General features: G+C 44.8%; 1 long non-coding RNA gene across 1 annotated transcript; it reads left to right on the plus strand.

Annotated features, from left to right (window-relative positions):
• The first annotated feature begins 5,570 nt into the window (after window positions 1-5,570).
• Window positions 5,571-27,744, plus strand: LOC138504786 (uncharacterized). The gene is made up of 3 exons (XR_011279968.1): window positions 5,571-6,905; window positions 27,033-27,106; window positions 27,417-27,744. It is a non-coding gene; the product is annotated as an uncharacterized lncRNA (long non-coding RNA).
• Window positions 27,745-72,089: the final 44,345 nt, after the last annotated feature.

Genomic DNA, 72,089 nt, shown 5'->3' on the forward strand with positions numbered 1-72,089 from the left:
CATGCATATGGTAATAGATGGGATTACACCAAAATAATACTGAGTCCAAATGACCGGACAAACTCAAGAAGATGGCAAGTCACTGTTTTATTAACAATTATCTAAAACAGGGAGTTTATAACGAACATCAACGGACGTACGCTTAGTCTCTCAGTGCTATTCACAAAAAACATTATTATATACGCATCAGAGTGAGGTCATACTACGTGGCAATAGTGAAAAACCTATCAAGGGGCGGGATTGGTTAAGGGAAACATCTAGATATACAATCATAGAGGAGCTAGGATTGTTATTGGCTGTCCTTTATCAGGTGGACAATTTATGCCTACCTCTATAAACATGTCATTTCAGAAACACTGCTTACATCATGTTTGATTGGTCTCCTAAGCTATAAGGTCCCTCATTATGCAGACTAACACAATTAGTTGGCCCGCTTGTGTCATGTCTGGAACATTCAGTACATTTAGCAGCACGTAAGCCAAGACCCAGGTGCAGGGAGATAGGACATGAAGTTATCTCACCACCAAATTAGCCCAACAGCTCTCATCACCCATGCCTTCTGCCATGAAATTGTCTTTGTACTTTGCCTTGCAGAGTATTCCTATCTTTAGAATGCACAGGAGTGAGGGCACTCTCTATCATGTCTGTAAATCCAAGTTCAAACCCTATTTCCATCCTTGGCTCACGTGACAAGAGACCACGATTTGGTCCATTCTGCTACTTTTAAATGCTTTAAATGAATTAAAACTTGACACCCTTTGTGTAATTTCTTGCACCTTAATGTGAGAGAATTAATCTTCTGCACACTCGTTCTCTTCAGAGTAGATAGCTGACCTCGATTTCTAGGATCTTTACTTCAGGCAAGACAGCCTCGTCATGCAACTTCAGCAGCCTATTATTCCACTGCAACACAGCTTTTCATTCCCCTTTCATGGTTTTTGCCTTACTATCTCATGATACCAATGTCCAGTTTCTATACAACGGTGACTTTGCCTGCATTCTATTCACTACTCATAGCTAGCATACATGGTGACTTGATCTACCATGAGTTTCAGCGACTGTACATTCATTGAACTTCTATTTTCTGCAGCACTGTGTTAACGTGTAATCTTCTTTTACACTTTAAGGTTTATGGGCCTCATTACGAGTTTGGAGGTAGCCATGCCCTTAATAAGCGCTTGGCTACCCCCCAAACCCGGGTCCGTGGTCCCTGAATGGGGAAATACCGGGCCATTCCGACCTTGGGGGGCTCGGTATTTCCCCATTCAAGGAACCCGGACCCGGTCCATCCCCATTCCCATTTGAGTCCCCATAGGGCTCAATGGGAATGGGGAGCATGCTAACAATGGGCCCGTTAATGACAGGCCCTTTGTTAGCATGCTGGACAGCTCGCGGGACCCGCTAAGGATGTCTGGTAAAGCCAGGCATCCTTAGCATGTCCCGCGAGCAGACCTCATAATTAGGCGGTCGGGGGTTAACAGCGCCGTTAACCCCCTACCGCCAGGGTTGTAATGAGGCCCTATGTGATCCTTTTACTTCGTCTCTTCTACTCTAGGATCTATACATCATCTTTATTTAGTATCTCGGGACATCGTGCACACTTTCCTATGATATCATCAGTTCATTTTCTCAGCTCTTTCTCATATTCCTTCATGGAGTTCCTCCTGTAGGTTGTCATCAGTTTGGGGGTACATTCGATGGGGTTGTCTCAATGGATATCTCCTTCCAAAAACTTGCTGCGGTATTGCTACGATAGCTGGTGTCAGGCAAGGCATGGTCCCATGTGTCCAATACAAAGGAGGTAGGGGGGCGGGATCTCTTGCGGATATATACATCTGCTCCTCTACAACCGGCACCACTGTTACCGGGGCCTGTGATTGTGGCATCCCCATGGAGTCCTGTAGGACCCCATGGGAGTGAGGATTTACCGGCATCGCCACCACCTTTCATATCCCAGTAAAACCGGGATATTGGGCGGTAGAGACGGTACTGTAGCCCCAGTTATCCCGCCAGCAGAATTACCGGCGGGATACCGGGTGACTTGTACTGAGCCCAAACAGGTGGCCTAGTCCACAGTCACCAAGATGTACCTGTTCCCTGCTTTTGAGAGGCTTAGAGGTTCTATGGTGTCCATATCTGGCATTCAAAGTAGCACATCAATGATTGGTAAAGGGTGCAGGGGAGCGCTTTCCACATCACATCAGGAGGTCTACTGGCACATCCTACAAGCGCGACAATATTTATGTGCTAGTAAATGCCATGCCAAATAAATCTACTTAGGTACTAGGTTCAATGATGCCCCGGTGACCTGTGGACAAGTGTAAATGTGGCAAGTGGTTTGCCAGTTCTCTGAATGGAAAGCACTAGTAATGATACCAGGGTAGCCTATTCCCTTTCAGATTATTTTTATCCTGTATAGCAGCCCTCAATTCTCCACAATTAAATATGATACATTCTTATGTCTGCCTTCCCTGATTGAGATTTTCTCTTCAAAGGCAAAGTTAAAAGATAGATCCTTGTGTTGGGCAGCAACACATTCTGGGCTCAAGGAAAAGGAGTCCAGTGGCTGTTGAGCAGGGGTTGCCATATTTGTCGAGGTCCCCCGAGTCTGACCTCCTGTTTGCCAAGTTGTACTTGGAGCATGCTCTGGTCTTTAGGGGAAAGTCACCTGTACCACCCCATGGTGTATGGGAAGACCCAAAGCCCTTCTCACCCCTCACACTATGCAGCAGGCCAGTAGCCTCTTCTGGTGTTGTGGGTAGACACATATCACAGATAATCTTCCCTTTCCGTGTGACAAAGGTGTTGGTCCCATGTTTGAATAACAAGACCTTTGCTACACCTCTGTAGTCTCTGTATTGGAGATCTAGGAGGAATCCCGCTTAACACTAAACTAACACAGTTTAGAAGTGTCAACTCTATCTAGGCCCTGGGTGGGTAGAAAATATTTATAGAGAAGATAGAGTGCAGGGTAACCAGGAGTACTGAACAGAGTGATCAATCATGGTACACTAACATAAAAAATCAACAATATTTTAATGAAGTATGAGCAATGATTAAAACAGAATTTAATTGTTAGACATATATTAGCAATAAGGCTTAATGACACAAAAACAACATTTCTTAAAACTATTTTCATAGGAAAACGTCAAAATCAATGAATGATTTTTGTTACAAAAACAATTTTCGTTGTATCAATGCATTTCATTCATTGTATGCATATATCAACTCATTGACACTCATAAGATCTTTGTTAACTGTGTTACAATTCAGAGGAAAGGGGTCTCAATGTGTTTCTGTTCTGAAAAAATCAATATAGAACATTCATCAGGAGGATATTTTGAGAGTGGAATATTATTCAGAAACTCCAAGTGGAGATGAGGGGTCAATGCAACCTGCAAGATTAAAAGAGAAATCAGGATAAGCTATCTAATAGCTAGAGTTCCTTCACAGTTCACTTAGTAGAACTTAGAACCTAAACTACAAGTGTAAGAAAGACCTTGGGAGGTTCTTGTGGGTGCAAACAACTTCAGAAATAAGGTGGGACTTTTTAGTAGGTCCTTTGTTGCCAAAACTGCAAAGAAAAGCAACAACTTAGCTTTTCTGTAATGCTAAAGCAATGCCATTAAAATCTGCCGTAAGGGTGACTAGCTGGTCACTCACCTGAATGGTGAGGGAGGTAAGAGAAGTTGGGCCAGCCGGATGGTGGGTTGGACGCTGTGTCAACGGTGCAGACCGCACTGGAGAAAGTGTTCTTGCTAAAAACTATTGAAGAATCTCGAGCTATGCTGGAGAATCCATTCTCACAGAGTATAGAAACCTGCAAGTTATAAAAGTGAAATGCCCTGTATCAAATCTAGGGCTGGTGTCTGGACAGAGCATGCTGTTCACTTGAATCAAGGTAAATAGATTCATAAATTGGAGGTTAGATAAGAAATGGAAAATACCTTAAACGGTGGGCTCCGATCCTCAGTAATTTTGAGATGTTAGCAGTCATTGCACTCTGAAAGCTGATGTATTTGATGGCCAAACTTGTATACATGCTTGATATTTGCAAAAGCTTTATTGTTAGGGTGACTTTTGTTTCAAAAAAGAAAAGAAAATGCTTACGCCCATGCATTGCACCCTTTGGGCAGTCTACACACACATACCACCAGAGTCTACACCTCCCCTGCATCCATCCCAGCTGTTTGCATCATTGAAAGTTTTTTTAAAAATTATTTGCTTTAGTTTATTATAAACCTTTACAAAATACAGACAATTTCAAAACGACAAACAATTACAAAGCATCGGAGAAACAATAACACAGCAATCTTTCACTTAAAAATCACAAACATCTAAAACAAATTATCCATTCAATACTGTGCAGAATGCTAAATACTTTAAGAACAAGATGTTAGTAAGTTCCTCCCAGTTGATCTTACACAACAACTAAGTATGGTTAGATCATCATATCACAACATTAAAAAGTAAATCAATGTTTAGCATAAGTCATAAACATTTCTCAGAAAAGACGTTGCATGTATAGCTAATATACTGGAGTTATCATGCAGCATTCTATTCCAAATAAATTCCCTGTTGACTGATTCAGTTGAACGTACAAATTGTGCAAAGTAAACAATTCTTTGACTCAGAAGGGCTGGACAAATAAGTAGAAGGTGTTGAAGCGATTCCACCATCCCCTCAAATTTACACCATTGCCATCCTTCGAAGCATTACTTCTAATACTCTTAATTTGATTGGTTTGTATCACATTGAACCTAAAACGCATAAAGTCATTACCTAGCCTCTTACACCGATACTTCTTCAGATAACCTTCAATTGCTGGTTCAAATTTCCATATTGAACAGGCCTGTTCATAAAATTTTGTCTCTGAAATTCTATTCACAGTATTCTGCCAGTCAAAACCCACTAGGCTTGCTTTTATTTTAACTGGTTTGTTAAGCATTGTTGCGATGGACATGCCCAAATTACTCAGACCTTTGACCGTCTCGTTATGCAAGATGTTTATGGAGGGGTTAGTTAGTTAATTATAAGCACAAGCATATAAATCCCCCTCTTTCGATATTTAGCATTTTCTCCACAGACACATTATTTTCCAAAGTATCAAGGTCTTAAGAGATTGCAGCCCAAATTCGTACCGTATGAGTTCAAGCGGTATGCAAACAACACATTCCTCCAAATTTTCCCCTCCAGGATCTTCAAATAATCCATGAACTCATACGCAAACAGTTCTAAACCATAAATAAGTCTCGGCACAACCTTCGTAATGTAAAATTCCCTCAGGAGTGCCATGGAAAATCTACCAAATTTCATTTCTATAAAACACATTTGTCTTATGGCGACTTCCGCTTTTAACTTTAATAGATTTTTTATTAAAGTAGTTGAACCCACCCCTGAAAAGTAATAGCCCAAGTATTTGAAAGCAGGTTGGGATTTAATCGATTTACCTTCACAAAACCAGGTAAAAGCATTTTGCCGCTTATTGAATTTTCCAAATCGAACAATAAATGTCTTTGCCGGGTTAATTTTTAGTAAAAGATTAGATATAAACATTTCAAACTCCTTGATTAGACGCTGGAGACCCACCTTCGTGTTGTCCATCAATAAAAAGTCATCTGCGTAAGCTATCCATGAGAATCTAGTATTGCTGAGTTTGGGCGAAACTAGACCTTTGTTAGCCAACGCAGCCTCTGCCCCGCTAACATACAAGTTAAATATCATTGGGGCTAATATACATCCTTGGCGAAGACCATTGGTAATTATAAATTCCGATGAAAGTCGTCCTTCGGAGTTTAGTCTAACCTTTAACCTTGTATCGGAGTAAAGAGCAATCACGATGTCTAGAAGATTCCTTGGCATATCGAGGTCTCTCAGCCGTTGCCATAAAGTATGTCTATCGACAAGGTCAAAGGCCATACTTAAATCCATTGAGGGTATGAAAGTCGGCCTTGCTCCCATTATCATTGATTTGTCCGATAGACATCTTAGAATTAATCCCCCCCAATCTGTACCAATGTTCTTCCTAAAGCCAATTTGTTTTGGATTCAGTATTTGGTTGGTCAGAGTCCACTTCTGAATGTCTAACAACACCAAAGAAGCAAACAGTTTGGATTCTGGGTCAGCTATCTCAATTGGCCTATAACTCGAGGACTTGCCTAAAAAATAAAGTGGCCAAGAAACCATTAGTTGCCTATTTCGAACTTAAAAAACATAAATACACCAATCTGTTCTGGTTCGTTATTGAAAAAATCTCAAGTACCCCAACAGGAGGTAATAGAGAGGCAAGACTGGCTTTGTGTGAACAACGATGGATATATACCCTTAAAACAGTACAACACGGTTTAAATCCATCAGTGGAGTGGAATACCCTTCTTTAATATAACCCTCCACTGGGGATACGGGGTTCCTTCTCTTTTGCACCTGCGTCACTAACTTGCATGTGTCAGCATGTGGCCCGTACTTTACTTTTTGCATGTGCTGCGCAACCTGTCATTGTTTGGTGTTTGAGCCCCGGCTGTTTGGTACACCTATAATGCTTGGCAGTGGCTTTATTTTCTATCCAATGAATTCCATTGTGTTACAAGAGTTAGTGTTGCCTCCCCAATAAAGCAAAGCCTTAGCCTTACTTGGCCCACATGTCGCTCTTTCACAAGCGGCCTTAGTGTCCATATGACACAGTTTCTATGCAGAGATATACGGTAATCTCCAAGTTCCAATTGAATAGACTTGTGGTCCGTTCCGTCTCCGCACGTTTGAATGGAGCTCACGTGACCATGTACTAGCTGCGTAAGCAGCCGGCAGCGGAAATCATGTGATTCTGATACACGTGCATAAATAGAGACAGAGTGCGCTTTGGTTTGCACCACATGGCGGCTCGTTACGAGGATTTCCATGCACTTCTGGTAAGCACCCGCTTCCCCCTTTTAAAACCCGTAGCTGCGCTTGACAGCTGTATGCTACGTTTTGAGCTAAGGGCCTCAAATTGAAGAATGCTTTTCTCTCTTTATTGATCCCGGTGGGAACTACAGCCTCCCCCCCGATACTTTTGATAGGCGGTTGCACGACACGAGCAGTGTGTGACTTCTTAATCCACTGCTTCTTGGCGATAAACATCATATCTCCTAAACCGCGAGTGCCTCAGATTCAATAGGGTAAGCCCAATTGTGTATATGTGCGCCCACAGATTGGTTGTGATTCCAGCTCGTGGGGTTGGGGTTCTTTGAGCACCCTGAATGAAACTATGACTGCCAATAGCCTCGTAGGCATTGACCTATACACATTTCCCTCCTTCTCATAGGGAACTGCAGACGTTCATCTGTCAGCTTTCCTCGTTTGAAAACAAATGGTACAAGACGTGCAGCAGTACCATTCTGCCTTAACGATAGGCATGCACCTAGCAGTGTTGGAATAACGGGCAAACCTCTTACAAGTGAAAAAAAAAAGTTGGTGGACACTATTAATACGTGTTCTCTGTATAGGGCTTCCCTATCCGATAATTTTGAATTTGGAGTCAGTGCGCTTTTACTCCGCAAGCATGCATTGTTGAGGAAACACTTGTGTTGATTTCACTGTTGACATTATAGTCTTGGATTAACTCCAAAAACTGTCTGCCCTTAGACTCAACACGTTACACTTTAGAACGTGGTGTGCCCTGAAATGCAGTCCCCTCTGCCTTTTTTCTCTCCCCCTTCCTTCCCCCTCCCTTGTTCTGTTTCCTTCCCCTCCCTTTTCCTCCCCTTCCTTTCTTCACCCCTCCTTCCTTTTCACTCCCCATCATTCCTTTTGTAAGGATTAGGTTATTGAATGGCCTAAACTGTTCCACAAGTGAAATGTGATATATGTGACTCTAGCAAGGTTTACACACAAGACATGGGAACAAAAATGAATTTGTGCATTTGTGAATTTTTTCTATTTTAGAAATATTCCCAGAGTCTTGCTACCTATGAGCCTTAGATTAACTTTATCAGCTGGAATTATGAACAGCGTGCTAACTTTGACCATGTGTTATATTGATTTTTTGAAGTGATCTTTGTACATGTATGTGTTTTGATAATGTTTTTACAGTTGTATTTGTAATGGTTTGAATGTGTATGTTGTAGAAAAATTATGTTTAAATATGCTTGCTTCGGAACGACCTTGAACCCATGAAATGCACTAGACCTGGTCTCTCATGTTATATTTGTTTTTATATATTTTTTGTAGAATTGGTCATGTCGATCAACCTGTGGGGTATAGAGTCTTTGTTGACTTCTTTTGAAGAAATATTGTCCTGAAGATGGCCTATAAAAAGAATTAAATACACTAGAGATAGTGTCTGAAAAATCGACAGTTATCTGAAATACCCAGATGAATTAACTGTGGGATTTTGATGCAAACAAAGTGTTTCAAATAATATACAAACTTTGTGTTGCCACACCCCTCCTTTCATTGTTTTTTTCCTTTTTCATCCAAAAAAAAGTTTTTTAACAAATGGTGAATTGTTTAAATGTGCAATATCATATATATGTGGCAATTGGTGCCGTTTTATTTATATGCAACATGTGATAATTAAAATTGAATTGATTTTTGTAACTATTTTTAATGTGGCGGGTTCATGATGTTTCACAACAATAACATCAAATGGTATTTGTTTAATTTGTAATTGTTGGTCATTTCGAAACATTGGGGCAAAGGAAAGAGGGGTAATTAGACTCACCTTTATGTTTTCTCTTTTGAGTTAGTTCCCTTTGAGTTCTGATCCCCCGAGAAAAAACGTTGGGAACTGTACCTGGTTTTGGTAACACTATAACTCGAGGGACACAAGCGAGACCCCATTTTAAAAATGTGTAGAACAATGGAAACCCTCCAAGATTGTGGTATGTACTTGGTACACAGGATATTGTCAAAAAGAAGGTACAATATTCTAGCCCAAAACAACGGATTTAGCTTTAGTATTTTATTAGATAGATTGTTGGGCCCTGGGGCTCCCGAGTTTTTAGATTTTTTAATTAGACTCGCAATACTTTCCACGGAATGTTCAACGACCACTTTAATCTGTCATCTACCTCTGTCCCCTCCTTCTGTTTCCCGCTTTTGTATAAGTTATAGAAGTGGCCAAACCAGGCATCTTCAGTAATAGGATTAAGGCTTGAATCTTTCTGTGACAGTTCCAAGCCATTAATCAGATTCCAAAAGTTGTAGGAGTTGTTCCCTCTCAAAGCCTGCAACATGGCTTCACCATCTAGTTGAGCTCTATGCCCTCTATGGTTGATCATCCAGTTTTTGTAGCTTTGTTTATTTTTTTCCTAATTAACATATTGGTTTCAGATAGCCCTGATATATATAGATGCTGCAATTCCTTCCCTAAACGGCTTTTACGGTCATGCACCTCGGTATCTGTTTAGTGTTTATGGACTCTATTTTCCCTTGACCTTTTGAATGGGGTGGCCTCCAGCTTTTGTATGTGTGTTGATATGTATTGTGTAAAATTTGTCACTGAGTAGCTGCCAATACATTGGTATAGCGTTAACATATCGTAATCTTTAACCATGGTTGCAGAGAATTTTACCGTTTTTTTTATAAATCCATTTGATTCTGTTCCCCTTGGTATTTGCAAATCCCCATTCCTTGTAAACATTGACCACCTTGTGCTAGATATTCATTGCTATTTCAAGAGTAAGCATACAGTGATTGCTACAATCTGACTCCTTAACTTCGAATTTCATCAGGCGATTGCCCAGTTCACCAGAGGAAGACATAATCAATTATTGATTCACAGCCCCTCGCTTTCCACGTAAAGTGGTCATTGTGCAATAAATCGAGTCCCCATAACTCTCCAGTGGATCCATATCCTCCCTCTCAATTTGGCGTTACCACCTACTCTGGTATGGGTACTTGTATTGGAGTATATCACATCCCCTGTCACGCAGTCAGCATTCATATCACCAGCAATAACAAGTTGCCCTCCTGAATTTTCACAGATCCAAGCTTCAATTGAGACCCCTAAGTTGATTAACTCCGTCTCCAGTTGTTGATCAGTCTGTTCACTGGGGTTCCAGTACACATTTACTATAAGTAGAGGGAGGTCCACTTTGCAGCCCCCCACCCGGAAAGACACCACCAAAAAGAAATGTGAAAAACCCCATTCTCCCGTTTTGACCATAAAGCTGGAGTCTTTGGCTGCGATAATGAGCCCTTGGGGCGACCCTTGTTACCACCATATGCACAAATTACAGACACATTGTGCCTCATTACGACCCTGGTGCTAATGGGTCTACGGCGCCGTAAAAGGCTGCGGCGCCGTTAACCCATTAGCGCCTGATTACGAGGTCCCTTTGCGGGACCCGACCTTAACGGCTGGTCTACACCAGCCGTTAAAGTAGAGACATGCAAAGGGACCTTGGTGCTACTTAGCGCCTTCCCCATTCCCATTGAGCCCTATGGGGCAAAAATGGGGAAGGGCCATGGAGGAAGGGGGAATTACCGCCCCATCAACCTTGTAATGGGGTGGTAATTTCCCCTTTCTCACTGGCAGAGTTGGTAAGTTACCGGCATGGACCATGGTGCTATTTGCACCATGGTTTCCCGCCTGGGTCGTAATAAGGCCCATTATAACCTTCCCAACACAATTTCTTGCGGGCCCAGGATTCCTGAATTGGAACAAGGTCAAACAGAGCCAATTCCCTCATCAACTTCCCATTGTTCAGTAGATTATAGCACCCTTGCGAGTTCCAGTTTAGCAACTTCAAACAATTCTGTGAGCGAAAGAGGATTGCCCAACTGCTTCAGCGTATTAATAGATTCACGCAATGACAGAGCTAACCACCTCCAGTCATGTTTTTCTCAGTTGGATTCCTGGGTATGGTTCACCCTCTCATTGTTCGCTTCATAACTACCCCATTCACCCTGCCTTGCCTCTTGTACAGTTGACTGATCAGTAGGGATCTTGAGATTATGTACAAAAATATCAAAGCCTCTACATTGAAGCGCCTCAGCTTCTTTCAAAAGCAGTGCTCTCACTAGTGGGGAGGGTATAACCAAATGTACATAATCGTATCAGTATTTTTAAATAAAATATATCAGATGTATATCCCCTGAAGTTATTAGACTCAGCATAGGAATGGTGGCAAATAAGGACAGTATATACGGTCTATTCAGAGAGATATTGCCCTTATCATTGAATAAAGATCTAAAAATAAGGCCGGGCAATTCCGGATTTGAGGGCTTTCTCAGGTCTGTCTTGTAGTACGTTGAAGCCGCCTGCATACGGCATCTACCAACTACATTCTCAGCCTCGAATAAAACTGTAAGCTTATGCAGTGTCCTGTAGGCCAATGTATTTGTTTTCCTTGCTGTCTGTAGGTAGGTTAGCAGGGCCCTTGTCCACAAAGTCAGACGTTGCCTCTAGTGGATTCAGACTTTCTGCCAGAACCTTGAGAACTATACGCCTCAGAGCGCCTTCATTAATCCGTGGCCCAACACTGTCATGGCCTTTAGATACTTCCAATAGTTTGGTTGGAGATGATATGGTTGGAGATGATATAGCTACACTTGATTCTTGACTGATTACTTGTTCATCCTCCGTGGTCAAATTAATATAGGCCGTGGTCTTCGGGTCTTTCCATTTTTTTATGACCAAGACCAGTATGATCTGTAATTCTCTTTATTCTTGTGTGGGCTATATGAATCACTCATATTAGGAATAGATTGAATCGCCCTAACTTTCGGGTCAGGGGCCATCAATGGAGCATTGCCCTGTGTTGGCCCCCAATCATTGATGGGTGTAGTTAAATCGGGACCATTAGCGGTTAAGGTCGGATTTTTAAAGATCTCAAACATGTCCCCTCTTCTTTTTCATAACATCGAAGAGCGCATAATCCCCCCTCCGAGTATACGCTCTGCGAGGCTTGATCCATAGTTTTCTTATTGAGAGGAGGTAAACCTGGAGCACTGTTAGCCTTGGGGGACCTTTCACATGGTCTTTCCAGCGCAGCCCTCTGATCGGCTGCTTCTTGTATAGTATGTTTAAACTCTGGGTCCCTCATAAATTTCCTTGATGTTTTTTTTATTTAATTCAGTTTTTCTTTTCTGTTTGGCTGTGTTTTTTACATCTTCATTAGAAGGTTGTCATCCGTATCAACCTTCAGATTACCTTTCTCTCCCATCATCTGGTTTCCTACCTCCCCCAACTCATTGTTCGCTACCCCTGGGCTCATTCCAAATAGAGGGGCATTCAAGCTCCCTTCACCTCTCGGTGTTTCAGGAATTGTAATAATTTCCGCTTTTTCTGCCGTCCCCACTTGCCCATTGAGCTTCTTTGCATTAACCCCGTCCCCCTTCTTTACGGGGATCTTTGCTGGTCCAATCTTTGTTGCAAAAAACTGCAGTGCCTCTCCCATTCTAGTTGGCAGTGCCACCACATCAATAGTTAGTTTGGTAAGCACTGCCGTCTGCTTACATAATTCCATCAGGATCAATCTATTAACGATTCCTAACATAGCTGTAGTGTCCTGCCCTAATGTCGGCTGGTTTAACTCTGGTGGTGTTACATGAGTATTCAATTCAGAGGACTACTCCTCCGACAAGAAGATACTAGGAGTATCAAAGAGATAATCATAATTGGTTTTGTTCCAAGATTTACCTTGGTCATCCAAAGTAGGGTCCCTGACATTTTTATCTTTAGTCAAAGCTGTGGAAACCTCCTCCGCAAACAGTGATTGGGAAGGGTCAACAGTGTCCTCCCTCATTTTTTCTGCAAGTGAGCAGTCTTGCTCACACTGCAACAGTGCATCCTCCTCTTTATTTGAGTCTGGCAGAGCTGCTGCCCTATCGAGACTCGCTCTTCTCGTGTTAACTGTGGCAAAATAATCAGCTCCAGGTTCTTTCCTAAGCGGAGGGATTTTGTTCCTCCTCATGATGGACACAGCACGAATCCAGCCGTGCAGATAACCTCGTTCAGCTACTGCCACACAGTGTAACACTAGCACCAAATCCTCAGGAAAAAAATATACAAAATGTCATCTACTCACATCAGCAGTGTTGTATAACAAATAGGGCCCGCCGATCACCGCCAGCCGAACAGCCACTTAGGTGCGTGAAAGGTTTACCCCTGTAGGGCCTTCTTAAGGGATTTTCAGGTCTGCGGAATAGAGAAATATGCCCTCCAAAGAAATGTAGGGAGCTAATAATCTATTGCCAAACCCTCACTCCAAGAACAAGAAAGATATACATATCATAGCAGAGATAGAGGATACGGATTAGAAGTTAACCAGGAACCTGTAAATGTGCAGTCAAAGACTGAGATTTGAAGAGGGCCATGGTTTTCAAATGCTTTTCCTGCCAGTGAGCCATGAAACAAATGTCCTTGCAGTGTGCAATATACCAAGGATCTCTGTTATTATACATGAAGATACACTACCAACCACAAGGACAATGAGTGATGCTTTTTTGAAGAGCGTATCTGTGAAGTAAATTATTTTTAGGGGCTGACAATATTGAAATATTTAGATACTGGAAACTTTACCAGGTTTGGCACCATGGGCCTCATTACGAGTATGCTGATCCAGAAACAAGGGTGCTCGTAGCAACGTACTGCACCCTTTCCGGCCCGGCAGACTACAACACTGCCTGCCGGAGCAGATGCGCCTGGCAGGTCTGACCTGCCGGTGCATCTGCCCCAGTAGGCACAGTTGTCACAGGAGCACTGACAACTTTACTAACTGTGCCAGTGTTTCCGAGTCCCCATTCCCACGGGAATGGGGATTAACATTTTCCACCACCTGATATCCCGGCCCGCTGGAACTTGTAATGTCCCAGCGGCGGATTCAACAATTGGGCTCCTGGTTTGGAGTCTATTCTACCCAGGAGGGTTACTTAGGAAACACAAATACAGATGAATAGGTCCAAGGACAATATGCTCCAAAAATACACCTTCTTGTCACACTCTGCATGTATAAAGAAAGAACCAATTTTCCATACTCTGTTTGTGAAACAAATCTCGTTTTTTTATATCTAAAGTTGTGTAAATCTACATAAAGTAGACATTTAAGAGATATGACATCAAACGGTGTTAAACCGGAAATACAGACAATATTTACAACACACAGAACCAAAACATTTTTTGGCCAAACAGCCAATTTGTGTGTGTAGGACAACCTCAACCTCTTTTGTGGTTTGCCACGGAATTCTCATAATATAGTATACACATAAAAATCAACATTATAACATCACATAGAAATGTTAAAGACAAAAAATATGTTTCTTTGTGTTTAGCAGTGTCACTGTACTGCAGTTGGGGGTAGTGCGTCTACACCAAGGTGTTTCAGCCATTTCTAGGTGGGCTTGATGTACCTCATCTTGTACACGGCCTTCATCAGGATGGGATTCTGTACAGTAATACGTCTGTGCTGCAGGCAAAGGGAGACTATTGTCACAGAGGTATTCGAGCATATGTTATTTTAAACTGACTAAATCACGTGCTGTGTTGTTTTAAGTCAAGATCAAGAAAACACACAGTAAATTAATTCCACAGGCACTGTTTTTTAGGAGATCCAGTTGCCTCGAGGGCTGATCTCTGTGTAATCCTGTTATGAAAAAACAGAAAGGTATATGGGGTTGCTGATTAATTTTGGTGTCCCCCTAAAGTGGTTACAGTAAACCAGAAACACGTGGGTGATGCGTGAATGAAAAAGATCTTACCTCTCACTGGAAGTTGATATCTCTATAAATTCAGCCAGTTGGAAATGTTTCTTATTTTCCTTTACCTCTTAAGGGCCCCAAAGGAAAAACCTAAAGTGAACGAGGGCATCTAATTAATGCTGAAGGGGAAAGAGATTCACATTCCCCAAAAAAGGTCCGGACTGTGAGCGGGCTGTGCAGCCTTACCTGTGCAGCTGCAGTGTTCGCAGACCGTCTGCCGCTGGAGCATGCAGGTTTGCCTCTAACTGCTGAGTCACAGAGGAGTCGGCGGGGGCCTGGCTGCAAAACGTTAGTAACGCTGTTGCTAGGTCCCCGTAGCCATTTATATGGTGGCCATCTTAGGTGGGGATCTCGAGCTGTCGGTGAGCACTGATATGTGCTCAATCCTGGATTAAAAATGGAAATAAATCTATTTACGTTGTAGTCCATGGATATATGGATCCAAAAATATAATTTAGGACCTGTTTATGCATAGTTCCTATGGCAACCGTTTGAGTTGGTGGCAAGTTCACGATCGGGTTGTTCACGTACAAGGTACAAGTTTCACCTTTAAAAGGAACAAAAATCTAAAGGATGCATTGGTACACACGTTTATAGAGCCATCTCCCCAAGCACCTATTTACCCCCAATAGTTGGACACCACAAATGTGGCCACTGTGTGGCATGCCCTCTGACCTTACAGAAAAAATCTTTCGAACATGACAAACTGAAATGGACAATGAAGGACTTTACCAACTGTAACACAAAGGGTGTTATATATGTAATACAATGCCCTGCGATCTCATCTATGTGGGGAAAACGATACGTGCTGTTAAAATGCGTATCTCAGAACATTGCTCCTGTATCAGGAACAAGGTAGCAGATAAGCCCTTAGTAGAACATTTCATCAGTAAGAACCATAGGGACACTGACCTAAAACGGTTCGTTCTTCCAAAGGTGAAACCAGCAAAACGTGGTGGTAATTTGAACAAAACACTAACACAACTAGAACAACGCTGGGTCCACAAACTTAACATTGTATAAACTGGGCTGAATATTTCAATTGAGTGGAAGTCTTTCTTGTGATACTAACTAAAAGCAACTGTTGAGTCATCATGTATTATTATTTTTCACTAACTTCGGTATATAGATTACCCTAGTGTATCAGCTATGTGAATACAAAAAAACTGGGTCTTTAAACACAAGTGTATTGAACACTGTTAACAACAACTGAATGTTCATTGATGTTAATACAGGCCAAGCCGTACTACTCCATTTGTATAATGATGTACAACCCTGATTTGACTTGTCTATGAGATACAACAATCTCCAGTTGTTCTTGATAACTAAATGCTCCTTGATGGAAATACATGCAAAGCGGGATTACTCGATTTATATAACCATGTATTTCCCTGACTTCACTTGTTTATGAGATATACAGTCCAGAACAACAGGATATGGTTATATGTACAACGAACTGCAACTATGTTGTCTGACATGTTAACAAGGTACTTATGTCTGTTATTCATTTACATCACTAGTAACACAATCTAGATTCCTAAGATTCGGTGGACAAGGCACACAAGAGCCTTTTGAGTCCCCCTATGTGGTTCTTGAGCCTCCATCTCAACTAGATGATTAGGGCAGCATGTTGATCAGTTAAACCAGTTTGTTTGACTGCACCCGGAAGGTGGCACTCAAACTAGTGTTGCCCCGACAATTAAACATACACTTTGGATCTTAAATCATATATTGAGATCCATTAGAACGTGGATCACAATGGAATTAGTCTTTTTCTTTTCAAAAACAACCCGATCGTGAACTTTTCACCAACACGACTGGTTGCCATAGCAACTATACATAAACAGGTCCTAAATTATATTTTTGGATCCATATAGCCATGGACTATAACGTAAATAGATTTCCATTTTTGATCCAGGATTGAGCACATATCAATGTTAACCCGACAGCTCGAGATCCCCACCTAAGATGGCCGCCATATAAATGGCTGCGGCGACCTAGCAACAGCGTTACTAACGCTTTGCAGCCAGGCCCCCGCCGACTCCTCCGTGACTCAGCAGTTAGAGGCAAACCTGCACGCTCCAGCGGCAGACGGTCTGCGAACACTGCAGCTGCACAGGTAAGGCTGCACAGGTAAGGCTGCACAGCCCGCTCACACTCCGGACCTTTCTTGGGGAATGTGAATCTCTTTCCCTTCAGCATTAATTAGATGCCCTTGTTCCCTTTAGGTTTTTCCTGCGGGGCCCTTAAAAGAGATAAAGGAAAATAAGAAACATTTCCAACTGGCTGAATTTATAGAGATATCAACTTCCAGTGAGAGGTAAGATCTTTTTCATTCACGCATCACCCACGTGTTTCTGGTTTACTGTAACCACTTTAGGGGGACACCAAAATTAATCAGCAACCCCATATACCTTTCTGTTTTTTCATAACAGGATTACACAGAGATCAGCCCTCGAGGCAACTGGATCTCCTAAAAAACAGTGCCTGTGGAATTAATTTACCCATAGGTAAGCTGTGTGTTTTCTTGATCTTTACTTAACACAGCACGTGATTTAGTCAGTTTAAAATAACATATGCTCGAATACCATACCTCCGTGACAATAGTCTCCCTTTCCCTGCAGCACAGACGTCTTACTGTACAGATTCCCGTCCTGATGAAGGCCGTGTACAAGATGAGGCACATCAAGCCCACCTAGAAACGGCTGAAACACCTTGGTGTAGACGCACTACCCCCAACTGCAGTACAGTGACACTGCTAAACACAAAGAAAACTATTTTTTGTCTTTAACATTTCTATGTGATGTTATAATGTTGATTTTTTTTTTATGTGTATACTATAATATGTGAATTCCGTGGCAAACCACAACAGAGGTTGTCCTACACACACAAATTGGCTGTTTGGCCAAAAAATGTTTTGGTTCCGTGTGTTGTAAATATTGTTGTCTGTATTTACGGTTTAACACAGTTTGATGTCATATCTCTTAAATGTCTACTTTATGTTGATTTACACAACTTTAGATATAAAAAAAAACGAGATTTGTTTCAGAGTATGGAAAAGTGATTCTTTCTTTATACATGCAGAGGGTAACAAGAAGTAGGAGTATTTTTTTGAGCATATTGTCCTTGGACCTATTCAACTGTATTTTTGTTTCCTAAATGTCCCAGCGGTGGAAACAGTGTTGAAGTCTTGTGGCAACATGCCGGGTAGCACCGGCAGGTTACCGCCTGACTTGGAATGAGGCCCTATGACATTAAATGAGTTGCCCAGGGTCACACACTTTGGTTAAGTGAGGAAGCTGGGAAATGAGCCTCCGCATTGTGCTTCCACTGTCTTGAATTTTGCTACCTACTCACCTCTTCTGACAGATTATGACTAATGGTGGCTGCCCAGTTTGAACAAGCCTCGTTTTGAGAGCAGAAGCTTTATACCTGCACCATGCCAATGCTCTGCTAGCTTTTATAACACGCACTTTCTGGTGCAGGTAAGTTGTTTTAGTTTGTTTTGTAGCACAGTGTGTCTTATTATCACCTGGGGTCATGCACTTAAGGTCATCGTCCTCCAAGGGAGGAAAGGCTGATTCTGCCTTGCCGTAATATGGAGCTACGATCTGACATGGGGCTGCTACAACACACTGAGCTATCTTTGGGTGGCGCTCTGACTTTACTTATAGCATGCGATCAATATATATTCCTGAAAAAGGTGAAACTCTGTGCTATGGTGAACACACAAAATGCATGAACTACAGTGAACACAGAACAGGAGTAATTGTTCAGATCAGTCGGCACCAGTGAGGCAGCAGGCGCAGGGGCTCAGCAGTGCACTAAACAATATGGGTTATATTGATGCTTTATACAACGTGTGCACTAACTCCTTTGTATCAAGCAGTCAGGTGGGCGCCCCCTCCCTGGATGGAGGGGACAAGGGCACGACGTCCCAGCACCTACATAGGCAGCGGGAGCTCCACATCCGGGTTGATGATAGTAATCTGTTTTCCAGAGTTTTTATTGGTCCAGATATCCGGTGTTCTTTCGTTGCCTACTTTAATTAGCCCGCAGGCGTGTTTGTACAGTGAGATTTTATGTTGCTGCACATATGTAACACTGGTTGTCCGCTCTTCACGGTAAAAGACACGAAGCACCGCTTTATAGAGGCATGCATGCCTTACACACAAGTGATTGCACCTCTCCACTGACGCACAGTGTGATTCTGAATGCGCCGCCTTAGTTAGGAAGCAGGAGAGCAGTTCCGCATGCGCATTCTGTGAGAAAATCAAAGAGGAACGTGGGCGAGGGAAGGGAAGGGAAAAGCTGTCTCGGGGTGTCTAGGGAAAGATCAAACATGAGTGAATAACAATGTTCCATCAGACTGTCACTCGCTGCATCCTTCTTCTTACCTAAGTGGGGGAGGGGAGGCAGCGCTCTTGCTTGTCGTTCTAATTGCTCCAGGCCCACCCCCGATTCAGAGGCACTGGTAACATCAGCAGAAGACAGTGACATATTTAAGGCAAAGGGCCCCCTGGGCAAAAATGACAGAAGGACACAGGGAGGCGGGCCAGGGAGGCGGAGCCTAGAGTGGGCAGAGTTGCGCAACTGATTTTTAGGGACAAATGTTTGTGGGTTTTTTTATACCGTTTTCTGTGTTTGGGGGTCTGACTCTAGCTAGAGACCGGTGGGCCTCTCCGTCAGGTTTGGCTGGCAATGGTGGTCTTATTGAATGATCAAGCCTGTGCCTAATGTTGGAAATGATCGGGTTCCAGGCAGTGGGCAATAACATGGGCAATGGGAAGGGACATTACAGGAGGTGATATCACAGGATAATTCCTACAACCTACAGAACAATTTTGTGCATGTGCCCGGTGTTCTTACCGCACACACTTGAAATGTCATTGAACGTTACAGACTTGAAGGAGTTCACCTTTTAATGTCAAAACATGCCAGCGGTTACCTTTTTTGTGGGTGCTGCTTGTGGCTCTTGAAAGACCCCTTAACGCCAACCCACCGTCTCCTCCAGGTCCACGGGGCCCTGCCACAGGGCAGTGAGTGGACATGGAGATGGAATAAGGGCAGGATAATGAGGGCGAAAAGTAGCTAACATGAGCACTGATGGGACAGGAGAGAGGAGAATGAAGGAGGCAGAAGCATGAGCGAGAGATTAAGAGTGAGGGAAGGCAGGAGATAAGGTGATTGAAGAGAGCCAGGTGAGGGTAAACGGGTACAGAGAATGAACGAGGGCAGGAGAATGGGGCAATAGTAAATGAGGCACAAAAGTGAGGGGACATGTATGGTAAAGAGGATTAAAGGAAGCAGAAATAGAGAGCAGGGGGTTCAGGAATTTAAGGAGAATGGGGAATAACGGAGTTCTAAAGAGTCAGAGAAATGAAGAGTGAGGGAGAGCAGGAGAAAGGGAGAGAAGGGAGGTAATTGAGTGAGGAATGGGGAGTGTAAGTGCAGCAATGTTAAGTCTAATGGTGTGTGTAAACAAGGGAGGGGAAAATGGAGTGAAGGAAGGCAGGTGAGTATGCGAATAGCTGCAAAATGAGAAAGAGAGCCAGATCTTTAAAACTAAGGACCTTTTGCAAAATTGGAGAAAGAAAAAGGCAGTTGGATTAAGGGAATGAGGCAAGAATAGTGGACGACATTGTCGTCCTGGCCTGTGAGCGAGTGCTAAGACTAGCCTTTGTTATTCCACTGTGCCTCATTGCCAGCAAGCAGGGATGAGGGTGTGTTGTGGCTGGTGTGAAGAGATTGGGATGGTGTCACGAGGACACAGCAAGGCCCACTCTCCTTTGTCTGTCATTCAAGTGATTAATCCGCCTCTGGCAGAAGGCCCCCCATATTTGCCAGGCAGGTTGATGTGACCGTATACTCACAGACAGTGCTCTTAAAACTGCGGGACTTGCTTTTCTAGGGTGGGCCTAAAGGATGTCTGGGGGGAGGGCAGGGGAATGGGGGTGGCACAAAGCTCTTCAAAAAGGGAGTACAGGACTGCTTTCTATAGAAATGCAAGCAGATATCGTATGGGGGGGGGTCCCGTACACAGTATTTTTACCCACGGGGTGGCTCGGCAACAATATTTTAACTCCATGTCGGGCACAGCTTAAATACATTTGAATAGCATCGGCACAGAGGGTAGGAGGCAGGGTCGGAAATCATCCCTGGGGAGTGGGGGCCGGTTTATGGATATGCTTGGGCTGATTTTTGTTTTTTGTTTTTCAAGAAGCCTTTCATCCTTCTTAGGTCGATAAATGAGTACCAACAAAGGTTGGGTGATATTGTATGCATATTTGTTCTATAAAAAAGAGCTTAAGCGCAAGTGCTATACAATAACATATCATTTGGCCTTGGATTGGATGTCTGCTTGGATTCAAAGTAATTTAGTGTACTTAGCATTCTATTTGATGCAACTTCCTGTTTTGTCAAGGGGTGAAAGGTCATGCTTCACCACTTCCCGGGATATCACTTTGGGGTGGGGTCTAATGGCATCACTTCCGGTGATGTCATCAGAGGTCAAGCGGCGGGGAGGGGGGCACTTATTTTCGGGTGACCGGGCCTATTTCTTGTCCCAGTCCGACCCTGGTAGGAGGACCCTTAGTGCCAGACCCAGCAATACGGCCTTCCAACCGTTGCAAGTGAAACTCCTGGCGGCCACTGTGAATCAGACAAAGCTTAATAGCTTTTTAAAAATGGTCATTATAGATTTTGAGTTCCCTGCTGGCTGCATTTCTTTTTTCTGCCCTGTAGAGGGCAATAAACTTGTCCCATAAATAAAGCTAGAAGGTGGGGCTGATGGTGTGCACATATCCCCTAGGTAGGCAGCACTGGTCACAAACTAAAGCCTGCGTCACTAAACGCGCACTTGCTGGCCAAAGACAAGCCTTGGCTAAAGGCGTCCATGAATCAGACTTGTTTTGCACTGCTTTCCGCGTTTTGGCAGGCGGGAGCGAGCATGCATGCAGATTAAAGAAGCTCGGGGTGGGGCTCATGTTAAAAGCAGGGAAATCACCCATTGGAACGTGTTTTAGGAAACATACTCTCCATTATGAAGTATGCACCGCACATCTGCCCCCCTGATGCTTTACCTATGTTGCTCTGAATGATCGTTTCCCATGACACACATCATATGTTGATTGTGTGATAAGATATGTGCTTCTGGGATATAAAACTTCACACACTGAAACGAACTACTTGTGCCCCAAAACACTGTATAGTTAAAATTGTGCCACTGCTCTTTTGCATCTAAAAACCTTAAACTACAGTAGATCACTACATTTTTGTAGTTAACATGCATGCATGGTTTACCTTGTGTAGGTAAGCCCGCCTCCCCCACACATCATTTTGAAATGGGCCCTGCATCTCTTCTGCCGGCATGTCATGTCACTGATCGGACAGAGAAAACCAAGCATAGCTAAATATTTATATATATATAACACACTTCATGTCAGACTGTGGCCCGTAAGCGTGGGACCGGGTATTGAGCCCGAGCTGTTTGGGTCTGTCTTGTTCCCAAGACGAGTATGTTGCCCCTGAGCTATTCTCACAGCTCTTCACAACTCGCAATGGCCTGGGATCGGACTGGCGTTTAGGGCAATAGGGTAGTGTCCAAATAGCCAGCCTGACCGGACAGTGTGGTCTGGTGTTGTGGGCTTTTGTGGGCCAGTTGGATCACTTGGTGCACTATGTGGCTTGGTCCACTGTGCGTTAAAACACACCATTCGTCACACACTGTCACAGAAATGCACCCTCAGAAATACAATTTTTCTTAACAATCCAGAAATTGCGATTCACAAATGTGGGCTGCTTTTATGTGTAGCCTTTTATTTGGTAACCGAGACTATTGTCTAGTCCCAGCGTGACTCTAGGTGGCCCAACAATGCACCAGGATATTTTCAGTGGGCCATTCAGTTTATGCAGCCATCCTTTTTAGTTTTGGGAGAGATGGCATATGAGGAGGGACACACAATGCTCATGGTTGTGGTTTGGTTATTTACATACCCATTGACTGACCATGGCCATATTAATCCCTATGGCCATTCCCACGCACTTCTTGCACCCCTCTGATCACTTTGAGCTAACTTTATCAAGCCTTAAAATTAAACTTTGCATGGAAAGTGCTTGCCAGGTTTCTTCCCGAAAGCAGTCTTCTGAAAGCTAATAGTTTCACTGGTCCATGCAAAGTGCTACTGATGTTATACACATGTCTTGACCAGGTCTGCCTTTAGCCACTTGATTTATAAGCAGTATGCTGTAAGGCAAGTCCCACTTCAATTAAAAAAGAGGCAAAAAAGAATGCACGAGATATGAGAAAAAAACAAAATGTATAATAACACAGCCTAGTCTGGGAAATATCTATAGGAGATTCAACCTAACACATAAGGTGGCCAGTTTTATAGCAAATTACAGAAGAGAAACGACAACAAATGTTACAGATTGTTCCCATTTTCCATGCCTCCGATTCAACATCGTCATTTGCACTATAGGTGCTACCACAAATTTCTTAACTCTAGTGGTTTATTCTAACCTCATGACCGCATGATTAAATTAAAATATCAAACTGTTAGTTTATGAGCATTGAGATCATCTCCTTTCCTAGGGCGCCGATTGGGTAATGCTCTTTAAAACGTGGGACTAAAGTTTCATCCAATCCAGATGTGACAGTGTGACATTGAAATTGTAACTTTTACATCCTTTCTCATTGACCTTAGTGGTTGGCACCGTCTTACCATTCTCACCATTGTGAACCATTCATTGCCAGTCCACTTTGCAACTCATTGGAAACATTACTTGCTTCTCCTTCCTTTCTCATGATTTCATCTGTCCTGCCTCTGACCTTATGTGCTGGGGCTTAGCTGCTTGCACAACTTCCACAACTTCATTCGCTAACAATTACATGGGGGGGGAGGTGTGTGTGTGTGTGTGTGTGTGTAAAAAAACTTTGTTAAAGGGATGTTATGGTTCAAAGTAAAACCGAAAACCCCCTGAAATTCGGCAGTTATGGTAAGATAAGCAACCATAACTTGCGCCATCGTGCACTGCTAACACTAACACCCAGGACATCAAAGATGACATCACAAATGTCATTGATGACATCACTGATGACATCACATGTGCATTTACTTTTCATGAAACCTCTGTACAAGGGATTCTTATAATGCTGACCAAAAACTGTCAAGGATCATTGGGATAAATATCATGAGCTAATTAGTGCATTAATCAATGCGTTGACATAAATAGCATTCTATTATGAAGTTCTATCCAGTATACTAAGCTACTCATGCAGAAACATAGGCAGTGTGTGCAGCATACATGATGAGGTGCCATATTCATAATCTTGCCATGTCGAATAGTGAAATAACTGCTTTCTTATTAGAGTTTTGCGTACTGTGAAACATGTAATAAGTAGATAATAAAACCCACTTAATACATAATTATTATAGACAAAACACAAAGAGACAACAAAACATACAAATATGAGTATATACAGGGTCAGTGAAGTAAACAAAAAAGCAGAAGTAGTAGCAGAAAGAGTTCATAACCTAACTGTCTTTATGCAGACAAACTATTGCTCTGTTTCAAAGCTGCTACTTACCATATGTATGTGTATCACATGATGTGACTGCACCCAAAGGAAAGGAGAGTGAGTATAATGTATACAAATATGAGCATATACTGGGAAGGTAGAGTAATAAAAATAAAACTATGAGAAAGTGCTGATAACCCTAATGATTATCTTCATGCACAGAAAGGATTGCTCTCTTTCAAGCCTGTGTCTTCCGCTATATATATGTTTCATATGATGTGACTTGACCCTAAGTCTACAAATATAGTACCTTTTCAATTTTTACTTCCTGACTGTTACTGAAGAAAACTATGTGGCCTAGATATGTCAGTAAAGGGAAAAAAGGGAGAGCCAGACATGTGATGTCATTAATGACATTTGTGATGTCATCTTTGATGTCCTGGGTGTTAGTGTTAGCCGTGCATGGTGGCGCGAGTTATGGTTGCTTATCTTACCATAACTGCCGAATTTCAGGGGTTTTTCGATTTTACTTTGAACCATAACGTCCCTTTAACAAAGTTTTTTTTACTGAATTTCATAGGTTTTTAGTAGCGAAACTTTAACCATAATATCCCTGACTTTAACATAGAACATACTGAACTCCTAGCTAGTGATTTCAATGTCCGCGGACTACCGCCATGTCTGCAGACATATCAAAAATCTCAGCGTGTTGAATGTAAATTTAAATAGTGTGCCCCATTTCCCCTTTGAGGTTGGCTCTGAAAAGAGCCATTTTTTAATTTTTTTTGCAGATGCTTGACAGACACCTGTTATTTTGTATTTTTTTTCTTACTTTACTCCTAAAATCTTCACATAATCTTCTCCAAAGCAACCCTTGCATTCCAAAACAGCATGGCATTTCCCATAAAAGATAAGGAAATGCCATCTTCTTTAAAATAAACAGCATTACTGGAATCAATATTCTCATTATTACAGAAGAACATACCAGCTCTAAGCATGAAGGCACACATGCCTCGGTTGATTACACACCTAGCATTGTTTTGCTGAGGACAAAAAACTGAACTATTGCCCTAGGTACTAATCCAGAAAAATTACTTTGGCATTTGGAAGGATGTTCATTACTGCTTGAACCAAGTGTTCCAAATCTGCCAACAAAGTAGGGGCACTGACAAAGCCCAAACAGAAAACACCATAGTGCAAAACTACCACAGTGCAAAACTACCACATGGGGACTGTTGATCCTGCCCATATCTTCACAAACTTGTACAATTCCCTGTACATTGCAATCAGGCACAGTGCTCCACACGACCTCCACTCCTTTAACATCAAAATTCTTTGCAACATGCCTGCATTGAGCATACTGTTGTAAACCATGCACAAACCTATCTCCGAGCACCAACACCCTGACTTTCTCCACTTCTGCCATCTTCACTACACACAGTCTCTTTCAACACAAATCCACAACCTCAACATCTGATTGGCTGATCCCTACAGTCTTCTTTCCATGCTGGATTTGCTGGAAAACCCCGGATGTAGCATGCCCTGTCCACAGACAGCCGCGGTGTCCGCGGACCGCGTAACTCTTGGACAGCCCTTCTACCATTTCCACTACACTCTCTGTGCCATTCCCTCATTGCATACAGCTAAGCAGTCACACAATACGCAGAACGTCCTCAGAACACCCCCCCATTTTGTTTATTTTCGAACATTTCAGGACACCGTGAGTGTTCTTCTGGCTCACTCTTTTTTATTTTGCTGACATATCTAGGCCACATGGTTTTCTTCAGTAACAGTCTGAAACTAAAAATTGTATTTTATTTGTAGACGTATCCTACAAGTAGGTTCTTATAGTAATTCCCTTAGAGTCCAGTCAGATCATATGAAATATATACATAGGGGAAGACACAAGCTTTAAAGACAGCATTATTTTCAAGCAAATAAATGATGATTTCTCTGTTTCAAAGCTGCTATTTACCATATGTATATTGGTATGTGTTCTTGTCTCTTTGTGTTTTCTCTATAGTAATGCAATTATGTAATACATGGGTTTTATTAGCTACTTATTACATATTTCACAGTACACAAAAATCTATTAAGAAAACAATTATCATTTGATTATTCAACATATTAACATTACCAATATTATACCTTCATCTTGTATGCTGCACACAATGCTATGTTTCTGCATTAGTAGCTTAGTATACTAGATAGAACCCCATAATAGAATGCTATTTATATCAATGAATCGTTCCAAGCACTAATTAGGGTATGATACTTATTGCAATGATCCTTGACACTTTTTTCACAACATCATAATAAGAATCCCTTGTACACATATTTCATGAAAAGTACATACACATGTGATGTCATCAGTGATGTCATCAATGACATTTGTGATGTCATCTTTGATGTCGTGGGTGTTAGTCTTAGCAGTGCACGGTGGTGGTGCGAGTTATGGTTGCTTAGCTTACCATAACTGGCGAATTTCAGGGGTTTTTCGGTTTTACTTGGAACCATAACGTCCCTTTACCAAAGTTTTTTTATTAGCACGCAAACAATATACAAAGATGGAGTGTAAAAAGCAATTTCTCAGAGATGGCTGTACACAGAATGTTGCAAACTAAGAATTTATGGTTGTTTACAGTGAAGGTCAGCTGCTTCCATTTTTTGCTTGCGTGCCGGAGAGGCCCACAACTCGCACTATAAGGTTCTATTGTTTTTTGACCTTGACAGACAGGGATCGTGCTAAAAGACTTCTTTTGAAGGAGTGTTGCAAAAACGTAAGACACGATAAGGATGAAATTTCTGAAATTAAACCACTTTTATATATTAGAAAGATCATTGGCACAGACGGAGTCGTATTTTGGGACTGCACTACGCTTAGACAATGGAAAATGCCAATATAATGTAAGTAACCCTTTAGATTATTTTATACCGAAATATAATAACAATAGCGTGGCGTTAAAGCCCGGTTAAGTTGTACTTGTTCGTTCAATGTGGCATAGTGTTTTCTACGGCACACTATCACCGCCGTATTGGTCCCCTGTCACTTAGAGGGCTCTGAAAAAGGCAGAGGACAGAGGGTGGGTTAATGGGAATAAGTTAACATACTCCGTTGCACTATCCTCGCTAGCAAATAGTTTCACACCCTAATAAATAAAATGAATATTTTTAATGAAGATCGGCTGGTGAGACTAATTTATGTTTTTTATAACAGGTACGTCCTTCCGTACTGTCAATGCTATGATTTTCAGTCCCTGGCAGACGGATTTTTTAACTGCCAGGTGCAGCTACTTCTAAACAACTTCATGACATCACCATTTTATGGGACAATCGCTAAGGACCAATATGCCCTTACGCGGTACTAGCGGCCAGAAGCAACATACCAACTATTATGGTGGTCTAATGCCTCGTTGTTGGAACAGCCTTCCGATTATCAGTGCGACCATAGTGCTTCTTTTATCATAAACCAACACCCTGTGTACCGCAAAGGAACAGCGCGTGACTCAAGATGAACTTTTGCAGATCGACAGCAAAGACAAATGCAAATCGCTGAATATTCTCTAAACATTTGATGTCAAATAAAAGTACTTTACGAAATGTACAATCTTGCTGTTTGCTTTTAAATCACAGTTTCATATTCCGAATTGTGGCGCGCTGTATTGTGAGATGATCTGTGTTGTTCTCCGGGTTCTTTGTAAAGTCGCGTAGGACTGGAGACGACTGGGCGCGTTTGGCTACGCACCCTGTACCGTCACGGAGAGAGACGGGGAATATGAATGCTTTGATAATGTCAGGCTTAGGGGCGGGAGATATGATTTAGTGTCGCAAAAGCAGGTCAGCCAGGTCGATGGGGCAAGTAACAGGATTATCACATAATGTCGGTGCACAGCAGCCTGATTTATTGTTTGTTTAGTGGACAAAAAGTCGGGTAAATCCCATAGGAAATTGTAATGTCAACGGACATAAGAAGGGTTCTTAGAACACTTTCAACCTGACAACAAACAATACGAACAGCGTTCTCAGAACACCCCCATTTTGTTTAATTACAAACGTTACCTCCGCGTCCACTCTTCCTCATCCCAGTACTTACTTCATGAGGCCCCTGGCTCTGACACAGGACCTTCTTCTATTTCTTTAAATTCCTATAACTCCTCCCCCACATCCACATCACTCAGTTTCATATTACCAAGCCGGAGCATGGGACCTTCCCCGCAGGGAGGGTGAGGAGGGTCGTCAGTACTGTGACGAGGAAGAGTAGGACTAGGAGTAATGAAGATTACCGTTAAGTAATAAGAGCATTTCAGGACACCGCGAGTGTTCTTAGAACACATTCAACTTGCCAGAGTACAATACGGACAGCGTCCTCAGGACACCCCCATTTTGTTTATGTACGAACATTTAAGGACACCGCGAGTGTTCTTAGCTCAATTTTAGCTTGCTTGCGAACAAAACGGACACATTCTCCATCCTTAGAACACCCCACCATTTAGTTTATATAGAACATTTCAGAACAGCCGTGTTGTCCGTAGACAAATCGAACACAACAAAAGTGTCTAGCATTGAACCTATCTCATACTCCCCCCCCCCCACCCTCCCCAAACACTCTTACAGACAACACACTCCACTAAATACAATTTTTAATCCAAGTTTCACCGCGCTGTCCGCGGTCGTCCGGGAATGCAAGATAGCGGGCGCCTCAGAAAATCTGACGCGCTTCACGCACCACGCCGTCCAATCAGCGAACACGTCGTATGTCTGCGGATATCACGCAAGCCGCTCGGCCAATCAGGGCACTGTCCGCAGAGCGAACTGGGAAGTCCGTCCGTGGAGCGAACGGAGATATCACTAATTTTTTTGCCTTACATTTTGGTCATCTTAAAAAAAACGACTGGATGGATTGACACCAAATTTGCAAAAGCACGCTTTCGGGACCAAGCCCCCGCTCCAGCCGCAAATCTGGTGTAAATCCATCCAGCGGTTTGGGCTGTAGGCGTGCGCAAAGTTTTTTCCCATTATGTCTATGGGAAAAAACAAAAGTTTTGGGACCCCCCTATAACTTTGCCCCCCCTGGACCAAACCTCTCCAAACTTTGCAAAAAAATTCAGAGTGGGCCATATACTTTTTTTTTGCAAAGTTTGGTGAGGATTTGTCCAGAGGGAGCGAAGTTATAAGCCACCCAAAAAATGCTCTTCCTATGGAAACACCAACTTAACCATGACTACATGGACGCTATCGCGTCCACGTTATATATATATATATATATATATATATATATATATATATATATATATATATATATATATATATATATATATATATATTACAAGGTCTGCGGTAGCGGCCGTGTAGTTATGGTTAAGTTGCTCAAATCATAGGTAGAGCACATTTTGGGCGGCTTATATCTTCGCTCCTCCTGGACGAATCCTCACCAAACTTTGTCAAAAAAAGTATATGGCCCGGTCTGAATTTGTTTGGCAAGATTGGTGAGGTTTCGTCAAGTGGGGTCAAAGTTATAAGGGGGGTCCCAAATTATATATTTTTTCCATGGACATAATGGAAACATTTTATGCTCACGCCTACATCCCAACCCGCTGGATGGATTTTCACCAAATTTGCACTAGGAGCGGCGGCTTGGTCCCAAAAGTGTGCTTTTGTAAATTTGGTGTCAATCGGAAAGTTGGTCCAAAAAAATGTGCGATATCTGGGTTCGGTTTGCAGACCCATTTCCCTGTTTGGTCCGCGGACAGGCATCTGATTGGTCTAGAGGGTGCCGTGATGTCCGCGGAAATCAGACTTGCCCACTGATTGGATGGTGAAAAGCATGAAACACTTGTGTATAGGCGCATTATAAATGTCATATCATGAAGTATGTCAGCTTTTTGGAAACGGCCAGCATGTTGGATTCGCGAACATCTGCCAGTGTCCACGGACACCGTGGTAGAAACATATAAAAAAAACACAACATTGCACTTGTCAAACAATCTCTTGGGAGGTGTGAGGGGTGATGAGGATGGGATGGGATGGGATATGACCGTAAGAAGCCAAAAAACAGGCATTTTTGGCAAACAGTCTGTATGTTCGGGGACAGTCCTGTGATGTTTGCGAACACTTTAGATGTTCGGGGACATATATGCGTATTTCAGCATTACAGGGTTGGTGAAAAGCAGTTCTTGGATGGCTTATAACTTTGGCGCCTCTCAATGAAACTGCATGACATTTTGGAATCTTATTCTAGACTTGATTCTGAATGGTTCTGGAAAGTGTGGAGCTGTTTTGTCAAGAGGGAAAACATTTAGAGGAGGGGTACCAAAATATTGTAAAGGCTTATAAATGTGGTTCCATTTGACGAATCTGCCCACAAGATTGCAAAACAATTTCAAATCTAGATATACATGTTTTTGTTAAAGTATGGTGGGATTTTGTAAAGAGGGGGCTAAATTAGAGGGGGGTCTCAACATTTCTAGGTGGCTTATAACTTTGTTGCCATTTGACAAATGTGTACAAACGTTTTCAGAAAGATTATAGACCCAACCTTCAAAGTTTGTGTAAAGACTGAATGGATTTTGTCAAGTGGGGGCTAAGTTATATGACTATTGTAAGTACTGAAGGCAAGCGTCCCCACTCAGCACGATCCTCCCCGCAATGAGAGACAATAAAGGACTCTCCCAAATCGGGAATAAAGCCAGGACAGAGTGCGGGTGAGTTTAAATGGGAGTTTATCGATTAGAATAGGGCATGCAAAGAACTCTGCAAAACTCCGAGAGCGCTCTGTCTGACAATAGCAAAGACAGGCGTATATATTTACAAAAAACGTCATAAGAACCTACACACTATAGGGGGCACAAGTTCAATGGGATTGGGTGGCGACGACTAACTATAGGTGCTGCTGCGATGTGGTTGGCTTTGGCTGGAAGACGTCACTGGTCAGCCTCGCGGGTTGGGCTGGGCCTGGCAGGTTGGCTGGGTTCATCCGGGCGGTGTTGTTGTGCCATCGTGGCCAGTGTCAGAGATGAATGTCCTTTCCTGACTTATTTGCCCTGGGCCATGCACACCGCAGTCATTCAGTCATTGCTATATTATCTTCTTTAGTAAATCTTCCAATAGGTTATTCTACAGGTTAATGCAACACAGGAGGAATGTACCTTGTGAGGGGTCTGGAGGTAATACGTCAAGACATGGTTACCAGTGTCCTGTTGACCGGGGCTAAGCTTCAAGGCCTGGGACGTGCAGTGCAGGTCTTTCTGCCTTGTTAGAAGTTGTTATGGATGTTCCGCTGTGTGTTGTCAAAGTGTTGGGTGTCCTGATTGCACAGGGCCATAAGTCTAAGATGATCCGGTGGGCTGTGGGGTTTACGAGGGGGCGCCGTTAGAAGTGTATGTTCAGGCAGAGGTTTACTGCTATGCTGTAAATAGTGCAGGTGGCGGGCCGTGGCCTTGGGTGCTGCAGAGGGGGCTACAAATCTTTGAAGCGGCTCCAGTCTGGTTGGGGGAGGCGGAGTAGCGCAGCGCGGGCCTCTGCTCTCATGTCTTGGCAGCCTTCGCAGGGTGGGAGGGGGAACGGCCTTGCATGCAGTTCACAAAGGTATCTCCCTCGTGTGTTGCCGATTTTAGGTAAAAACATCACAAACATTTGAACACTCTATAATACTTATTCAAATCATTTTGAAACATGCATTTAAACTTTGCTGGATGTGTTTTGATTATACCCAGTCTGAGCACCTTATTCATACACTATGTCTTAACAACTACAGTATTTAGTTATATGCATATACATTTGCAGTGAGTGAGGTAGTTTTAGGGTTCGTGGAGTACATAGGAAGTAACCCGCCACTGTGCGTGGCGGAGATGGCACATGAGGGGCCTAGACATACACGTGTGATGAGTGCATTCTCGCACACTCTTCACATGTGTCATGGGTATGGTTACATTCGTTTTCTTGTGTACTCTAGCAGCATCAGTTCAGTTGTGGTACGGGACCGTGGGGCTTTCGGTGGTACTTATGAAGAATAATTCCCCGGTAATGCTTTTGACTTTTGTACACCCCTGCAGCGGTGTGGGTCCTTCACGGCTGGTGTCATGTACGATAATTACACTATTTCACAGATTTCTTTAGTAAAAGTGGTTGTATGGAGAGGATACATGTGTTAAAAGTGGTTTCTTACATTCATATTTGGGTACCTGTCTGCTTTCAGCAGATGACCATTCTACAGATTTTCCCATCGCCCAGGCCTTGCTGACCGTGTCATTGTGGGAGCAGCGATACACTGCGGAAGGTGAACTGTTACAATGTTAATGTATTACGCTAGATCATGCCCGTCTTGTTCGTGGGAACATGCTTGCAGCGGATCTACCATGGTGCTGCGGAGACAGGGAGGACTGGAGCTCTCTGAAGGTGGGGGCCGCGCTGCAGCGCGCTGGGCTCACACCATCTTTAGCAGACAGAAAATGGTTTCTGAGGCCTAGCTAGATTTAATACGTGCGGGCAATGTCTTCAGCAGGTGAGCCATCCACCACCTGGGCCCTGGTGGTAGGAGGGAACACCCGATGAGCCATGGCCCTCACCCGGGGTGGAGATGTAGGCAAGGGGGGGGGGTCTTTTTGGACCACTCCTCCAGTACATAATTTTGACACTTTTGAAAAAATAAATCATGGGCGGATTTCAAGCAAACTTGTGTAAGGAGCATTGGCAAGGACCTTAAATTATGGTTTTGCAAATGTGCCCGTTTTTTATTTTATGACAAGTGTCATAATGTAGGTACAAAAAATAGTGATATACCTTTGGTGACTGAGGTATAGCCTGTGGCCATGGGGAGTGGCTATATTGTCCGGGACATGGTATGAGGTCATGACCCAGACAATCTGTCTACTGGCCGTTACCGCGAGGGATGAAAAATGTTGTTAAAGTGGCCATGTCCACCTGGGACTGGCTATGTGTTAAAGTTATTCAAAAGTAGGATAGGTTTGAAAGGAAAATAAATGTGCTTGTGGTAGTTTGGTCGTAGGGTCCCGACTTCGCCTTCTGCAGGCTGCCATTGAAAGGGAAGAGGGGCTCCATACGGAGCCCTGCCTTCTTGTTTCATGGTGACTGTAAAGACTGGAGGGGGGTGTCTATACTTCCGCTCTCTATATGGTAGCGGAGAGGCACAGAGGACCCCAGCCAAGATTCTCTATTATTGGTAACGTAGTCGAACAACCAAGGCCTAGCTTCTCAGGAGGTGATGCAGGCTGGTTCTTAAGTACAGTGTAGTCCCCGAACCCCCTGTTGGGGAGAATTCTCTGTAAAGGCTAATTTCCCAAACCTAGTGAGTTCCCCCAGCAGCTTTGCTGGATTTTTGGGGTTTATTTTTTTCTCCTGCTAAGAGTGAGACTCTTTTCCCCCGCCACTCTTAGACATGATTTGAGGTGTTCCTTTGACTTTGTATGTGTTTTATGGGCTATGGGGCCCTTTACCCCATAGGGCTTCATGTGTTTTTGGTTTGTGGGTTACACAGCACCCTCCGTGCCGTAACCCAGAGGTGTTGTAGCAACTCCCAAACATAGACTCCATACCCTGGGATTGACCACTGTCTCCCAGGGCATGTAAAGTCACCATTGGCTTTACTAGTTTCAAATTGTGAACAGAACCAGTACAAACCATCATATTGTGGACGTACTGGTCGGGGCAATTCGATTGCCCCGGGGTCTGTTGTTCGAGGGGGCACTGTCCAGTCCCCCCGACCGAGTTTTGGCTGGTGGCAGTGGATACTACTTTTTATATTCGACCGCAAATATATTCCTATGGGATTTTCCCATTGTTCGAGGCTACCACTTTGTAATATAGCCTCAAACATACCGCCGGTTTATTAAATTAATATTAATTCACCGGTTGGTAATTTTTGCCGAAACTTGGTTCCAAAATGGCGTTTGTGTTCACTTCTGTGACTCCAACCCATGTCGAGCCCTTTGTTCCACTTTTTGGCGGGCTTCTCCACAGAAGCCTCCAAAAGTGGTGCCACTCTGTCTGGGTACCACAGGGAGTGTGGGAGGGGGTTTAGGCACCCTGGACTGAGTTGCCTCGGCAACTCAACCCGCACTCTTGTGTGATTGGCCCAAGTGGTGAGCCGCCCGGCTCACCACTTAGCATGTTTGACAGCTAGGCTGAATGAATGGGGGTTTTCTGCATAAAAGCAGGGCTTCGGGGACTGGAACTTCAGAAGTCGCAACAGGACCTAAAGAATCTGAGGAGGGAGAAGCCGAGCCAACCTGTAATGACGACACCACTGGTGGAGCCCTGCGGAACCGTCTCACCACTTTTCCCGACGACAGAGGAGATCTCCAGTCCGGAGAGTCTTCTTCCTTTGACTGGTGGAGATAACCAGTTTGCCCGTCTTTTCGCCTTCCTGGACCATCTCGTGGCCGCCTTGCCCGTGCCAAGCACCCCGGCAACCGGAATACCACAGATCACCACTACCGCGAAGAACAGGGTGGTACCTTGTAACCGGGAAATTCCGTGGCTGGTTTCTTCCCTGGCAGCGCAACGGACTTCAGCTTTCCTCCACGTCGAGACCTCCTCTTCCTCTGGACAAAACACTGACTTGCGCCCGCTGCCAGGAACAACTGCCCCCCGCTGGAGCGTTCTTCCCACTTTCAGGTACTGTGTCCCGCCTGGCTTCCCTTGCGACAGATCGTTCGGGGTGACAGTAAATCCTTGACTTTCTAACCTGGGCTAGCCTGGGGCCTGTTAACTAACTTTTCCTGACTTGATTTCAATCTTTTGTGAACTTTCTACAAAGACTCTTTGGGCATAACCCCACTGTGTGATCCTGGACACATTTCGCTTGCTCTCTCTAAGAGTGGGCCTGGCATTTGAACTTCCTTGCTCCCCAGTAGACTTTGCCTAACCTGCCTCACTGTGGTTCTTTGAAAAGTATTGAATATTGTGTGCTTTCCTAACTCTGCCTTTTTCCCTCCCTTTTTAAGCAATTTATTAGAGTGCCATCTTATGTTAAGCGCTCACCTCTGTCTGAAAATAAGTGGTGTTTCTCATTAAGACTTGTCTAATAAATAATTAGGGTTGTATATATAATAGTGACTATGTGTTGAATTTATCTCTCTTTGTGCTAGTGTAATTTGCAAGTGTCTTTAAATAAATAATTATATACTTTTACACCAAAGCTCTGGTCAGTGTTTTCTTGTGCTACTGTGTCTTTGTACCTATTGTGTATACTCTATATACTGCCTAACTCATCTTGAGAGAAGTCTGACTGCTCAGCCACAGCTACCAGGTAAATCTGAGTGGTACAGACTGCTACCAATTGGGTTTACTGCCAACCACCTGTAGTCCTAAATCTTTTGCAGTGGTCCCTAAGGGAACCGCACAGGTTTCTGCCTAACACCCCCACAAAGGAATGTCCACACACTGTATTACTGAAAACAGTCTTTATATAATTAATATTCAAAGGTATGTACACGATCACAATAATGCACTTTGTACTCGGAAATCAACAATAATAAATATATACAATTCTAAAGTGGTACCACCAGTTTTATCGAATCTCATTAAAGTGCATCAACTGTATGGTTAAAATGTCACACAGATCAAGAACGCGGAAACCAGCAATAGAGATAGGAAGGAAAGCAAGATGTTTGACTCGGTAGGCAGACTACTGGCCCCTACCACTAGGTGCAGGTCTGTGTGGAGATCCCCCCCACCTGGGCAACCTGTAAAATAAAGATATATAGCACAAGCCCAGTCCATATATTGTTCAATAGCCTTATTTCCTCCTATTAAGGTTTTACCCCCCATATGTACCTGGTGGAGTAGGGTTCTTCGAAGTCGCGTCGAAGGATCCTTCTTGAGTGACTCCATTTAAAGCAGGAGCCACGGATCGTCGAGAGGCGTCGAAGATGGTGAACTTATCGTCGACTGCGGCGATGAGAAGTTCAAGGGTGCCGAGACCCCGATGTCGATCCAGGCGGTGCTCGTCAGCGACGTCCTGCGAGGATGAGGTGTGTGGGGCACCTCGGCGATGGATTGTTCAGGACCGCAAAGAGTTTCAGAAGAACTGTGGCCCAACAAGGGCGTCGTCTTTGAAGTCTTTGTGGCCTTCAGGTGGCGGGAAACCCACCGGCGGATTCTCCTCGGCGCGTTGGTCGTCCTCGACTTTCTCCAGCGGGACAAAGTGGTCGATGTTGCGGACAAGGGAGTCCTTGGATTCAAATGTTCTTAGGCAAAGGAGCGGGTGGCTCCGGTCGTCAGCGGCACGGCGTCAAGTGGTCCCCACGGCTGGGCAACACAACTTCGACGGGCCTCCAGCGGTTACACAAACCTGCGAACCCTGGTTGACGGCAAAAGACTTCGACAGGGCGAAGTCCGGGTGCTTTGCTTCGTTCTCCTCAGCGGTCCCATCTCGGGTTGGCAGCCTTTCGAGGGTCTGACTTCCAGGGAGCTTCGGCGAAGGTTAGCAGTGCTCAATGGTCCCTCGGAGCACGGGAAGAGGGTGCCTTACCAGGTCCTCTCTCGGATCAGTCCTTGATGAGTTCGGCAGCTTTCAGACAGGTCTAAGCAAATGCAACCGCAAGTCTTCGTCTTCCAGCTGGGCGTCGAGGATCAGCAGTTCCAGTTACTCTTCAAGTGTAGACACAGCTTCTGAACAATTTCCAGTGGTGAGAGGTCCCCAGATATACTATCTTGTCTCTCATCCACACTGCTGGGTCACTCTCAGCAGCCAATCATACAGAAGGGCATTCATGCAGTCAGTCAGCCAATCAGGCACACAGTGCATTCAGGCCATCCTCCTCCCTCTCAGACACTCACAACAAGGAATGTGGATTGGGACAAGTACCCAGCCATTCAGCACTACACACTGCATTCAGGCCAGTTTCAGGCTGGGCTGTCTCAGTCTTTGTCTCGCATACCAGAAACCAGACATCCACAACAAGAAGTGTATATTTGTCACACACTTCATTCACCCAGGTCCCACCTACAGGGCGTACCCACAACATACAGTCACTGGGAAGGCTCCAGTCAGTCTGGACTGGACTTCACAACAACATATATGGAACTTCCACCCAACAGCCAGTCAGGGGGAAGGGACCGAGTCAGGGCTTCCCAGGACTTTCGAAAAACAAGGTAATAGGTAATAGAAAGCAAGAGGCCACAGGGGTCATCTTGTTTTCCATCAGGAATCAACTGATTCCAATTGCAGGGCCTGGGTATCCCAAAATGGAGGATACTCAGTGCACCTGTCAAATTCAGCATGGAGCTGCCACCAGCCCATACCCTGCTCTGCAGGCCACCCATAGGTGCCCAAAAACATACACTAGGGGCACAGGGTTGTACCCCCACCCAAGGGTGCCGTAAGGGTATCCCACGGGTCTGTTCACCAAACCATAAGAGAGCTGCACCGCCAGGAGTCCCACATGAACTCCTGCGTGGAAAATATGACAGAACACACGATAAAAAGGCAATAAAGGACAAGGATATGGAGGCCCTGTCCCTCCGATGCATTGCCAGCATTACAGTCGCGCCTCCCCCCCCCAGACTGAGGTGGAGGGTGCCTAATCTCCCACAGGATAGACACCTTCATCCACACGGTCAACATACCTTCTGGAAAGGCCATCTGCATTATCGTGACTCTTCCCTGGTCGGTGCTCTATGGTGAAGTCTAGCCCTTGCAGGCTAATGGACCAGCTGAGCAGTTTCGGGTTTTCACCCTTCATATGCATAAGCCACTTCAGGGGCTTATGATCTGTTTGGGCCTTGAAGGTAGACCCCGTAAGGTAGGGCCTAAAATGCCTAAGGCTCCAAACTATACTGAAACACTCCTTCTCAACAGTAGCCCACCTAAGTCCTCTACCCTTGAGTTGTGTACTGATGAAGATGATAGGATGTTCCCTCCCTTTGTCATCTAACTGGGACAAGACAGCTCCAATTCCGGTGTCGCAGGCATCCATCTGGACGATAAAGGGTCGGCTGCAGTCAGGCGCACACAACACAAGTGCCCTACACAAACTTTCTTTCAAGCCATCAAAGGCCCTCTGACAGTCTTCCGTCCAATTAACCTTCCTAGGTTATTTGTGGGAAGTCAAAGCTGTCAGTGGTGCACCTATGGTTCCATAGTCCGCCATGAAATTGCGATAATACCCAGTGAGGCCCAAAAAGGCTCCCCTGGGTTTGAGTAGTGGGTGCCTCCCAGTCCTGTACATCCTGTACCTTACTGGGCAGAGGTTGGATTTGACCCCCTCCTACCTCATGATCAATATATGTGACTTTCCCCCTGAGCTATCTGGCACTTGGTGGCCTTGATAGTGCGGTTAGCCCTTTTCAAGGCCTGCAACACCTTACCCAGATGTGTCAAATGCTCTTCCCAAGTGGAACTGTAGACGGCAATGTCTTCTAAATAAGCCACACAAAAGGCTTCCAGCCCACTTCGAGCATAATTGACCAATCTCTGGAAGGTGGCAGGGGCATTCTTCAACCCAAAAGGCATGACCCTAAACTAATAGAGTCCCTCTGGTGTTGAGAACACCGTCTTTTCCTTGGCATGGTCCTTCAGAGCTATTTGCAAATAGCCTGAGGGGAGGTCAAAGGTGCTCACGAATTTGGCAGCACCTATGGTGTCCATAAGCTCATCAGCCCTGGGCAATGGGTGCGCGTCAGTTTTGGTGACGGCATTGACTCCTCGGTAGTCCACACAGAACCTCCAATCCTTGGGACCTGCCTGGGATCTTGCCTTGGGGACAAGGACCACGGGACTGGACCAGGGACTGGTTGAGGGTTCAATAACACCCAGATCCAACATCTTGGCGACCTCAGCCTGGATGTGGTTCTTAATAGTGTCTGACATACGGTAGCTCCTGCTCTTGACAGGCACGCTGTCACCAGTGTCAATCTCGTGCTTACATCACGGTGTAAGGCCTGTGTCAGCGAAAACAGACAGGCAAACTGCTGGAGCAAAGTCCTGCAGGCCCTCTGCTGCTCTGTTGTCAAATCTGGAGAGAGATGCACTCCCTCCACTGAGCCATCCTGAGGGTTGCTATACAGCAAATCGGGAAGGGGCTTTCTCTCATCCTCTTCTTGCTCTGAAGCCAGCAAGAGACATGAGACTTCGGCTCGCCTGTGGAAAAGCTTGAGCCTATTAACATGGAATACCTGAGGGGCTACCCCTGGGATTCCCATGTCAACCAGATAATTGACTTCACCCATCTTGGAGATTATCCTGAAGGGTCCAGTCCATTTATCTGCCAATGCCCGAGGCTTGGTAGGCTCCATCACGAGGACCTCCTGTCCTGGAGTCCAATCCACTTGCGATGCTTTAAGGTCATGCCAGTATTTGTTCAATTCCTGGCTGGCCTTGACATTCACTGTTGCCTGACCCATCATCTGTGTCATCCTCCGTCTGAGGCCTAACACATAATCCCCCACTTGCTTGGCGGGACCTGGAGGGGTGGCTTCCAAACCTTCTCTGATCAAGGCAAGGGGCCACCTCACGGGATGTCCAAAGAGTAACTCAAAGGGGCTGAAACCAACACCCTCTTGAGGTACCTCTCTGTGAGCAAACAGCAGGCATTGCAGGAGGAGATCCCATTTCCTCCTTAGGGGCTCTTCCAAAGCACCTATCATGCCCTTGAGAGTTTTATTAAATCTCTCAACCAGACCATTGGTCTGGGATGGTAAGAGGTGGAGAACTTGTAGGTTACGTCGCACTCTTTCCACATGGTCTTCATGTAACTAGACATGAAGTTGGATCCTCTGTCAGAGACAACCTCCTTAGGGAATCCAACACGGGTGAAAATGCCCAGGAGAGCCCTGGCAACCACCTTGGCAGTTACAGTCCGAAGGGGTATAGCCTCAGGGTACCTGGTGGCATGATCTACCAAAACCAGGATGAACCGATGTTCACCTGAAGTGGGAGGGTGCAGGGGACCGACGATGTTGATGCCCACCCTCTCAAATGGTGTGCCAACCACTGACAATGGCTGCAGTGGGGCAATGACACTGCCTCCAGTCTTGCCAGACAACTGACAAGTTGGGCACGTCCTGCAGTGGGACTCCACTTCTACTCACATCCGAGGCCAGTAGAAATGGGCAGAGAGCCTCTGCTTAGTCTTCTTGGTACCAAGATGACCAGCCAAGGGCACCTCATGCGCCAACTGCAGTCGGAAGGACCTGTAAACCTGGGGTACCACCAACCTCTTGAGGGCACCAGGTTCAGGCTTTTGGGCTCACTAACAAGGAGCTCACCCTCCCAATAAATCCAGAATGTCCTAGGCACTGCTCCTCGTGCCTGGGACAGGGCCTGTTTCCTCAGACCCTCGAGAGAGTGGCACTCTCTCTGTCCTTTACAGAAGTCTGCCCGGGAGGGTCCCCTTCAGCTAACAAGCATTGAAGGTCGGGATGATCCTCCAGGTTGAGAACCTCTCCCACAGGAGAGTCTTCTGGCTCTTCTCCCACAGGAGTTGAGACGGGGTTTACCACTGGACCCAGCCCGTCCAGAGCATGGATCCCAATGGGTGCTGTAGGAACAGCAGGAAGAGAAGGAGCTCCCTCCACAGAGGTGGCCTTCTTGTTCTTCCTTCGTCTTGCCTTAGGCTGCGCCTTTGGCTCGGGTACCTGACTCACAGCCAGACCTGGGGTCACCTGTAACCTAGTGACCGCAGCAGCAGTCATGGGAAGACCATCCGAGATCAATCCCAACTCTACTAGATCATTACCTAACAGAATGTTAGCAGGGACATTGTCCTGAACCAGGACAGGAAGCTTTGCTGTCTTGTCTCCAATTATGAGTGTGACTAAGGCTACAGGCGATAATTTGGGAGGCCCACCAGCTAACCTGGTCTTTCTCAGAGGAGCACCTACATAGTCCTCTGGCTTGAGCAGGGTCCTGTCCACCACTGTCATGCTTGCCCCAGTGTCTCTCAAACCAGTAGAAGCCTGGCCATTCAGGAGGACACTTCTCAAAAATCTACGGCTGTTCTGTGGGATAGTCGCCAGTACTTCCGCGTACTGGTCCCAGGCGCCAAGGGACACTAAGGAAATCTCTACAGGAGCACCAAATGTGATCCCTGTAGAGGAGGGGAGGACAGTGGCCTCCAACTCAGACATGGGGTAAGGGTAGGTCAGGCTGACAGCCTGTACTCCAAGTGCCTTACCTTTACACTTGGAGTCACCCCTCTTGTTATCCAGAGCCCCACAATCCCAACAAGTGCCGGGAGTGCGGGGTACAGTACTGGAACCACTGGGAGCCTGCTTTGCAGCAGGTGGACCACTACTCTTATTCCCACCCACAGATGACTTATCCCCACTAGAATTTTGGGTCTTAGGAGAGGAGGGTTTAGGTTTACCCAACTGTGACTGCTTTTGGGACTCCTCAGCTTTCTGAGAGGCCCCCTTTTCTTTGTCCTTCCCACTGGAGTCCTTGGGGGACACCCAGTGGGAGACTCACTTGTCAGCCAGCCTAGCTATCTTAAAGGGATCCAAAATGTTCTGGTCAGCAACATACTGACGCAGCTCCGGTGAACAGGCTTCAGAAAAATGCTCAAAAAACAACAGGTGGGAAAATTCAACACCTTGTAACCATCAATCCAACCCCATCATGTTCATGTGCGCAGCACTCACCCAGTCAACCCAAGACACATGCTCTCTTTTCTTAAAATCCCTGAACCCTTTAAGGTATTGGGTAGGTGTCTTGCCAAACTTGGCAATCAAATCAGATTTCATACACTCATACTGACCCCTTTCTTCCACACTCAGCTTTAGAATACAGTCATATCCAGTCTGAGGCACTCTGCTTAACAAACACTTAGCCCAATCTCTTTTGTCAACATCATGAATTGCACAAGCCATTTCAAACGCTTCAATCCATTGGAGGATATCAGAACCCTCCGTCATGATGCCTATCCCCGGGCATCAGGACCAAGGCCCTCAGCTCCGGGAGCAGGCATCCAGACATTTGTTTAAACCTCAGCAGCCCCGGCTAGGGGCTGTCTGGGTTCAGTCCTGGCGCCTTAGGCGCCAGGCTCATCATAGAAATCAATCCTGGCGCCATAGGCTCCAGGCTCATAGACTTTACTTACCTGATGCAGACCATGCTGCAAAAGAGTCCAAGCCTACATGAGGCCTGGATGGGACTATTTTGTTACAGGGACTATTTTTTACTCGGGTGTGGCTCTAGGGAACTTCTTACCTGGAACTACTTTGGAGGCTATTTAAACCACACCCGAACAGCAGCACATGCTTTGCGTTCTTCTGAATCCAGCACCGTGCCTGCAGCCAGCATCCAGTCTTCTGCCATGCCCGCGTGCCTGCAGCCAGCATCCAGTCTTCTGCCACGCCCGCCTCGAATCCGGAGCTCCTAGAATAAAGAAGAAGAAAAGGACAAGGTTAGAAAACAAATTTATTTCAAATTCCTCACCTAATTCCGGAACCATTTCATCTCCGGACCTGGAAAATACATCAGTCCTGCACACGTCGCTTCGCCAGCTCCAGCACGGCGCCATACTCACCAGTTCTCACAGCATCTTTCGATCCGGCACTGTCTCATCATTTCTTCGCCGTAATCCGGCACCTAGGGGACACAAGAAAAAACAAGGTGAGCCAAGGGAATCAACAAATACAACCTCTTACCACCATAGACTTACCTGATTTATCACTGGCGGTATTATTCCATAACTCTCCACATTTTCATATGCCGCATCTGTAAAGAGGGAGAAAAACACGTTAACGCATGCAATAGTTACCGGACAGCGTTGGGTAACACAGACTCTTACCTGAATGCCAGCAGCAGCTACGAGACCTTCTTCTCACGAACTCAGTTGCAACTTAAGGAAGGAAGGGGACAAGATTGAACATCGGGCACATTGAACTCTTTGAACTTGATACTTACCAATCCCACCAGGGACTTCAGAGTCAATACTTACCGGAACTCTCCCAAGGCCTTCAAACCAGTGAAGTAACTGGTATCTACGCGCCCCTGCAAGACACGCAGGATGGAGAGCTCATCTTTTACGAACATAAAGTGAGGTTACTAAGGGGATATCGGAGATGATTAGTGGGGGACAGCGAGAACAGTTGGGAGGCCATCACTAAAACCCACAGGTGGTTAATCCCTGTCTCCACTTGCAGAAAAATACTTCTTCGGTTCCAGCAGACAAGACTAGGCGGGCCAGTCCAGACAGTCATCTCTGCACTACGCATCACGTTGAAGGAGACCGCAGCTGTCCGGGTCCGATCGACACCCCTGTGGGGTCCAGGTGAGTGTAACACCCTCCACAAACACACCAACCAAATCTTTCATAAACCTGGTGGCTGGGGACCTGCCACTCTCAACTGGTTTAGCTGAAGTCTCCACTCTAGCTTTCTCTAGCTGGATTATTTGGTGCTCAGTGTCCCTATCTTTGAGTATCACTTGCTGTGCCAACTCCTCTTTCTTCAACTCAGCTTCGGTTGCCAACTTTTTGTATTGAAAGGCTAACTGTTCCCATTGTAGCTCCAATTTTAAAAGTTCAATCTTCAGGGCTTCCCAGTGAAGAGCAGTGCTGGGGTTCGGAACAGAGGCAGCAGGAAAGGTGGCATTCCCAGAAACTGATTCAGTAGAACCCCCAGGGGCAGAGTCCTCATTGGTTGCATCCCCCCCCCCTCATCAAGAGTTTCACCATCAGTCTGGTACTCCACCAGGGCAGCTATCAGCTCAGCCCTAGACTTATCAACAAAGTCTAACTCCCTGGGTTCACAAGCACTCTGGAGAGCCTCTAAACTCATCCTAGTCAATTTACCATTTGCAATAGACTCCATTGCTTGTAATGCAGTTATTTTGTACACAACCAAACCTTAATTTAATAAAGTGCAGATATTTTGTAAGTGGCACGGTTATACACTGATTCTTAAAACCATAAGCATCCCACCGCTGCCACCAGTGTAAAGACTGGAGGGGGTGTCTGTACGTCCGCTCTCTATATGGTAGAGGAGAGGCACAGAGGACCCCAGCCAAGATTCTCTATTATTGGTAACCTAGTCGAGCAATCAAGGCCTAGCTTCTCAGGAGGTGGTGCAGTCTGGTTCCTAAGTACAGTGTAGTCCCCGAACCCCCACAAAGGAATGTCCACACACTGTATTACTGAAAACACAGTCTTTATATAATTAATATTCAAAGGTATGTACACGATCACAATAACGCACTTTGTACTCAGAAATCAACAATGATAAATATATAAAATTCTAAAGTGGTACCACCAGTGTTATCGAATTTCATTAAAGTGCATCAACTGTACGGTTAAAATGTCACACAGATCAATAACGCGGAAACCAGCAATAGAGATGGGAAGGAAAGCAAGATGGTCAACTCGGTAGGCAGACTACTGGCCCCTACCACTAGGTGCAGGTCTGTGTGGAGATCCCCCTCCCCCCACCTAGGCAACCTGTAAAATAAAGATATATAACACAAGCCCAGTCCATATATTGTTCAATAGCCTTATTTCCTCCTATTAAGGTTTTACCCCCCCAATGTACCTGGTGGAGTAGGGTTCTTCGAAGTCACATCGAAGGATCCTTCTTGAGTGACTCCCTTTAAAGCCGGAGCCACGGATCGTCGAGAGGCGTCGAAGATGGTAAACCTATCGGCGACAGCGGCGATGAGAAGTTCAAGGGTGCCGAGACCCCGATGTCGATCCAGGCGGTGCTCATCAGTGACGTCCTGCGAGGATGAGGTGTGCGGGGCACCTCGGCGATGGATTGTTCAGGACCGCAAAGAGTTTCAGAAGAACTGTGGCCCAACAAGGCCGTCGGGTCGTTGAAGTCTTTGTGGCCTTCAGGTGGCGGGAAACCCACCGGGGAATTTTCCTCAGCGCGTTGGTCATCATCAACTTTCTCCGGCGGGACAAAGCGGTTGACGTTGCGGACAAGGGAGTCCTTGGATTCAAATGTTCTTAGGCAAAGGAGCGGGCGGCTCCGGTCGTCAGCGGCACAGCGTCAAGTGGTCCCCACGGCTGGGCAACACAACTTCGACGGGCCTCCAGCGGTTACACAAACCTGCGAACCCTGGTTGATGGCAAAAGACTGACAGCGGCGAAGTCCGGGTGCTTTGCTTCGTACTCCTCAGCGGTCACGTCTCGGGTCGGCAGCCTTTCGAGGGTCTGACTTCTAGGGCGCATCGGCAAAGGTTAGCGGCGCTCGATGGTCCCTCGGAGCACGGGAAGAGGGCGCCTTACCAGGTCCTCTCTCGGATCAGTCCTTGACGAGTTCGGCAGCTTTCAGGTCAAAGCAAATGCAACTGCAAGTCTTCGTCTTCAAGCTGGGCGTCGAGGATCAGCAGTTCCAGTTACTCTTCGAGTGTAGACACAGCTTCTGAACAATTTCCGGTGGTGAGAGGTCCCCAGATATACTATCATGTCTCTCATCCACACTGCTGGGTCACTCTCAGCAGCCAATCATACAGAAGGGCATTCATGCAGTGAGTCAGCCAATAAGGCACACAGTGCATCCAGGCCATCCTCCTCCCTCTCAAACACTCACAAGGAATGTGGATTGGGACAAGTACCCAGCCATTCAACACTACACACTGCATTCAGGCCAGTTTCGGGCAGGGCTGTCTGTCTTTGTCTCTCATACCAGAAACCAGACAGCCACAACAAGAATTGTATATTGGTCACACACTCCATTCACCCAGGTCCCACCCACAGGGCGTACCCACAACATACAGTCCCTGGGAAGGCTCCAGTCAGTCTGGACTGGACTTCACAACAACACCATATATGGAACTTCCACCCAACAGCCAGTCAGGGGGAAGGGACAGAGTCAGGGCTTCCCAGGACTTTGGGAAAACAAGGTAATAGGTAATAGAATGCAAGAGGCCACAGGGGCCATCTTGTTTTCCATCGGGAATCAACTGATTACAATGGCAGGGCCTGGGTATCGCAAAATGGAGGATACTCAGCGCACCTGTCAAAATCAGCATGGAGCTGACACCAGCCCATACCCTGCTCTGCAGGCCACCCACAGGTGCCCAAAAACATACAATAGGGGCAAAGGGTTGTACCCCCACCCATGGGTGCCATAAGGGTATCCCACGGGTCTGTTCACCAAACCAAGAGAGAGAGCTGCACCGCCAGGAGTCCCACATGAACTCCTGCGTGGAAAATATGACAGAACACACGATAAAAAGGCAGTAAAGGACAAGGATACGGAGGCCCTGTCCCTCCGATGCATTTCCAGCATCACAGTGACCATCTTGGAAAATCTTTGGGCTGACGGGCCGTTATCCCCCATTCCGGTCCCTGGAAGGGGGATGAACGTCACATTATTCCTGTTAGCATAACACAAAATGCTAATGGTGTTGGAGAAACGTATTGAGTCTATGTACTTTAATGAGAAATGTAATGTAGATGGAGTCTATAAGATTCTTTTTTAGTTATGTTCTTTAACTGTGAAAGGTGATTCCTAAAGGAACCTTTCTTTTGTTGTTTTTAAAAACAAAATGTTTGCAGGAGAGGTTAGAACGTAAGGTGAAGAGGGAAATGAGGGAAGAGGCACCAAGCACTAATATGGAGGGGCAGGTGGACAGGGGAAGATGTTGCGTGTGTGTTACTTCTAAGGTAGTGGGCCGTGTTTCTCATGCTCCTTGATCAAAGCTTCAAACGCACGTCGAAATTGCTTCCCCCCTGCAGAGTGGTGTGTTGCAGTATATACAGAGGACTGTTGTCTTCCAAAGATATGGATCAACAGCCTCTTTTACTGCTTGCAAGGTAGCTGGTGGCATTTGGTGTCCCACAGAAGTAGGCTGTGTGGTTACAGTATTGGTTGAGGAAGATGATGCGAAGAAAGACAGCATACTACTTGCTAAGAGAGGAACAATCTTTTTGTGATGTCATCTTTGATGTCCTGGGTGTTAGTCTTAGCAGTGCACGGTGGTGGCACGAGTTATGGTTGCTTAGCTTACAATAACTGGTGAATTTCTGAGGTTTTTCAGTTTTACTTTTAACCATAACATCCCTTTAACAACATTTTTTCATTGAAAATATATATATATATAATAGCACAATGTATGTATCTGTGCATGTTTGTCCGGCTATACAAATCCACACCGTTGAACTCGCGTCTACCAAATGTTTGCATGCGTTCCTCTTTTGTCTGGGGCAAGATCGTAGCCTGGGTTTGGATGCAAAAATCTTAAATGCAAAACATTTTTTGGACGTGTGTATGTATGTAGTCCGGCTATACAAATCCACACTGTTGAACAGACTGCTACCAAATTTTGCATGGATTCATAGACACCCTCATTTACTGATACTCGCCCCGATTCACTACAGTAGTTACTAGAAGGAGGACACAATTTGAAAAGTGTCTGAAGCAAAATGTTGATGTGTTGGTTATTCCTTTGAAATGTATTACTACTGTATATAGTTTGAAAGTGTTTATGAAAGCATTTTTAAAGGGAATTAAAAAAATAATTAAAATTGTTTTTTATCATACCACTCCAAATATGGGAAATGGCAAGGGTACAGTTTACATAACTTCATTCACGAGAAGAGAGCACAATCAAACAATCTTTCTTGGACATTTTTCATATGTGCTGAAGCTATTGAGTGACTGAAATATGCTGCACAAAAAACGAACCTCACTTGGAAAAGCTCCATCTGATGCAAAGCTAAAATCAACATCAAGAGCTTCTGAAACACAACAAAAACTAGCAACACGACTTGCCGACAAGAGGACAAGAGAAACATCCTCCAGGGCACATGAGACCCCCACTCGATCAGGACACGAGCAATGCTGTGTACCCCAGCTAATATATATATATTCTCGTTGAGGAACTTTACACATTTTTTGGCATCTGAGTATATGTAAAAATGGAATGTGATTAAGGGGAATATTTAGTTGAATTGGCTGTTCTACTTCTATTTTTATGATGTTAACCAGCATTCCTCATTCCTCCCTCCTGATCTTATATATGAATTTTAACTACCAAGCTGGTTTTCCATGTGTTATGGTGCCTAACAATAGGAATGTTCTTATAAATATTTTTTCACTTTTTTCACTCCTTTTTCCTAAAGCCTTTTTCAAATTTGTATGTCTTTTATGATAACTACGATGATGGAAGGTATAGGTCGTAATTTTGTGGTTTTAGTCTCCTCTTTTCCTAATAGTCCCATAGAGACTGACAGATGATATAATGGTGAGCACTAGGCACTTTATTGTTCAACCAGAATATGGCTTGGATTTACAGATTTAAAAAATGTAGAACAAAATATCTATATCGAACATTATGATTTTTTTGTCTTCACCACGTGATCTACAAGGTGCAATATAGAGCTAGTATTTGTAAATACATAGGCCAATGTGCAATATTTGAATAGTCACCACACAAGCTATGCACTTTAAATATTCTAAAACTTGCGCACATGATTGTTGTACTTGGCTACACTCGAAGAAGTGTGCGACAGCTGAATAACGAATTTGTGCACTTTCATATTTTTTATTAACTCTGCTCTAGGTGTGGGTAGAGGCACACATATATGAAAAACACAGAAATATATGCACAAAGCACTTTGAAAAACCCATTAGTTAATGAAATGTTGTGTCTTTACTATTATGCATGTAAACGTAAATTAATTAAATGGCAGTCATGTAAGCTATGCACTATGCACTTTAAACATTCCAAAATATGGGGATATTACTGCTGTATTTGGCTCAAATGAAAGAAGAGTGTGATAGTTGAATAATGAACTTTTGCATTTCCCGCTGACTCCGCAATCATGCACGTGCAGAGCCAAAAGTTGAGAAACTAAGAAATTCATGCACGAAGCATTTTATAAAACATACAAGTTAATGAAATGATGTTTCTTTGAAAGGGATCGGGTTGTTATTTGTACTTGCACTCAGATTACGAAGAAAACATTGTATACTAAGAAATGACTAACAAATTGCACATACATAACATTTTTTGCAAAAGGTCAGGCACCGATTACAGATATATGTATAAATATTAATGACCTCGTATAAAATGGCCGCCGCATAAACCATTAGCAGGTTCGAGCTATGTCACACTGTGAGATATGGAAAGCGAAAAAGGACAATGGAGACCAACCATAGGGTTTACTGCTGTATGTTAAAAGTGTCACTGGGTGTGTTTTACTTTGTGTGTGAACAAACGGCAAGGATGCCGCGAAACGCGTCGCTCTGTGTTGTGTTTTTCTTTATTAAACTTCTTGCCAAGTAAACTGGATACTATGAAGAACTGATGGCTGTTGGGCTGATTTTCAGAAATTTTGGCGGAGTAACGAGCTGGTGTTCATTTTGTGTGGAGTGCAAATCCTCTTGCAGGAATCCGCAGATGTTTTCCTGGTGGTCATAAATATATATATATATATGCACTACTAAAAAACCTGTGAAATTCAATGGAAAAACATTGTTACAGGAATGTTATGGTTACCGTTAAAACCAAACCCCTCCCCCCGAAATTCAACAGTTATGGTAAGCTAAACAACCATAACTTGTGCCACCAGTGTGCACTGATAGGACTAATACCTATGACATCTTATCACAAATCTCTTTCATGATATCACATGTGTGGCTCCCTCTATTTTGTTCCATAAGCAGGGCAGCTGCTTTTCTTCACTAACAGTCAGGAATAAACAATGGAAAAGGTTCCACATTTCTGTACGGCACCCTTCTCATATGTTCTTACACTACTTTCCTTATGGTTCACTCACATCATATGATACATATAGGGGAAGAGGAAAGCATAAAACACAGCATTGGTTTCTCTGCACTAAGATAACCAGTTATGTTCGGAACATTTTCTGTTAATACTGCTCCTTTTTAGCTTACTTTAATTTCCTTGTATATGGTCATGTTTGTATGCATTGTGGTGTCTTTATGGTTACTGTGCAGTAGTGCAATTATGTAGTCTAAAGGCAATGGTAGCTACTTCTCACATGTTTCACAGTATCCAACACTCTAAAAGTAATGCATTCATGATTTGACTGTGTAACATGGAAAGATTTTGAAGGTTACACTTCAATGAGGCATGGTGCACACAATGGCTACATTTGCACATGAGTTCCTTCATGTGCAGTGAAGAAGTGTGTAATACAATGGTGTGTATAGCAATGCATTACTCAATTAAACTAAATGAACATGTGATGTCATCAGTGATGTCATGAATGAGATTTGTGATGGTATCTTTGACGTCATGGGTGTTAGTCCTTGCAGTGCACATTGGTGGCACGAGTTATGGTTGCTGAGCTTACCATAACTGTCGAATTTCGTACCATAATGTTGCTGTAACAACGTTTTTCCATTGAAATTCACAGGTTTTTTGTAGTGCAACTTAACCATAAAGTCCCTTTAACATAGTTTTTTGTTAGTGAATTTCATAGGTGTTTAGTAGGGCACTTTAAGCATAACGTTGCTTTAGGGTCGTTTTTGCAGTAAAGAGAAAAGGTTTTTAGTAACATATACAGACTTCACCTGGTTGGCATATGTGCAATTACACGGCAAGTATCCGTAGGACTCTATTAGTGTCCGCATGTCTGCATCTTCAAATGCACTTTTAAGTAGTTGTGGACGTGCACGTGTTTACATTCCACACCTAGACCCATGCATTGGTAATGCACTGTATGCTGATAACACCGCCCCTGTCGCCAGCCCTTCGTATTCATGCAGTAGGCTACCCCATTTAAAGTATTGCTGTCCACTTCATGGGAGGCTCTGCAAACTTAGTAATGTGTGGCTAAAGTACTCCTAACTGTATAACGGCCACTGGTAAACAAAGAACAGCAACCTGCACTTTGACGTGGGCGTGTTAAATGTGGCACTACTTTAATTTATCTGCTGCTTCCCTTTCCATGACCCGTGAAACTGATACATTGTTTGTGCACTCAGCAGTGTGACAAAGTATGAACAGGTCGCATGCCGGTTATACAGTTGAAGAAAACATGTAAGTGGAAGTGGGACAGTTTGTAGTAAGGCTGCAAAATTGCAAAGCTGGTACACCTTCCGCACGCACATACTAGTGCATGTAAAGGCAAGTAAGGAAACAGTAGAATATGCAGAGTGCAAACAATCTTGCTGGTGGTTAGAAAAGTGCTGTATGTGCATTGGTTGCACAGAAGAAATGGCTTAATGGCATACGTAAAGAAGCTGCGGTTGGCGTTGTTGTAAACATTCTTGTATTCCACAATGTATGTATATCAGTGAATGGTACCGCTAACAGTAATGGCGTAACAAAGTGTTTGTACTGCATGTGACGAAAACTCAAATTAAAGGACAAAGGAGCAGTGGGCCGGCTACCACCTTTCAAAGAATGACATTGGGTACTTTCATGTACAGGATTTGCCACATCTGCTGAAGGCAACAAGAGAGGCACACCTGTAGGGCAGCAGAGCTGTAAAACAACCTTTCGAAAGCATATGCTGTGCTACATACCCTTACCCAGCAAAGGGCATTGTATTGTACATGTAGTGCAATGCGCCACTGTGCACAGGGAAGGTACTTGGAAGAGCATTGTAACAGTCGTTACAGGAGTATTACAATGAGTGCCGCCAAAATAGGTGAGGGCCACCAAACAATTCCGTCTCCAGGCCTGTCCCCTATAGTATCTAGGCAGGTGCTGGCGTGTGTGAGCACGATAATAAACAAAGATGCACTGGGGAACGAAAAAAGGTTAAAAAAAGAAAGCACCTTTCACAGATGAACAACGGAATTGGTAATGCACACATGCAGGGCGGGAGGCGTGGCATTGTGGAGAACACTGTAGTTAAGTCAGTTAGAAAGGAGTGCGCTGTTCAAAGAGGTTTCTTTACGTGTTGCAGAGCGTTTTCAAGAGAGTCACATCGCAGCAGTTACTACAAGAAAATATCACTACTTGCAAGAAAGGCACCAAGCCAATTTACATGTGGTGTGCAGAAATCGAGATAGCTGGAACAGTAAAATGAACGTTGGAGGTAGGGAAAAGTATTCATGCTGTGAAACGTCATAATGCCATGGGTGAAGCATCCCATTGGCACATGACAAAGAAATGCACAAATACTCTTCTTTGCAATGTACCGTGCTGTCTCCATTGACGGACCAAATAGAAAATAACGCTGCCACATCGGTAGCTGCGTACTGCGATAGAAAGTTATGCAAGAGATCAGAAAGAAATGCATGAACTGGGCAAGTGCCTCCTTCTTCGCAAACGGCACTGAAACTCATGTAACATGCTGTGCAATGTTCCCTGCACAATGAACTACAATGATATCGTCATGATCATGTATCACTCACACACACAAACCAAAATCAGAAGCTTCATTGTTCCTTGTCGATAGCACTGCACATGTGCATCATAGCTTGGTTAATGAGTAGCAAGTGCACAATATTTTGCATTCACATTCACTAAATGTATGTCGGCATACCCTAAAATCCGCACGCTGTGCCTCGTAAAACACACACCCACAATGGCACCCTCTGCATTTCTGTGGACAAATACACAGTGTAGCTCTGTCGGTCCGTACACACTACACCCACAAACTTCTTTGCCCAATCGCGTAGCCTATGCAGACCCATTTCTATGCGTGTCATCTGCAAAAGGGGCGTATGTACCACGTGTCACCCTTCAACTATCGCGATATTTGCAAACTTTTCATGCTGTACATGCGCGGGAGTGGGGTAATAACTTTGTACCAGGGGAGCGCATGTCATTGGTTGTGGTGGCTCTTAAAAGAAGCTTTGTTTTTTTGTGTACATGAGAAAGCACCTTGGCAGTAGGAAAAATGTGCAGCACTGCTTTCATCAAAATCTTCAGTTGACTTAACACACGGGAACAAGGCATGGAACCCAAAAAGAAGACTCCAAAGTGCACGATCATAACATGTACAGTTGCCAAAGAGGCCACGCATCGACATTCTAGAAGCAGTCTGCCGAAACAGCACGATTCCATACCACTCCACAAAACGTCCACTCCCTCCAAACCTAAATTGCTAGACAAGTCTTCTTGGAGGGCATACACGCACAGATCTCCCACAAAGTAATCACCCACGATGAAAACTGTGTGTTGTGCCATGTTTGCCAGCTGCAGTACACAAAGTTCTGGAAAAGTGAATGCCTCCCTTTCCTGGGACGCACACCAAGAGCACCTGTTGGCCAAAGGCCATAGTCCCATTTCCATTGGCCAACATGGTGAGAAGGGCAAAACGTGGCACGTGCCTTTCCCCAATCACCGCAAAGGGGGAACCCTGGTGAAACAGGATGACTCCTTCTACCTATTGGTGCTCTTTTCTCTAACATACACCCTGACCACCTTATTGGCCAAAGGGCATAGTCCCATTTCTATTGGCCAGCATGCTCACAAATGCACAATGTGGCACGTGCGTTTCTCCAAGTGCCACCTAGGCCGTGCCCCAGTGAAGCCGTAGGAGTCCTTCTTCCTATTGGCATGCTTTCCTCTGATGCACACCCTGAGCAGCTCATGATAGGGCAATTGCTACAGTCCCATTTCCATAGGCCAGCATGGTGAGGAGCGTCGAATGTGGCATGTGCGGGTCCCCAAGTACGTTCGAGGGCCGGTCCCCAGTGCAGCAGCAGTCCCTCTTCCTATTCCCGCACATCCTTACCAACTCATTGGACAATCCCCACAGTTCCATTGTCATGGTCGCCACCCGCAAAATCCCTGCATGTGACTTTCGTGCTGCATGCGGTTGTGGGGGAATAACTTGCAACCAGGTCAGGGGGAGTTTGTAGTAAGGGGCGACTCTTAAGAGTCTTTTTGTGTGTGTGTAGATCCTTCTACAATGTCACCTTTTTTGTCTGTTTTCAGTAGCTTTTGTGTTTTCTTCTGCACACATTACTTCAGTAAAGTCTTCACTGTATCCTGTAGACGAGAAAACAAATGTGTTTTGCCAATGGATGACAACAAAATGCAATTTTCTTGGAAACACTTTGTATGTCCACAAGTAAGAAGGTCATTGTGGCCGACGCCCAATCCACGAGCGGACAAAAAAAGTGTACATGCTTCTGTTGATGATACACCTTCCTTTGTCTAGCTCGGAACAACATCCATGAAGAAGCCATATTCTTTGCGGTGTTATGGATGAGAAAAGCACCTTGGCGGTGGCAAAAAGTGTCCTCACGACATCCAGCAACCTCCTCAGTCTATGGGACAAATGTAAGAAAAGCAGGCAACCCATATGCATGCCGCCGTAATAAATTACGATAACAGCTACTAATGGAAACATGGCAAGGTGTTTGCAAAGTGCTTGCATATCGACGAAATGGCACTCATGTACAGCGTTCTACAATGCATCCACTCCTTCCAAACCAAAATGTCTGTCAATGTTTCTTTGCGGAGCACAGTTGTGCACATCTATTAAAAAGGGATCACCTACAGGCAACACACTACGTTTCGCCATGTCAGCCACCCTCAGTATGCAGAGTATAATGTGCAACCATTTCACCTCCCCTTCCTGTTAACCACACCCACTCTAACTGATTGGCTAATCCCCACACTGCCATGGCAATTGGGCAAGGTGGCGTAAAGGGCAGATTTTGCCACGTACGCCTCCCAAAGTAGTGCATGCACCGTACCCCTGTAAAACTGGAACTCTGCAGCACTACTTCATTAGGTTACTGGTAAATAGGAACACACGCATACACCAATCGCATTAAAGCCGCCATCATCGAACACTGTCACTGCTGTGCAACACTTGAAATGTGCCGTTACACATTTACAGTACAAATGTCGTCACTATTCTCAAACGGCATGTGCCATGCTATGGGGATCATCCACTTCTTACCACATGGATAAGATCTATATTATACAAAAAGAAGATGTATTAACAGGTGTCTGAACTACAACAACGAAAAGATGGTGTATCTAATAACCAAAGATTCATACATGAACATTAAAATGTATTTTTATGAAACATGAAGAAATTGACACTCATATAATGATCACATTTACGTAAAACGCAATATAAAACATATATTTCACAGAACACAAGAAATAGAAACACTGTGGGTTGGTTCTTCTAATAACTAGATCACCACTCTGCGTGATACTTGGCACTGGAGTAGTTTTCCTTATTTTGAGATGCTATTAGTATATTTTCAAACCCAACTTGCACAAGTTTCTGTCCCTAAAACACAGATAAATGTTGGACATTCATCAGGGGTAAAATGTTGCTTGTGTTTTTTAGTGGTGATAAGTCTTCTTTCCTATCACTTCTTTTCTGCTATATTTGTTCAGTAAGACAAACCCAGTGGGTTAAACACACACTGTTAACGGATTGCCTATTTTCTTTACGATCTTATCATTAGACCTTAATAGAGCGTCCCCGGTCCACACAGGGGGCTAGATATGCTTCTGTTTTATATACCTTGTAGAGTGTGGTAGACATTTCCACAGTCTGAAAAACACCAGAAAAGGGTGGTAGTAGGGAAGATTTCCTTTTTATTAGAGAATATAACTCCAGCCTTTTCTTCTAATCTATAATAGTTAGAGACACAAAGGAAACTATCTAGAAATTGTAGTAACCTATCAGGACAGTTCTATCCCTATTGAAGGTCCTCTTACCTGTAGGGATTGTAGATAGATTTTATCAACCCTTTCCACACCCACCGCAGCCCTACACATCCAAGCAAGTTACCATGTGGGCACCTAACATTATGCACAAACATAACATAGGTAGCACCAGATTACCCATCTCCCCAAACCACAAAACACTTATTCACGAAAACGTGTCACACTTAGCAGAAGCCACAAACATAGCGCAGCTTGCACCACCCCTACGCACTACCATTCACACGCTATTGGGTCACTGCAAACCTATGCACACCACCTTCACAACATTGGCCCTACTCAATAAATGTGCACACAGCAGAGTAACCAACCACATATACGCTGCACTTCAACCATACCCACTTCCATACTCACATTATGTACGCACTGCACCCTGTGGCCACACTACCCAACTTATCACTGCAACATCTCCTGCCGCACACCAAATACTGTGGCATGTTCCAACTATCACCACAACAATAGAATGTACAATACACGCTTTGCAACTCACTTGTCCTGCTGTAGCATGTTGACAATGTGCTCCACACGCATTCTCCAAAGATCACCACCCTGTGCTAGATACACTGCCAAACCTGCACTGCTCTAGTGGGTCTGCTCCTTGCACACATTCCCCCTCCACCGTAATTGAACAATACGTGCCAGCATATCGCCAACTACCACTATGCACAATTGCACCACTGGCACCAGCACTCCTAACCAACCTCAACACTGCAATGGACATACACATCATTATGTACTGTTACCATAATGTATAAACATTACAATGTCTCTTGCACACCTGCGCCCTTTCATTCACATACTGTTTTCTTACCCACTTCCACTCAGAAAGGAGTGTTTCACTGGCAATGTAAACACAACATATTTAGAACATTGCCCATACTGCAAGCACTGTGCACACAGCACACTATCCAAGCACATAAAAGCTGCCCTTCAACTATACCCAATAACATACTGACAGTATACAAGCATTGCACCCAGTACGCACACAGTGTGACATTCCACTGTAGCATCTCCAACCACAGAGCAACGCCATGGAGGTATGCAGTAACAAATTGCAACAGCTACCATAATGTGCAAACAAGACATTCTCTCCTGCATCCCTGTGCACTTTCAAACACATACTATGGGTGTACCCAGTACCATTTACAAAGTATTGTGCCACTGCCAACCTACCCACAACCTATTTGCAACAGTGGCCTATAACGGCTTAAATGGGCTCCACACCCATTCCTTACATGTCACCACCCTCTAACCCATGCATATTAAAAAAATAAAAAATGCATTACTGGCATGCGTGTCCTCAAGGCCTAGGCTCTTGCATGCATGTCCTACGGCCTACGGCCTTCGGCCATGCATCCAATAGTCTAGGCCTCGAACACAGTCACGGCAACGTAATGCCACTATGCATGTCTCCATATCAGCATCTGTGACAATCTACATATACACTACTGCCACCAACACTCCTTCCGAACCTGTAAACCGCCATGGCGCTATTGCAGCAACAAATGGCACCAATTAACATAATGGCCATGTGGGCAGCTACCATTTTGCACAAACGTTCCACACATAGGTAGTAGCACTTCACCCCAACTCCCCCACACCATAAAACACCCAATCACGAACACAGGTCGCACTTACCAGAATGCCCACACATACCACATCCTCCACCACCTCCACCCACAGCCATTCACAAAGTATTCTGTCACTAACCACAACATTCTCACAACATTCGGCCTACTTCAACAATTCTGCACACAACATAGGCCTTCAGCACACCTACAGCAACGTAATGCTGCCATGCATTTCACCAACTACGATCATCGACATACACACCACTGCCACCAGCAGTCCTACGCAACCTGCGCACAACCATGTAGCTATGCAGCAACAAATTGCAACAAGTAACACAATGTGGAAGGAAAACACTCTCTCCTGCACCCCAATTCACTTTCATTCACATACTATAGGCGTACCCACTCCCATTCACAAAGTACTGTGTCACTGCCAACCTACCCATATTCAGTTTGCAGCACTAATGCTACTGCAACCAATCGGCACACATCGCACTATGCAAGCACCACCCTGTACCGGATGAAGATTGAAACATGCCTTCCTGCGGTGTGTCTTTTGCAGCCCTATGTTCTTCAGTGCATGCCCTACAGCCTACGGGCTACGGGCTTCGACCATGCACCCAATAGTGTAATCCTTCCACAGACCCACCACACCTTCAATCACCCATGTATGCCTCCATGTGCCCAACTACCGCATTCGATCCGCAGTGCACCGCCACCCGTGCTCCCACCCAACCTATCTCATGTGCAGTTCACTGCCCATCTGCAAATGTCCTGCCACCACGAAAAGAATTTGCTGTAAACAGGTCGTGGCAGAAGCTAAGGCACTGTTACGACAGCTGCCTCCAATCACCACAGAAAATAGTAGCCTACATATGTCACATATAAACCACTTCTCACTCTCCCAGCCCTTCCTTCCTTTATGGCTGCCAACACAATGCGTACGGGACATTTTCCAGAACCTGCTGCCGCTGCACTGTCCTCCGATACACTATGGCGGCTTTCCCAAGAAATATTGATGCAAAGCATGCTTCCCCCCCAGCCAACCACCGGCCGTGTCCAAACTTCTCCGACACAACACCGTACCGCAATCCAATTATACTTCTGTCCGCGGAGCGAACAGGGAAATGGGTCAGTGGAGCGGACCCAGATATCACACATTTTTTGGGACGTACATTTCAGTGTTTTGTAACAAACATACTGGTGTGATTTCCACTGAACACACAAAAGCACGCTTTCTGGCCAAAGCCCCCGCTCCTGGTGGAAATTTGGTGAAAATCCGTCCAGCCGTTCGACCTGTAGCTGTGCGCAACATTTTTCCACATTCAGTCTATGGGCAATAAAAAATGTTGGGACGCCCCTATAACTCCCCTCCGCCCCCCAACACAAAACCTCACCCAACTTGGCGAATAAATTCAGAGCCACCCATATACTTTAACCATAACTACACGGCCGCTACCGCGGGCCGTGTAATATGTGTATATATATATATATATTCAGTAAAAAAACATTGTTAAAGGGATGTTATGGTTAAGTTGCCCTACTAAAAACCTGTGAAATTCACTAAAAAAAGCTTTGTTAACGGGACGTTATGGTTCGAAGTAAAACCGAAAAACCCTTGAAATTCGCCAGTCATGGTAAGTGAAGCAACCATAACTCGTGCCACCACTGTGCACTGCTAACACTAACACCCAGGACATCAAAGATGACATCAGAAATGTCATTGATGATATCTCTGATGACATCACATGTACGTTTACTTTGAATGAAAACTCTGTAGAAGGTATTCTTATTATAACGCTGTTCAACATCCAATCAGTGAACGCGCCACATGTCTGCGAACATGACGCTAAGGATTAGCCAATCGGTATCTTGTCCGCGGAGCGAACAGGGAAGTGTGTTCACGGAGCGGACATAGATATCACTAATGTTTTCAGACGTACTTTTTGGTCGTTTTAAAGAAAAATACTGGACAGATTGGCACCAAATTTACAAAAGCACGCTTTCAGGACCAAGCTCCTGCTGCAAATTTGGTGAAAATCCATCCAGCCGTTTGGGCTGTAGACGCTTTCCCCCATTCAGTCCATGGGAAAAAAAGACGTTTTGGGACACCCCCCTATAACTTTCCCCCCCTGGACCAAACATCACCAAAATTTGCAAACAAATCACAGTGGCCCATACACTTTTTTGCAAAGTTTGGTGTGGATTCGTCCAGGGGGAGCGGAGTTATAAGCCGCCCAAAAAGTGCTCTTCCTATTCTTCCTGTGGAAACAGCAACTTAACCATAACTACACGGCCACTCCCGTGGCCGTGTAATATATACATATATATCTGAGGAAAGGAGGAAAAGGCGAACCGCACTCCCACGGGCCAGGCACTAATAGCAAGCTCCAAGATCACTGACAAAAACTGAAAAACCGGAAAACACTGTGTTGTGAATACGGATATTTTTAATGTTTCAAAAAAGAGCTGTACAAAAAGATATTAGGTACAACAAGCAGCAACACAAAGACAGACAGAGGCAGGACGCCCTGGTGCACGACCTGCAAAACAACGCGTTTCGCGCTACACTGAGCGCTTGATCAGAATGATATATAAAATATGTGTGTACGTGTGCTTATATAACTCGTGATTTCGTACAGTTGTTCTTACTATTACTACTATTGTGTATATGCTGTGAGGGTTATTTGTGAGTTTCCATAAAAATCACTGACTCCTAATTGATTCTACTTCATGTGTAATGTGTGCTTTGCATGACTTTTTCTTAGCAATTGGAGCTCTGTTAGTGCGCTTTATCCTGGAGGGTAGTGTTGAACCTTGATCATTCTATCTTGACAAGTATACTCTTCACTGCTCATTGTTCAGCTCCTGACAGCTTGTGACCTTCATTATGATACGTTAGGAGGTACTGCCTAGTAACATAAATTGTTAAACCTTTTTTGAAGACAGGCTTGGGAATTCAGCTAAACTGATGTGTTTTGAGCAATCAGCGTGCAGTGTTTTGTCCTTTAGCTCTGGGGTCTGATATATTTCTTTGCTGCTGTTTCATGACCTCACTACTGCAACTCAGTCCTGGGAAGATTGTTTGCACCCCTTGCCTTAACCAATCACTGTGCAGCATTTAGCCTTGCCTGGGATGTTGATACTTGGCATGTCTGCATTTCTCTGCAAGGTCCTGACTAATGTTTTCTGCTGAGGGTATTACGATTTTCATGCTTGTGAGATAGCTAACTAGGTCTCGAGGCCTACATGTATTGTTTATTCAATTAGGGTAATGGGTTACTGTCATTCATTATCATTATGAGTGCTCTTCTATGTCTCCCTAACTAATATTAAATTCTGCTGTATCTAATAAGAACACATGATTATGTTCAAATATAAAGTGTATGCATTGTGGTTCGACGAAGCATGGCTACTAGTGCTTTGCTGGTCCTATGCATTTGCCAGGCACTGCTATCATATATGTTGCTGTTACCATTTAGGCACACCACAGTCAATAACGAGACCGAGGAGCGTATGCGTTTTCCCGAGAAGAAGGGACCATCTAAACAAAGTTGTTGAACCATGTTGTTTTAAGCTGAAGAGGGCTGTTTAGAGAGGCCCATATGAATATTCCCTCTAGTCTCCTAAGCGTGTGTCTGTTTCTTTAACCCCAATCTACCGACAAAGGCTCTCTTTAGGCCTGCACAGCACTCTCAGCTAGAAGTCAGCAAGGGTAATGTCAAACCCATTCTGAAGAAACTGGAAAAACCCCAACCACTCTGCATTCCATGGCAGGCCTGGCTCCAGGAATTTTCATCTGGGTGGGCCAGGTTTGTGATCAGGGGGGCCTAATTTCCATTGGTTGTGATTGTAGGAGTACCCTAAATGCTTTGAGACAGATTTCATATATCTGTAATTCAGCAATAAATGTCTTCCCGGAACTGGAAAAATCCATTCAGACCTTTTCAATTGGTTTAGTCTGGGCTGCTTTAAAAGGTACAGAAGCCTGGATTCAAATCCAGGTTGTTAGGACTAACGGCGAGACACTTACCCCTAAGACTGCTTGAATGTCTTATCAGGATGCTTGTAAGGGATGCACTCAGTGGAAGATCTAAAGCAAACGGTTTCAGGCGGAAGATTGACAGAGGGCCCTGTTTAGGCTGGGCACTGGCGTGGAGATTAGGGCTGGAGTAGTTGATGTCTGTCACAAGTGCTACAAATGTTCCATGTTTTTAAATGTTTTCCTGACAAAGGGATTTGCCCAGGAGGACTCAATTTGTTCAAGTGGGAAATCTGCTCCCCCCCCTCTATCCATGCATCCCTTCCAAAGTCACATGATCTACAGTACCCCTACCCAAGTCTTCTGCTCTCCTCTTCCATCTGCTCCCTTGTTGCCTTCCATAAACTCCCTCACTACTCACTTTAGCTTCCATGCACCCCCCATCTCCATGAGGAAAACTATTTGCAAAGCATGATCAATAAAAAACGTATAATGCAGACCCTTGAACAAGAGCCTGAGAGGCGAATCGCAAGAATCATCCCCTAAGAAAAAAAGAGATGCATCTATTTTCAATGTAATGCAAAAAATGAGCTATAAAAACACTACAGAGATAAAAAGAAGCAAGCAAAATAGTGTGGCAACATCAATTTAACCATCTTCCCTTACCTCCCTATCTGCTCTTTCCTTTCTATTCTATCCACTACTCCTTCACCTTTCACCCTCAGGCACCTTCCATCAGCTCCCCCTAACCACCATTCCCAACTACCACCACTGCCACCTACTGCCACCATGCCTTTTTGGCCTGGCTTGAGAAAATCAAGGATGATGCCTTCTCCTCTCAGAGGGGTGATCAACGAAGTTCCCAGTACTTATTCAATCTCAGATGGTGTAGGCTCAATCATTTCTCTGTGAACACTGTGGCTACTCCCAGCAGGCCAGGGAGGAGCGTGGGATCCTGCCATCTTGCTGTGAAAGATAGACACCCCTCCAGAGTACTAAAGCAGGTAAGAGGCCATTTTACTTCCTGCAAAGTGACATTTTAAAGCACAAAATTGTATTTTTGTTGCATTTTTGCTGCATATTTTAATTGATTTGAGGGTGTGAGGGAGTGCTAGCATGCAGGAGAGACAGCCAGGGCGGGGGTGTTGAACCAGGAGGCAGTCGGTGCAGGGTGAGGGGTTTCTGGCCTCCTGATATAGATCCAGGTGTGGCAGGGGGAAGGGGGCCAATATGTAATTGTCTGGTACATAGTGTTTACAATATGCAATTGTTCACAATTACTTCTTGTTTGATGTGTTTGCTTTTATTTGCTGTTGAATGTCGCAAACTGTGATGTGTCTGTGTCTGCTGGCAGCCCCTGATCCCTTTGCTGCCCATCTATTAAACCATGAGTGAGGCTTTTTTTAAATTGATTTTACTGCAAACTGAATTACTTCTAGGGACGCCTCATTTTGGCAGGTAAGGCACAGTGAGATTAAATGATTTGGCCAGGATTATACACAAAGTGCTAAAGCCAGAATTTGAGCATAGTCTTAAAAGTAGGCACTTACAAAAAAAGATCTTTATTATGCACTGGGGTACAATCTGTCCAGACAGAGTAGAACACAATATGAACATACACTTGATATAACATGAATTGAGTTAGGACATTACGGAAATCCATTTCAGACTCACATTCCAGTATCCCCTGTGACACATGATGTAGGAAGCCTAAATGAAGCTTCTACTAGCAATGAGGAGCAGCACAGTACCGGAACCACATATTATCCACATCAATCATGAATAGCCTTGGCCAGATACGAGCAAAAGTTCTTCCATATATCCTTTTGACAGTGAATCTTTGGCATACATTACATATAAAGTTCCTCTGTGTTGTTAGACCAGATCATCTCATGCAGCCAATCCTGCCCTGTGGGGGGAGGTAGGGGTGGACACCTTCTTGTCCAGCAGTTGTTTATCCATTAGTAAGCCCATATTTAACAGCTTACTCTGTACCTTCCCCATTGTCTCAGTATAACCCAATATACACTGCACCCGTGTATGATTTCTGCCCCATGATGTCATCCAATATATCCAAGACCTCCTTCCAGTATTCAGCTATTCTGGGGCAGTCCCATAAAATGTGCACTATGTCGGCCCCTGGGATACTGCATCTGGAACACTTCTTAATTACAGAGGAGCCAAACTTCGACAATGTGGCCGGAGTGTAGTTGTAAAGACTGGAGGGGGGTATCTGTACTCCTGCTCTCTACAGGGCAGAGTAGAAGCACAGAGCACCCCAGCCAAGGTTCTATATTTGGTAGCTTGGATGAGCAACCAAGGGTTAAGCTCTCAGGAGGTGATGCAGGCTGGTTCTTAAGTACAGTGTAGTCCCCAAGCACCCACAAAGGACTTCTCAGATTCCCAGATACCGAAAGTGTGATGCTGCCCATGACAGACCTGCCACATCTGGTGGTCTGCATGTGACCTCCGTCGGGGGACATAGTTCGAATTTGGAGGAGTTCAGACGCAAGCCAGAGTGTCGGCCAAACTCCACAACCGCTGCTAATACCGTGGGTTTGTGTCTTTTAGAGTCTCTGATATATAAACGAATATCTTCTGCATACAGCGAGATGATTTCAGGGCTCCCGCCCAGGGGCAGTCCAGCCCCATGGTGCTGTTCCCGGATCAGGTCAGCCAATGGTTCGATCACCAGTGCAAACAACAGCATCGACAATGGACATCCTTGTCTTGTATCGCCTTCGAACACCACAGTTAGGGAGCACCTACTGTTAGTACAAACGTGTGCAAACGGGTGTCAGTACAATAAATGTAAGCATGAAACAAAGTAGGGACTGAAACCATAGTTCAGTAACACTTAAAATAAAAAGGGCCAAGACAGAGTGACAAAGGCCTTTTGTAGTTTCAACGCCACAGCGATGGCTTGACTGTCCGCAGGGACCCTGGCTAGAATGTCATAAAACCTTCTAATATTTGCCACTGCCAGCCTGCCGGGTATAAAACTAGACTGGCCACTATGAACCATGTGTGGCAACAGTGGCGTAAGCTGTGCAGCATTTGCCTTGATGAAAATGTTTGAGTGATAAGGGTCTGTATGACCCACACTCATTCGCCTCTTTATTTTATTTATTTATTTTATTTATTACATTTATTATACGCCCAGACCCTGAGGTATCACGGCGTAGTTACAGACAGTGGGAAAGTACAATCTTTATATTATAACAGAAGAATACAATAAGACAATGGTGATGTTACATACAGTGTATAGACAAGTGGATGGTAGAGGTGTAGTCAGGTAGGGTGGGGTCATCGCTCAGTTTAATATTGATTGAATAACCAGGTTTTCAATGATTTTTTGAATTGTGGGTAGGCTGTTTCATTCTTGATATTGGTAGGTAGGGAATTCCATTGTCAGCAAGGACTTGAAGCTGCAGCCCCCCGCTTTCTCTCTTTCATATCGCGGGATTTCGAGGTGCGAGTTATTGTTGGATCTGAGGAGTCTGGTCTGAGATTTCTTCAAGATTGTGTTGATGTATTTGGGAGCTTTGTTAGCAATGCATTTATGCGTAATGCTTAGAGTTTTGAATAGTATCCTAGCGTGGATGGGGAGCCAGTGGTTGTCTCTCCTGATATTGGAGATGTGTTCAGATTTTTTTATGCCTAGGGCAGCTCTGAGAACTTTATTCTGCATAAGTTGAAGTTTGGCTATGTTGGTTTTGGAGGTGCCAAGGAAGATGATGTTACAATAGTCGAGCGTGGAAAGTATAAGTGTTCTTGCTAATGTAACACAGTTATCAGGTGAGAGGAATTTACGACTAAGGGAGATGAGTATAGAGGTATAGGAGGTGGAGGAGGCTAAGGTGTTTACTTGTTTTGACACAGTTAAGGTGGCGTATAAGTAGACACTGAGTGTCTTAACTTGTTTAAGTACTGGGATTGTGGTGCCATAAATGATGAATGATTTGTAAACGGGCTGAAGAGCGTCAATTTTGGAGGATGAGCCTAATATGAGTAGCCCTGTTTTGTCATCATTGTGGCAAAGGTTATGCCATCCAGTTTTGGATAAGTGAGTAAATTTGATTGATGAGCAGTGAGTCTTGCATGTGGTTGCCTGTTAGTGGGATGAGGATCTGGGTGTCATCTGCAAAGTTGGTGTACATGAGACCCATGGCATCCAGGGCTGCAAAGAGAAACTTAGTATAGGCCTTGTACATTGTGGGGGATAGGCAGGAGCCTTGCGGGACGCCTACGGGAACTGGTATGGGGTCGACTGATACTTTGCCGATGGACACTCTAGATGTCCTATCTGCTAAGAAGGATTTAATCCAGTCAGTGGCATTCTTGGACAGATTGAAGTTATTGGCTAGTGTGCCCCAGAGTCTGTCATGGTCGACCAAATCGAATGCCGCCAAGAGATCGAATAGCATTAGTAGGCAGAGTTTGCCTGCTTCTCTGATGGCATCCAATTGGATCTTCAGATCGAGAAGGGCTGTCTCCGTGCTATGATTAGGGCGGAATCCTGGCTGTCTGTCCCCCAGTAGGTGGTGCTGTTCTAAGTGATTTTGTATTTGGGAGTAAGCTATTTTATCAATTAATTTTAGGAGAAACAGGACCGTTGTAATAGGTCAGTAGTTTGTGGGGATTGATGGATCTAGGGTCGGTTTTTTTTAGGAGGGGTTCACCCATGCTTTTTTTAATGCTGGTGGGGACTGTATTGGTGTAAAAGGAAGCATTAACAAATTCAGTGCTGATGGGTGTTAGGGTGGGGGCGCAGAGTTTGACTAGGTGGGTTGGGAATTGGTCTTCTTTGCAGCTGGAGGCTTTGAGTTTGGCTATGGTGTCTGACACTTCTTTGTGTGAGACAGTTGTAAAGTGAAATGGATTGCCAGGAGTGGTGTAGGATGGGTTAGCTGTGATGGTGGGTGGAGTTTTCTCCGCTAAGAGTGTTTTTTTGCTGTCAATTTTATTTTGCATTTGTAGGATTTTAGCTGCTAGGGCGTCTTGTATTGTGGTGCACCAAGCTCTGCTGGCGTTAGTAGGTGCTATAACTTGACATGGATTTTCTAACTCTCTAAGGATGGAGAATAGTTCTTTGCTGTTTGAGGAAGCATTGGTGATGTGAAGGTTGAAGGCATTGGCTTTGTGGGTGATTATGGCTCAAAGGCTTTCGCTGATTCTGGGGTGTTAGTTTTCCTGTGGAGGTGCTCAAGCAATCTTTTTATGCGTCTCGGGGAGACTAGTTCCTTGTTGAACCAGAAGCAAGATCGTTTATCTGGCCTTCGAGTTTTGGCAGTGATGGGAGCAAGTAAATCAATAGTAGGGGTGAGGCTTTGTTGGTAGTGTTGTGCTAGGTAAGCTGGATTGTTGGTGTCTGGATAAGTATTGGCTAGTGCTGCATTCAGGGCGGCGGGAGAGGTTGTCTGCTGAGAGTTTTTTGATATTTCTGGTTTCATAGGTTTCAGGTTTTTTGGAGGTAGTGTGGTCTATGATGTTGTTATTCAGTGTAAAATTGATAACAAAATGATCTGACCACTCTTTCCTGTCGTGAGCCGAAAGCCCACTTGTTGTGCGCCTTGAGAAGCAGCTGGAGCTCCCTTCCCCACCTGCAGGAGCAGCGCAACATGCCAGGAGGCATGAGCGACACCCAGGTAGGCCCCCTGTGATACCCTGATGCATCCCTGCTGCCCGCAACTTAACTTTGTCGTTCGATCATTTTCTGCAACCAGCCCGGATTTTGCAAGCACAATTTGCAAATAATCCTGCTGCGGGCTCCGTTTCACCCGATCAGCAGCACGCTGCCACCTTTGAAATCTCCACCATTGGAAGACACAAGCAAAAAGCCTCTCCAAAATGGCCGCCCGCCATATCTTCTCAAAGTTCCCTGCAATCCTCATCAGAGCATCGTGGATGCAACTCTGATTGGCTGCCTTCCGCATCAATAGCTAACAGCAAGCCGGCAGGCTCAAGCCGGCCCACCTTCCGAAAGCACACCTCCTAAGGCTGCATTTCCTGTCGTGAGCCTGTCTGGAGCCGCAAGGAGCCCAGGGCCACAAACCTTGCGCCCCCACCCCCAATGCTCATCCGCTCCTGCTGCTGCTCCTAAGTCTCTTCTTGCTACCCCGCTGCTAACTACACCTCGACGGCAGAGACACTTAAGAACTTATATTAGACTGCCTAAAACGCTTGTGTACGGCCCTTCATTCAATGTCACAACCTACTGCCTGATGTTACCAGTAATGCACACTTGCCCCAGGAATACGCAATTTCCCCTACTTATCTGCACAAGCCACTCTCATACTCAGGCCTGGCTACCACAGCCACTCTTACATGACTGTACATTGTATTTTTGCTCAGATTTGATTTTCGATTTTAGACCTACTTGCCTAGTTTATACATGCCACTGCGCTGCTGCCCAGGTGTGATCTTCGATTTTAGACCTACTTGCCTAGTTGCTTATACATGCCACTGCAATACTGCCCAGGTGTGATTTTCGATTTTAGATAGATTTGCTCACACATGCTACTGCACTGCTGCCCAGGTGTGATCTTCGATTTTAGACCTACTTGCCTAGTTGCTTATACATGCCACTGCAATACTGCCCAGGTGTGATTTTTCGAATTTAGATAGATTTGCCTAGCTGCTCACACATTCCATTGTATTGTTGCCCAGGTGTGATTTTCGATTTTAGATAGATTTGCTCACACATGCCATTGTATTGTTGCCCAGGTGTGATTTTCGATTTTAGATAGATTTGCCCACACATGCCATTGTATTGCTGCCCAGGTGTGATTTTTGAATTTAGATAGATCTATTGAACTGCTACCTGTCAGACCTTAGTGTTAAAGTCGAATCTAGGTGTGCTAATGCCCATGTATTGAATTACTCCCTGTCAGACATTAGTGATATAACTGAATTTAGGTGTGCTACTGCCCTGCATTCGAACTGCTGCCTCCCTAAACCGAGGTGTTATATGACTGCATGCCAACCACTAACAATTACCCTGTATTAATCTTATCCTGCCCACGCATACAATGTATCTCCACACACTCTGTACTGTGACACTAAGACTACTGCTCTATACTATGAATGCCCATTACCCGACCATGCCACTCAATCTACCTGCACACGAGTCCCCACCTAACTTGCACAAACCTACCAACATGATCACCACACCCTGCACTGTCCTCCAAAGGAACCTCAAATTACATGCAAGGCTCCCAAGGCTTTATGACCCTCGAACCAGTGTCGCTCACAGTAAGGCTACTACCAGCCCCCTCAGCTCCTCCCAGCACCCTCTTCAACTAAACAGCATACTCTATCGCGAGTCTATTCATGCCCTGAAAAGTACGCATAAATCTTCAATACCTTTGTCAAAGCCCTCACAACCCGGGACCAAGGGAGCACTGATAAATGCCCGCTCCATGGTAGTCCACGCAACTGACATTGCCGACCTACTCTACAATGAAGACCTGGACTTCTTAGCTGTTACTGAATCCTGGCTACACCCAACAGCAGACCCCGCAATTATGCTCGCCATTCCAGATGACTTTACCCTACTAAGACTTGATCGTACCACCTCTCGAGACGGAGGTCTTGCCATTATAGCTAAAACTAAATTCCCCCTGACTATTGAGACACCTCCCGATGCAGGATCTTGCGAATCCTTAACTGCTAAATTAACCATATCCAACACACGATCCATCTCCATCAACCTCATTTACCGACCACCCGGCCCACTAGGGTCATTTGAGGAAGACCTCACAAATATATTATCCAATAATCTCAAGAACTCCTCACAAAGCATTTTATTAGGAGACTTTAACCTGGGTTTTAGCGACCCACAGACACCAACGCCATAACTATTAATAATACATTAGAGGAATTGGGCTTTTCCCAGAAGATCATGGAGCCTACTCATACCAAAGGTAGAACTCTGGACTGGCTAGCTGTGCACAATTGCCCAGTCCTGATCTCCTCTATACTTCCACAGCCTTGGACAGATCATTACTTGATCTCGTTTACACTAGAGGCGACACCAGCGCAAACTGATAGTATAGCTCCAGCTGTCCAGATGAGAAATAAAAAGAACATTACCCCTGAAACTCTGATCCCATTGATCGCACTGACCTTGAACGCCATCCCGGACCATACGGATCCCGCTATGATGGTAGACATTTACAACAAAGTCATGCTCTCATCTCTTGATGTCATAGCCCCACTGCAGCTGAAAAAAAGCAAACCTAGAAAACACATCAACTGTTGGTTTTCCCTCCATCTCAAAGCCCTCAGAGAGGAAAAGCGACGCTACGAAAAAATCTGGAGATCACATCCCTCGGAAAAAAACAAGAGTAACCTAAGTAGACTAGCTTCCCAATACAAAAAAGACATTGGGCCTCATTACGACCCTGGCGGAGTGGGTTTACGCCAGCGGTATTCGCGGCGGACCCGTCCGCCCTACTACGAGTTCCCGTAGCGCCATGGAGCGTTTTCCGCCTGGTTTTTCCGGGCGGAGAAATCCATGGCGCTACGGGACCTTGTTGTTAATTACGCCACCGTATTTTACGGTGGCGTAATTAACGCCTTCCCCACTCCCATTATACCCTATGGGGCAAAAATGGGAATGGGGAAGGGTAAAATGGGGAATGGGGATTTACCGCCCCGCCAAGGTCGGAATGGGGCGGTAAATCCGCCAACCCCCATGGCGCTATCGGCAGCTTTCCGCCGTGCTCCATGGTGCATTTGGCGCCACGATTTCCGCCAGGGTCGTAATGAGGCCCATTATCCTGGCCAAACAAACGTTCTATAGCACCCGAATCCTACAAGCCAAATCTAACACCAGAGAGCTCTTTACTATACTAAAAGAGGTTGAATCTCCAGTCCAAGCACCTGACTCATGCCTCAAGGACAAAAACTGGTGCACGGATATACAAAATGCCTTAGCCAACAAAATGTCCTCCCTTAAAACAAAGATAAACACCAAAAAAGATTCCCTTCTCTCTTCTACTAAGCCTAGTAGTCTCACCCCTAAAAAGACTCACCCTACTCAGATGCACCCCCAGGCTCATAATCCCCAATTTAACTTCCATAGAGTATCTACCAAAGATGTAGAAAAGGTCATTCTCTCTCTCAAGCCATCGAACTGCCATGGGGACGTTTGCCCTGCACAACTGATCAAGGATGCGGCTCGTGATCTAGCACCATTTATTACCAAACTAATAAATGTGTCATTCACATCAGGCACCGTACCTAATAATCTGAAACAATCATGGGTCCTCCCCTTGCTCAAAAAACCGAATCTAGACCCTTCTACTCCCACCAATTACCGCCCCATCACCACAGTACCGTTCCTTCTTAAAATCATCGACAAAGTAGCATACCAACAAATCCAACACCACATCGAGCACTTCCAGCTCTTAGGAGTCAGACAATCGGGCTTCAGGCCTCAACATGGTACCGAAACTGCACTCATAGACCTTAAGGCACAGATATATGAACTGAGAGATCAGGGCAGGACCGCACTCTTGCTACTTCTTGATCTCTCAGCTGCCTTCAATTTGGTCGACCACGAGATCTTATGTGATCACCTTCAAAAAGCAGCCCATTTCTCTCAAGAGGCCACTGACTGGATCCAATCCTTTCTAACCAACCGCACAATGGGAGTCTTCTCTCTACTAGCAGCAGCAGACCCAACGCTCATCACCTGTGGCGTGCCCCAGGGTTCATACGTTTACCCGACACTGTACAACATAATCACGAAGCCCCTTTTTGATGACCTAGATGGTCTGTGTATCACCTACACAAATTATGCCGATGATACCCAGATCCTCATCCCGCTGACGGGGGATTATGATAAGGATTTGGCCTTCGTCAATGGAGTGTACCTCATCATTCAGGCATGGATGGCCTCACACGGTCTATGCCTGAATGATGACAAAACGGAACTCCTCATTCTGGGATCGCCACATAACCTTAGCAAATTGGACCAAAATTACGCCTCCTTTGTAATTGACAATAATAAGATCACGGTAGCCAAGGAGGTCAAAACCCTCGGCCTCTACTTAGACTCCACTCTCACCTTCAAAAAACAAGTTAATGCCATGGCCTCCGCCACAGTTTATACTTGCAAACTCATCAGAGCAGCCAAACCTTTTCTCTCTCCTTCCAACTGCATCACACTAGCCAGGGCGTTGATCCTGTCCAAGCTGGACTATTGCAACACACTCTATATAGGCTGCAACAAATATATCACTAACAAAATACAGATCCTTCAAAATAATGCCCTAAGAGCGGCCCTAGCATCCCGAAGAAAGCCCAAATCTCAGACTCTAGAAGATCCGTCAATTGGCTATCCACTAAAGACAAAATATTCCTCAAATCGGTGTCCCTGACTCACAAATGCCTCCACCAAGCAGCCCCTCAATACCTTATCACTAGATTCACCAGACCTACTTCCTCTCGCCCCTCCAGGATGGCCAACTCTAATCTCCTTCTGGTGCCTAGGTTTAAACGTACTATGTCGGGAGGGAACAGCTTTCCGGTAAAAGCAGCACAATTCTGGAACTCCCTCCCTCCTACTTGTAGGGCGGACCTTCCCTACTGCCAATTTAGATCTAAAACCATCCACTGGCTCAAGGCTCACGACACATAACGACCGCCTGCTCTCTTGCTGCCCTGATGTTGCCCTACACCACACCACTATGTTCGCAAATATGCACACTTAGGCTGTCATCTATTTGACTTAGATATCTGTCATGAGACAACCTGCTCCTTGTATATAATATTACCTATATTGTTTATCACTGT

Source organism: Ambystoma mexicanum, chromosome 11, assembly GCF_040938575.1.
Source record: "Ambystoma mexicanum isolate Mex_15411 chromosome 11, UKY_AmexF1_1, whole genome shotgun sequence".
Classification (NCBI taxonomy): domain Eukaryota; kingdom Metazoa; phylum Chordata; class Amphibia; order Caudata; family Ambystomatidae; genus Ambystoma; species Ambystoma mexicanum.